This window comes from Nelumbo lutea, chromosome 6 (assembly GCF_056320005.1).
Source record: "Nelumbo lutea isolate HS-2025 chromosome 6, American lotus-T2T, whole genome shotgun sequence".
Lineage (NCBI taxonomy): Eukaryota > Viridiplantae > Streptophyta > Magnoliopsida > Proteales > Nelumbonaceae > Nelumbo > Nelumbo lutea.
In genome coordinates, this window is record NC_142689.1 from 5,477,665 (window position 1) to 5,536,021 (window position 58,357).

General features: G+C 36.5%; 2 protein-coding genes and 1 non-coding gene across 6 annotated transcripts; all 3 read left to right on the top strand.

Moving 5' to 3' along the window:
- Positions 1-4,434: 4,434 nt before the first annotated feature.
- On the top strand, positions 4,435-4,541 carry LOC148847002 (small nucleolar RNA R71). The gene has a single exon (XR_016101582.1). It is a non-coding gene; the product is annotated as a small nucleolar RNA R71 (small nucleolar RNA).
- A 13,587-nt stretch (positions 4,542-18,128) lies between these two features.
- On the top strand, positions 18,129-30,954 carry LOC148847003 (uncharacterized). 4 transcript variants are annotated; one of them, XM_088950651.1, is made up of 7 exons: positions 18,129-18,468; positions 18,687-18,819; positions 23,304-23,407; positions 26,920-27,091; positions 27,220-27,360; positions 27,460-27,658; positions 27,795-30,954. In XM_088950651.1, exons 1-7 carry the CDS (start codon positions 18,437-18,439, stop codon positions 30,680-30,682), a joined length of 3,669 nt encoding a protein of 1,222 aa, XP_088806777.1. In that variant the 5' UTR covers positions 18,129-18,436; the 3' UTR covers positions 30,683-30,954. The 4 variants fall into 4 exon arrangements, with proteins under 4 accessions (XP_088806777.1, XP_088806776.1, XP_088806778.1 ...); XM_088950650.1 differs by having other exon boundaries at positions 18,146-18,468; positions 27,457-27,658; XM_088950652.1 differs by lacking the exons at positions 18,129-18,468; positions 18,687-18,819 and adding an exon at positions 20,343-20,456 and having other exon boundaries at positions 27,457-27,658.
- A 4,541-nt stretch (positions 30,955-35,495) lies between these two features.
- Positions 35,496-36,453, top strand: LOC148847004 (dof zinc finger protein DOF1.7-like). The gene has a single exon (XM_088950655.1). The coding sequence runs from the start codon at positions 35,635-35,637 to the stop codon at positions 36,262-36,264; it is 630 nt and encodes a 209-aa protein (XP_088806781.1). The 5' UTR covers positions 35,496-35,634; the 3' UTR covers positions 36,265-36,453.
- Positions 36,454-58,357: the final 21,904 nt, after the last annotated feature.

Here is a 58,357-nt window from a genome sequence, read left to right on the forward strand (position 1 = left end):
GCAACTGAAATGAAGTTGTGGGAGGCCCATGTATCAACAAGGGCTTGAGTCGGCTTCCCGCCGAGAAGGATGTCTACATACTTCAGCCCCCTTTGGGCTCTCTTTGGCCTCACTCTTGGCGCCTGCACAGACATTTCCTTGTCACTTTGCTCGTCATCACTGAGCTTGGCGACAAGGGCATTGATCTTCTTCTTGGTTGGGCAGTTGCGAACCAAGTGATTTCCCCCACAAAGGAAGCAAGAAATTGGGGACCCAACGGTTCTGGGCTTGTAATGGTGCTGAGGGCCTTGCTCTCCTTGTGGCTTCTTCCCGTAGTCTTGTCTTGCTGGCTTGTTGAAGCTAGAGTTGTCGTACGGTGGGCGTGAACGACTTGCTCCCCCACTCAAATTAGGGGAACGCGGGCTTTCTGGCTTAGGAGCTTCTTCATCTGATAAGCTGGTCTCATTGAGTTGCTCCGCCACTGCCATTGCTGTGGTGAGGTCCTGTACATTGCGGCGTTGGAGTTCTAGCTCGGCCTATGGCTTCAGTCCATCCATGAAGTTGAACAGTAGATCCTTGTCGGACATGTCCGTGATCTCCAAGGTAAGGGCTGAAAACTCTTTAACGTAATCGTGGAGGGAGTCCCCATGTTGGAGTGCTTTCAACTTCTTCCGCGCCAAGTACTCCACGTTCTCTGGGTAGAATTGCCGCTTTAATTCTCGTTTGAAATCAGCCCATGTCTCAATGGTGCACGTACCCCATTCAATGTCTTGGAATCGCCTGCGCCACCATAGCATAGCAATGCCAGTCAAATACATGATCACTGTACGAATTTGCGATAGGTCATCATCAATGCCAGGGGCATGGAAATATTGTTCCATCTGCCACAAGAAAGTGTCAAGTTCTCTAGCATCTCGGGAGCCGGCATAAGGTGTGGGCTCACGAATCTTCACATGAGTGATGTGTGGCTCATTGTGACACTAGCAAGTGCACTAGCCGTTCAAGTAATAAAGTAGTGAGTGAAGTATCGTTCCCACGAGGATTTAGGAAACAATTACCAATACTAAATTGAGCACTTCTTATCTGATCAACAAATAAATCAAAACTTTAATGAAAGCTAAAAAAATCCTAATTTAAAATCTATCTAAATCATTAGCCCAATTGCCTTCAAATCAGGTTAGAAGAGTAAACAGTAAATGTCAATCTCAGAATTCAGCAATCTATCAATTTGGATCATTCGAATAAATCATGATTGAGCCTTGGTTTGGTGAAACCCCAAGGTCATGAACAGCCTCTCTCAAGCGCATGTTCATCCTATGCATGAGTGACGGTTCTTCTATCTCTAGCAAGAATCTAATCCCCATGCATGCGTTTCTTCAAACACTTCTAAGGCATCAATTCAAATCTGAATTGATCACCAACTGAATTGTGCAAGTTATCTCTAACCTTGCACTCAATTCAGTTCTTGAATAGTAGATCTGAATTCCTAGAGTCTCTCTCAAGCACTCTAGGAATTCCAAGCTGTAGATTAATTCGGCCAATCTGAAAATTGCAGATCTGAATTCTCTTTCAAGCAATTCAGATCTTGCACTCTCAGATCTGAGAATTCAGAATCTGAGTTTTGAAGGTTAGTTGGACGAATTAATCTACAATAACACCCTTATTCAAGAAATTTCAAATACAATTCATGACCATTTGAATGAATAAAAAAGAATTAGACTGCTGAACTGAAATTTTACAAGCTGAAATACATCAAGGAAGAATGGAAAAAAAAAGGAGAAAGAAGAAAAAAAATATAACAAAGAAACTGAATTCGAATCAAAAGAGAATGAACTACAATTGATTTATTACAAAAGATCTTTGAATCACAAACCCTCAATTCGAACTCACCTTCTCTTCTAGCTTGCTTGTCTTGAACTTCCTTCAGCCCTTCTTCTTCTTCTTCCTTGCGCCTAGCCTTCTTCTCTTCTCTCAAGGTGGCCGAACCTCTAAGAGTGGGAGAGCCTTCCTCTCAAGCAATTGAACACCTCTCCCCCCTCCTAGAGGCCTCCTTATATAGTTTTTCAAGGGGGCTCTTGCCCCTTCTTGAAGTCTCTAGAATTGGGTGTATTACACCCCTCATGAACCTTCTAGAGTGCTCCCTCCTTCTCTTCAAGAAACTTCTAGGAGTTGCCGCCCCTAGCTCCCTTTGGGCTGCTATTTGGGCTACAACTTAGCTTGCTTTTGAGCTCATGTGGGCTACACTCTAGGCTGTTATTTGGGCTAAAAATGGGCTGGGCCGAAATTTTCTTCTTGCTAAGCTTCTTCACTTGGGTTTTCCAAAGAGTTAGCTTGCACTACTTGGGCCGAATGAAACTCCCTTGCTCTCATGGTTGGGCCGGGCTGAACTTGATAAATTTTGGGCTTTCTTTTCTTGCTTTTGCCTTCTTTTTGTTGATTTGGCTCCCCCTGAAATCTTTCTTGTAATCAAGCTAAAATAGGGCAAAATCTAATTAAACCAGCATAAAATTTCATGCAAAAACCTCATAAAGTATAGATAAATTGTAGGTTCATCAAATACCCCCACACTTAAGCTTTTGCTTGTCCTCAAGCAAGGATATCAGCCATAAACTGAACATTCTCCCCCTTCTGTTCTTACCATTTACCTGATGAACTTTTTAAGATAGAAATTCATTCAGTAGTCGGGGGACTTTTGTAAGTGCTCAACTCTTATTCTTGTAAATTACTATTTAAGATATGTATAAGATCCAAGGAAAGGAGAATATGAATTTCATCATAGTCTACCCTTCACTCCTAATTCATATATAAATCAGCTCCTTAATTGTCAAGGTTAATAATCAAATTTCACTAAGTTTCACATCTATAACTAATCTTAATGAGAGTTCAACTTTAGAGTGCCCCTTTGAACCTCAGCTATCACCACAATTTCTTAATTCTATGGGTGAGTGCATCTTATGCTCCATCTCACCCTTTTTCTTTTTTTTTTCGGTGTGAGTGCATTTTATGCTCCATCTCACACACTTCTCTCTCTCTCTCTTTTTTTTTTTTTGTGAATGCATCTTATGCTCCATCTCACACTGGTCACTTGCTTGAGGTAGGTAAATAGGACTCATGTTCTAAGCTGCTAGTTTTACTATTCAGCTCGGAATAGCAGAGTCAATTTGGGCTTTTGTCCTTCTTTGCAATTATTGAACCTCAAGAATCAGCACTTCAGATGTGCATTAGCTCTCTTGACCATTAACCATGAAATCAAGGGCTTCCATACACATGAAGATAGTTAGGGCTAGTCATGCTGAAAAGCATATTCAGCTCCCCTTCTCTCATGCATATATCAAATTGGGTCATTCACAAGAATAAAAACTTAACAAGTACATCAGTCTCCCTCAACTCATTGAATTTCTTCTTAAAAAAAAATCATCAAATAAATAGTAATGAACTTGAGGGGTTCCAGTCTTTTTTTGGTTATGTCATTGCCTGCATATGTGTGTTGGGGTGCATGGTTTCAGCCCCCATACCCTAGCCTCGGGCTCACTCCCCCACACTTAAGATGAACATTGTCCTCAATGTTCGTAGTGTTAGGCAGTAACAATAAAATTAGCAAGAGCATCATCAAGTAATAGGAGGTATTTGGAGGACTTCCCTGAAGATCATTCTTAAATTCTGCAATATGTTGTCGGTGGAAAACTTCTTCTGCTAGAAATCACTTGCAAACTAGAAGAGGAGATCAGTATCTTTATTCAATTAAATTCTAAGAAAAACTAACTAAACTTAAATGCTATGAAAAATAAAAACAAAAAGCAAGTAAGACAGTTTATGACTAAGTATCTGAATTGGGAATTCTCCCAACAGCCTCTTGTTCCCTTGGGTTTACCATGGTGTTACTAGGTAAGGTACCCGGAGCCCTTTCTGAAATCATCTGTGCCAGCTGCCCAACCTGAGTTTCCAAGTTCCTTATCGATGTTTCGTTATTCTGAAATCTATTTTCCGCACTAGCTATGAACTTGGTCATCAGCTCCTCCAAGTTAGATTTCGGTTCCGGCTGATAGAAGTTTTGGTGGAAAGGCTTAGGTGCATGCTGATTCAGGTGGCCTCTCCATCCGGGGTTATGGGCATGATGGTACTGATTTCCTGGCTGTCTTGTAAAGTTGCCAACGAAGTCTACTTGTTCTGTGTACATGCATAGCTGCCATCTGCATCTCATCAAATTTTTTGCTAAGTGCTCCTATTTGTGCAGAGAGAGTTGTGTATGTATCCACATTATGAAGGCCATGCTGCTTTCTAACTGGTGTCCTTTCTGAATGCCATTGGTAGTTATTGGCTGCCATCTCCTCGATGAGTGCATGGGCAACCTCGGGAGTCTTATTGTTTATGGAGCCCCCAGCTGCTGCATCTAAGATGGTCTTGTTTGAATCGGTCAGACCATTATAAAATGTTTGCACCTACAGCCAAATCGGAAGGCCATGGTGAGGAACCCTCCTTAGTAGCTCCTTGTAACGTTCCCAGGACTCATAGAGAGATTCCCCCTCTTGCTGGAAAAAAGTAGTGATGTCATTCCTCATTTTAGCAGTTTTGGAAGGGGGAAAATATTTAGAGAGAAAACGGCTGGCCATTTCGTCCCATGTGGCTATAGATCTTGCCGGTAATGAGTTCAACCAAGCTTTGGCTTTATCCTTCAAATAAAATGGGAATAACCTCAGTCGGATGGCATCATCACTTACCCCATTGTGTTTGAAGGTGTCACAGATTTCCAAGAAGTTAGCAATATGGGCATTCGGATCCTCATGGGCCATACCACAAAACTGAACCGTATTTTGTATCATTTGGATTATGGCCGGTTTAATTTCGAAGTTATTGGCAGCAATAGTTGGCCTGATAATGCTGGAGACAGTCCCGGTGAGGGTGGGCTTGGCATAATCCATCATAGTTCTTTGTTCAGCCATTTCTTGTGCTTCTTGTCTGACTTGCCTAGCAGCTCTCAAACGGACACGAAGAGTCCGTTCAATCTCCGGGTCGTAAAGGATCTCTTCCAGTTCAGGTCTGCTTGTCATAAACTGTAAAGGTCAAAGCAATAAAAAGGCCAATATTCACAAAAGAAAATAAATAACTAATCCTATTACAACTGAAAATGTAAAGTGGAGTATTGGAATATACAAACCTACATCCTAAAATAAATAAATGCAGCTAACTAAAAGCAGATCAACATCTTATTCAATATACAGAATTCAGTAGCAATTTACAAATAGGTCTGAATTCAGTAATCTCTGAGTAGAACAACAGTTTACAAATTCCTCTTCTTTATATTGCTGAAATCAGGGACGGGATTTAATTACACAGATCTAAACTGCTGAGAGCTGAAATCTCAGTAGCTACTGAGAACAGTAATATACAGTTCTGAAATTTTAGCAACTACTGAGGACAGCCAAATGCGGATCAGCAGTGATTGTGTTCAGGTCTGAGTTTCATATTAAAAGGCCCTTCTGTGCTACTGAAGGTCAATACACTAAACTGAAATCAATGTACAAAGGATTGATAGCAATTCAGACATCAGTTCTACACAAAATTGAGATCAGCTCTGAAATCTCAGAAGCCACTGAGAACAACAATAAATATAATAGCAGCTGCTGATAACAGTACAGTTGTGCTCAGGTCTGATTTCCATATTGGAAGGCTACTAAATATCAGATCTGAGCCCACTGTTTTGATGAGCTATGCATCACCAAACACCAGATGGAGTAGCCATACTAAAACTGAGCAATTCAGCAGGATAACTCACTGATATCAGCAATGAAACATGCTGTATACAGATCTGCACAAAACCGAAATCAATCAATAGTAAAAAGATCTGAAATCAGACCTGTATTCACCATGGTGTGGCTGTTGGGATCTGATTTTCTTTTTCTTTTCTTTTGAGATGAAATAGAACACAAAGCAGTAATGCAACTATACTACTGAACAAAATCTCCCTTTTTTTTTTTTTTTTTTTTTGATAAACAAAACCAGCAATCAACTAAACTACCTAAACTAAAACAAGAACCAAAGATGAAGCAATTCAACATTAGGAAAGAAGACCAGCTTCATCAGTAATGAAAACTACTGAATTCTAAGATGTAGAATTAAAAATCAACAATGTATGCAGAGCTAAAAATTTGATGTGAGTGTGTGCAGATCTGAAGAACTACATCTACCAGTTACACTAAATCAGCAATCAAATATGAAGTAGATCATCAATGGGAAAGAGAGCTAACTAGATCAGCAGTGGAGTTTCATGCTAATTATTGTACTATAGCAGCCATGCTACAGCTCTGAATGCTAGTGGAATGCACTACTGCTTTCATTGAATATTTGAGGCATCACAATTATTCAATCCAAACACACATCCTCAGCAAATTTAGATTGGGTACAAGTGGGTAAAGCCAAGAATTCAGTCCACCCAGAATTCATAGTATGCTCTGTATCAGTTCAGTCCTCACATCATATCAACTGCATTTCAGATTTGAATTTCTCTCATTCCTTGCTATCCATTCACCCTTGAGGCAGGTTGGATGTATCATAGGGTGGATTGGGGTAGTGATGGCACCCAATTCACCTCAAACTTGCATCGGTTCAGATCTGAGTTCAGAGGAATTCAGATCTGAATTGAGCAGATCTGTAACAGCAGAATTCAGATCTGAACTCAAGTCTGAGTTTGGATCTGAATTCTCAATTGCCTTACCTTCAGTTATTGCTACCAAATTGTTTTTGGGGAATAGCAGAAGTGCCTTAGGGTGAATTGGGGTGGTGATGACACCCAATTCCCTTCAAAATTGCATCAGTTCAGGTCTGAGTTCAGAGGAACTCAGATCTGAACTGTTGCAGATCTACAATAGCAGAACTCGGATCTGAACTCAAATCTGAATTCTGATCCGAATTCTCAATTGCTCCTCTTGTTGTTCAAAAGATCTCCTTTTTTTTTCATTATATATATATATATATTGTAATGGAAAAAGAAATAAAAGGCTGAAACACAAGCAATTCTTTTCGGCTGAGTGCTGTAGATCTGAAATCTGCTGATCTGAGTGCCGAATACAACTCAGATATGCAACACTCATGTTTTTGTGAATTTTTTTCTTTTTTTTTTTCTTTTTGAAGGGAACAACACCAAGATTGAATAGAAATCAAATATGCCTTTATTAAAATGAAACCGAAACCAGAAAAAGAAAATAATCTACTTAAGAAAGAAGAAACATAACTACAGTAGTACAGCAGTTGCATTCAAAGCTAAAATGTAAAATTAAGCAAATTAAACCAACTATGAATGCAATGCTGAATGATACCAGATTAAGAATGCTCAATGTTTCCTAATATTGCTTCTATAAATCCCCGGCAACGGCGCCAAAAACTTGATGTGTGGCTCATTGTGACACTAGCAAGTGCACTAGCCGTTCAAGTAATAAAGTAGTGAGTGAAGTATCGTTCCCACGAGGATTTAGGAAACAATTACCAATACTAAATTGAGCACTTCTTATCTGATCAACAAATAAATCAAAACTTTAATGAAAGCTAAAAAAATCCTAATTTAAAATCTATCTAAATCATTGGCCCAATTGCCTTCAAATCAGGTTAGAAGAGTAAGCAGTAAATGTCAATCTCAGAATTCAGCAATCTATCAATTTGGATCATTCGAATAAATCATGATTGAGCCTTGGTTTGGTGAAACCCCAAGGTCATGAACAGCCTCTCTCAAGCGCATGTTCATCCTATGCATGAGTGACGGTTCTTCTATCTCTAGCAAGAATCTAATCCCCATGCATGCGTTTCTTCAAACACTTCTAAGGCATCAATTCAAATCTGAATTGATCACCAACTGAATTGTGCAAGTTATCTCTAACCTTGCACTCAATTCAGTTCTTGAATAGTAGATCTGAATTCCTAGAGTCTCTCTCAAGCACTCTAGGAATTCCAAGCTGTAGATTAATTCGGCCAATCTGAAAATTACAGATCTGAATTCTCTTTCAAGCAATTCAGATCTTGCACTCTCAGATCTGAGAATTCAGATCTGAGTTTTGAAGGTTAGTTGGACGAATTAATCTACAATAACACCCTTATTCAAGAAATTTCAAATACAATTCATGACCATTTGAATGAATAAAAAAGAATTAGACTGCTGAACTGAAATTTTACAAGCTGAAATACATCAAGGAAGAATGGAAAAAAAAAGGAGAAAGAAGAAAAAAAATATAACAAAGAAACTGAATTCGAATCAAAAGAGAATGAACTACAATTGATTTATTACAAAAGATCTTTGAATCACAAACCCTCAATTCGAACTCACCTTCTCTTCTAGCTTGCTTGTCTTGAACTTCCTTCAGCCCTTCTTCTTCTTCTTCCTTGCGCCTAGCCTTCTTCTCTTCTCTCAAGGTGGCCGAACCTCTAAGAGTGGGAGAGCCTTCCTCTCAAGCAATTGAACACCTCTCCCCCCTCCTAGAGGCCTCCTTATATAGTTTTTCAAGGGGGCTCTTGCCCCTTCTTGAAGTCTCTAGAATTGGGTGTATTACACCCCTCATGAACCTTCTAGAGTGCTCCCTCCTTCTCTTCAAGAAACTTCTAGGAGTTGCCGCCCCTAGCTCCCTTTGGGCTGCTATTTGGGCTACAACTTAGCTTGCTTTTGAGCTCATGTGGGCTACACTCTAGGCTGTTATTTGGGCTAAAAATGGGCTGGGCCGAAATTTTCTTCTTGCTAAGCTTCTTCCCTTGGGTTTTCCAAAGAGTTAGCTTGCACTACTTGGGCCGAATGAAACTCCCTTGCTCTCATGGCTGGGCCGGGCTGAACTTGATAAATTTTGGGCTTTCTTTTCTTGCTTTTGCCTTCTTTTTGTTGATTTGGCTCCCCCTGAAATCTTTCTTGCAATCAAGATAAAATAGGGCAAAATCTAATTAAACCAGCATAAAATTTCATGCAAAAACCTCATAAAATATAGATAAATTGTAGGTTCATCAACGAGCAGGGGCCAGTGTTGTGGAGGGGCTTGGAGTGCTGGCCACCAGTCTCTTGAGGAGCGACATGTCTCCTCTTAGTTCATCCACTTGAGTCTGGATGTCGGAAGGAGAGGCCATGGCTACTTTCATGGCCATCCACTCAGCTTTCATCTCATCCACCTGGTCTTGAATGTCGGATCGAGATGAACTCCCTTCTTGTCGAGATTTTGTTCCAAGGACTTCCTTGAGGGTTCTATTCAGGATGTCTTGGACCTCATTCATAATGCCATTTAAACGGGCTTCTAGCTCCACCACGGAGCTCTCAATTGTTTCCACATTCAAGTGGATTTCTTCTACGTGGTCATGCATCTCTCCAACAGTCACTTCACAACGAAGGATGCGTGTGTCGAAGGCAGCAAGCGTGTTAGCTGACTTGTCAGGCTTGCTTGTCTTGGATGTGCGACCCTTTGGGGCCTTCTCTGCAGCGGCTTCATCGCCTAGAGACTCATCAGTCTCCCTTGCATGGGCAAGGCCATGCCTAATCTCGTCGGTGAGTTCCTTGTTGTGCTTCATTGTGCCACCACTAGTGTTGCTATGCAAGGGTCACGAGCGTTGAGGAGCAACCTGCTCTGATACCAACTGTCACGGGGTTAATCAGTGAGGCCCCGTGCGGCGCTCGATGGGGTCGAGAAAGCCTACGAAAGCAAGCAACAACACACACCAGGCAACAAGAATGCACACAAATTAGACAAAAGGTAACTTGTATTGCATTAATCAATTGTAAGCACAAGCACACAGTGCAGTGTCAAGGGGATCTCGTGCTTAACCTTTACACGCTAATGAACTCACTCGACTACCTACCTCCCCTCAAAGAGTACGTTAAGCTTTTGGGGGAGTGACATTAAGAAACATCAAAAGAGTGGTGCTTGAAGTGACCGTTTGACATGCAATTTGGTTCTAGGTCCCGAAAGCACAACACAGGCAGCATGGAAGAGGAGCAACCATACAGGTTTATCTTCAGAATATTTTTTCCTCTTTTTGGTTAAAATAATTTACACAGGGATGTTTTTCAAAACAAAAATAACTGCCAGATCAGCAAAAATATATATGGAATGTTTTTTTGCTAAGATGTAGAGTCAAGGTTGTTGCCTAACATGCAGTAATAGACTATAAGCCAAGTGTTTTTTCCTTTTTTTTTTTGGTACTAGACACATACTATTTTTATACATGTTAACAGGTTATTATGGATCTTAGTTTAAATTCCCGTTTTTATGGCACCTACTGTTGTATGAACTCCATGATGGAGTTATTGGCTCTGTGGTACAATACCTTACCTTTTCAAAAGACAAAAATGGCCATGTGAAAATATTTCCTACTGTTGGTTATGGAATCTGGGTCCCTCAGGAATACCTGACTTTGGTTCTTACTGATTAATCAGAGATTAAGATTGATGTTATCTTTTGGGCTTCGAAGGATTTGAGGTTAAGGGGATTCTCAAATTATTGGGTGAATTGAGGTTGATTCTCATGGTCCATTGCCATTTGAGGCATAAAATCAGGGAGACAAGGTGAAACCTTAGGCATCATAGTGAACTTGTTCAGATGGATACCGAGGTCTACCAGCTTTTTAGCTGAGAAGCTAGCCAGAGATAATGTGGCTGGTACCGGGTCTGTTCTGTTTGGGAGCGCTTTCTTCCATGTTGTTTATCCTTATTTAATCTTTAACAAAATTGTTTCTTAATAATAAAAAAAGGTGTTGAGTATTTCATACATTACATTTTTTATTCAAATTGCATTGGCATTTTTTTCGTGATTGAAATATTAAGAATTGTTTCTCCTTTTTTTTTTGTCACAGGTGCTTCGTGATGCTGAAACTGGAAATAATATAACTGAATGATTTCATATGGACGAGGCCATTGAAACGATGCATATTGTTTTTTGAAACAGAAGACAATTTTTTATCGATAATTTGAAGGTTCAATTAGAAGCTAGAAATATTAGTGTTGCAGAACTGATTTGGGGAAGTCATGGCCGATATCTTGTGGCATCATCGTTGATGCTTAAGACCCTAAATGTGCCCGGTCACCTTTCAGTAGAAGAGTTTTTATGTGTTACCCATCTGATCTGGCCAATATGATGTGATTTAGACATTATATGGGGAATTGTGACAAATCTACAAATATCATATGGGTTCAACTCAACTCAACCAACCCCCTTTTTCCAACTGTGGTGTTAACTAGATGAATTTTGTTTTGACCTTCCACAACATATTTCTCATTTTCATTCCATTTTCTGTTCAACAGTGTCTAATGAAAGGGTTTTTTGGTAATAAATACAAAAGAAAATATTATTAAAGAATAAGAAAATACAAGAAGGTGATAAGATATCACCCTCAAAAGTTCATAGCCCAACACCCACACCTTAGTATCCTTCAATCCCTTTTAATACATACTTTTTCTTTTCCATATCTTACAAACAAAAAGAAAACCCACTGCCAAAATCCATTAAAATTCAAAGCCAGCAATCCCCCTTAAAGATCCCAAATCAACATTGATCCTAACAACTTTCACCACTCGGCCCCACAGAATGGGAATGGGTTCAGTTTCCTCCCAGCCAAATAGTTGAAATCGTAATTGCCCATTCTGATTCAGATTCCATACCTCTATTCCCATGAACCAAACAGTTTGTACTATAGATGACGGAGTTTGGGCTTCGGCTGTTTTAACATGGGTTGATACTCACAAATGCACGTCTCTTGGAGCCATGGTGATTTGGGAAAACAATTGTACCAGGCTGAGTAGATGGAAAAGTTGGGAACAGATTTGCATCACCCTTTATTTCCTCTGAGAGATCTGTATTTTCTTATCATGAACAAAGTGATACTCCAGAAGAAATTCAAATTTTGCTTTCCAAGACATTGAATGTTTCGGATGCTTCAGTGGGTGACAAATGTGGTGATCATAAGTTAGGTTCAATTTGCAAAACCTACATGTTTCCTTATTGCAGCTTGAATCTGAGACTAAAAATTATGATAGCAGTGTAGCACCACTTCCTTAGAAAGGCACCTCTTCCTTATGCAGCTCGAAGGAGTGAAGTGGCAAGGAGTGAGGTGACAAAATAATTTCAGCTTGGTTCTGGGCGATGCTTTCAATTTTTCAAAGCAATAAAAAAAAGCCCAAGATTTCGAGTGGATCATAGAGCGTCAGCTTGCATTTGACGAGCTTAAGAGATACATTAGTTCTTCGCCCTTACTAACTAGGCTAGAACCGAGATACAAGCTAAAGCTCTCTCTACCTCTTAGTGAGTGACGAGAAGGTCAACTCGGTATTAATTATAATAATATAATTATTAAATTACACTATTTTTCATTATTTAATAATAACAATTATTACATAATAATTCTTAAATTATAATAATGAAAAATAATAATTATATTGTAAATATTTTTAATAATTATAATATTATGATTATTACACAATAAAAATTATTATTATTAGATTTCAATAAAGCTATTGGAATATTTATTATTATTAGTGTTACAGTAATTATTACACTAATAATTCTTACATTAATAATTATTGAGATATATACTACCTCATTATTTAATAAATTATTATTAAATAATTATACGCATGATATTTTACCTCAACTATTTAATAATTACTTATTAAATAACTATAATTATTTAATAATTATTAAATTAATTGTTTAAATAATGGATTCGAATATATTGAAAATCATTTCAGAATATATTTAAATTATTAAACTTTAATTTATTGGAATAAATTCTTAAATCATTTTATAATTGTTTTGGAAATTATTTACATAATAGTCCATCTTTATTATTAAAAAATAATTACTAAATAATCAGTTAATAAATAATTATTAAATAAATAATTATTTTCATAATACTTTACCTCATTTATTAAATAATTATTAAAAATTATTTGATAACAATTAAAACCATTAATTAAATAATGGATTCAGGAGTATACTGAAAATTATTTCAAAATATATTTAAATTATTAATTTTCAATTTCTTGGAAGAAATTATTAAATTATAGTATATTAATTTTCATAAAATTAATTTCCCCAAATTATAAAATTTTAATTTATGCAATAAATTGTTTAATCATTTAATAAATATTTCAGAAATTATTTACAAAATATTCCATCTTTATTGTTTAAAAAATAAGTATTAAATAATCATTTAATAAATAATTACTTACATAAAAGTTTACCTCAATTAATAATTATTTAATAAATAATTATTGAAAATCATTTCAGAAAATATTCAAATTATTAAATTTTAATATCTTGGAATAAATTATTAAATTACAATAAATTACTTTTCAGAAAAATAATTTACCCAAGTTATAAAATTTTAATTTCCTGAGGGTAAATTACTTAATTATTTAATAATTATTTCAGAAACTTTTTACATAATAGTTCACCTATATTGTTTAAAAGATAATTATTTACATAATATTTTACCTCGCTTATTTAATAATTACTAAATCCATTATTTAAATAATGGATCCGGGAACATATTGAAAATCATTTCAGAATATATTTAAGTTATTAAATTTTAATTTCTTGGAAATTCTTAAATTGGAATAAATTAATTTTCAGAAAAATAATTTCCCCTAACTATAATTTTTTATTTATTGGAATAAGTTATTTAATTATTTAATAATACTTTGAAAATTATTTACATGGTAGTCCATCTTTAAGTGCAAGCCCTCCTTGAGGGCCTCAGATCTGCTAAACTTCTACTCTATAGTTTGTTGCAAGTGAAGGGGATTCTAGAATAATGATTGGAGTTATTATTAATCCCCATCATTATTAATAACCATTGGAGTTATTATTGTAGTTTTGACATGCAAGTACTTAGATTGAAGGTGAAAGACCAAGTCTTGTAAATACATGGTGAAAGACCAAGTCTTGTAATCAGTTCAAAGTGAAACGGGAAATGTTTAATTTCATATTCTATGCTTCTATTAAGAAAAACCCACCAAGTGGTTCATGTCAACTTGTACCGTTTCCTTGAATTATTGATCTTGTGTTAAAGTAGATCAATAGCCATTGTGCTTGGTTGGATGGAAAACATAACTCTATACATTGACTTCCATGGAGAATGGCATTTTCCTTGTGTTAGACATGCAAGAAACGTTTATTTCACAATTTGCTCTTCTTTCTAGAAAATAATTTCCTTCACCCTAAGGGGGTGTTCTTTTTTTGGATTTTGAGAGGGGGGGAAAGTTGGTCAATGGGATTTTGGTTCCCATTGACCAACAATCCCATGATCATTTTTCAGATTAATGTGGGGATTAGGGAAAGTTTATTTTATTGGGTAGATAAGTGATACCAATCTCCTAGGTGAGTAAATAACTTTTTTACTTAGGAGGAAAGTTGCTAACACTTCAATGTGACAAAAATGCCCCTTTTAATAATGGTTTTTTATGACTAAAATGGTTATTACATTATTTACCTGAGAAATAAAAGAACATGGGTAAATGCACTTACCCGGGTAAGTAACTTACCGAAAAGAACGGGGCCTAAGTGTTATATCATTCCCTTCACCCTAAGGACTTTTCTAGTTACTTCTTAGGCACCACTTCAGAAAATGACGTTAGGTACCCTTTCTATATTATCCCTTTAATTACACCGGTCTACCAAAAAAGTACATGTGGTGGCCCCATTGTTGTGTGGTTGAAAGTTGAAACCATTTTACACTAAGGCTCAGTTTGGAAAGAGTACAAATGCAAATATGTACAGCGTAAATACATATAAAATAATACAAAATATAAGGTTTTGCACTTTACATATTTGCATTTGTACTTCTTCCAAACTCAGCTTAGTGGTGTGGATGCTTTATCAGCAAAGTTTTCCACCATGGTGTGGATGCCTTATCAGCAAAGTTCTACGAAAACACTTTCATGAAAATACTTTTATAAAAATATTTTTATAAAAGTGCTTACATAAAAGTATTTTTTTATAAAAGTGTTTACGGAAGTACTTTTATAAAATTCAACTAAAGACAATTTTGGAAGAAAAAAATGATAAAGTGTTTTTTTGTATAAACACTTAAAAACAGCTGGAATTTTTGACTTAAAAAATAAGTCTTTATTTTTAAAATAAGCACTTATTCCAGATTTATTTACCAAACACCAATAAGTGCTTAGTGGTGTAGTCCCAACCCAAATAAACACTTATTTTTAAAAACTTCCAAACATGGCCTCAGTCATTTATTATAAAACTTCATGAAAATATTTAAATATAGCATGATGTGGACTGATCCACGATGTTTACCTTACCTGTAGACAAAGAATTAAGATAATGTAAGTTAGTCCACCTAGGATGTCAAAGAATATTTATAAGGGACTGGCATGGATTGAAATGAACCATCCATGGTTTTGTCTATGGTACCAAATATCCCCTGATTATCTCTCAAATCGCCACAAGAAGATTGTTTATAAATTCACCATACAACATCCAACCATATATTGAAAACATCTATCACACACTTGTATGTAAAATTCATGAGGAGATATTCATGCCGTGTAGCTGATGACGTGCTATCTCAATCATGCTTTTTGCTTGCAGAAGATGCTGTCAGGGTGAAGGCTGAGGTTTTTCCATTAAGCCACCCCTTAATCCATACAACCTTTGTCAGGCTGGGTTTGGATAGGCTAATTTGGACAAATAATGGGACCGCCACGCCGAGAATACTTGACCAGGCCAGGACCAGATGGCCTTGGCCTGTTCCAAATTTTCTTCCCTCGCAGCCCTAAATTGGGCTATGACTCAATCTCTGAACAATCCGGCTTAATGTCAATGATTTCTCATAAAATTCTATGGAAAGGACAAGGAACCTCCAAAGTAGGTTTTATGCAATTTTCTTTCTCATTATACCTAGGAAATGGACGAAATAGATAACAGCGACATTTTGTCTAATTAAATTTGAAAACCATTGTTGGTTTGCTTGTTTTCCATGTTGATTGCTTGATAAGATATTGATCAAATTGCTTCCCACAGGTTTCGGTTGAATTTCCTCTACCATTTTTCTTTCGTTTGGGACCCACCAATATTTGAAGTTTCAAATTTAAACTTTGCATTTGTCAACAAAGAGCTTCCCTGGTTATTAATCAGTCGTAACAAAATCTCGGTTCAACCTTGGCATTCCTTCATCAAGTTCTATTCAAAGTTCAAACCTTTATCTTTTTCTGTTTACAGAAAATGCTTAAAATATGTAATTCATTTGTGCAGAGAATTAATGCTTTCTTGGTCCACATCACAACTTATCTCCACTCATCAACAGCTGATTTAGTTTCGTTTTTATTAAGAAACTGAATCTAATCGCATGGGTTTCCTCTCATGTAGATGAAAACCAATTATAAAGAAAATAGTGTGATCAGTGATCACGACAAATATGATCTCAAAGCTACCAATATAAATCGGGATCGATATATGATGATACAAACTACAGAATTGGAATTGAATATGTAGCCAACACCAATGTGATTGGGTTTTCAATCTTGATGGACAGTCTGGATCGTCATAACATAAGATATTTTCATGCGACAGAAATACATAATTTGTCATAAGGGAATTCCCTCCGAGATTAGCTTCAGTCAGGGCTAAGTATGGAGATATTCCCAATGCAAGGCTGTAAAATCTGCTGGAACAAGCATTGCCTTGACTGAAGCCAAAGTCACTTCCTTCTTCACTCAAATTATATGGGTGCAAGTTGGGCAGATTGGGCCTGGTTTTAGCTCAACCCAAAACCCAATCCTAAGAATTGGGCTAAAGACAAAGCCCAAGGTCAAGCTTGAACTATCCAACTCAAGCTCGGCCCATGCTAAAACTTAATGTATTTGGGTTGGACTCGGGTTGGGAATCAACTCATACTAAAAATTGATGTACATGTATGAGTTTATATATATATGCTATGTACATATGATTTACTAAAAAAATTATGCATATATGTATGTATGTATGTATATATATATGTATGTATATATATATATATATATATTTGGGTCAAACTTGGGTTAAGATAAATCAGGCCAGTTCAGGTTACCTAAGGGCTAAGCTTTTGGACCCAAGCCTGGTCTGGTGATAAAAAATTCAAGCCTAATTCATGTAAAATTGTGAATTAAGTTAGCGTGGGCTTAGGTTGGACCTACCCAAGTTATACCCCTACTTAATTAAGAAATCTTTTCCCTATATTTAATTATATTTGTTTAAGTTTTTTTTTTTACTCCATTGAAAATGCACATGCATCACAAATGATGTGGGATTTACATTTACTTGTTATCGTTTTTGTCATCATATTAGGTATTAGGTTTTCCTGTGTATTATATGGGCCATGAGTACTATATTTTAAAATGCAATTGTCCTGTCAAATTCATCATATTGCTTCTCAACCCTTATAAAATTGTATAGTTAAACGAGACTGAATCTGCTCCTCACACAGACGCCTCACAAGTACATTCCATCATACATTGGGAATATCTTTCATATTTATATATTATTATTCATTGAAGATATTTCCAAGACATGGTGAAATGTGCCTGTGAGTTTAATGTGAGGCGCCTGGTGTGGGACAGATTCCAATTTTCATCATTAGTCATTTTTAACACCAGTCCGTGCACCGCACGGGTCTCTTTTTTTAGTTAATTCTAAAAAGGATAATTGATTAATTGTATGACTTGTGTTCCTCCAAAAATAAAGGCGCGGATCAAACCCGCGTAAAGCATTAAAACCTTTGCCAAGGTCAGTGCCCTTTACGTGCACCCTACGCCATCGGTCCATTCTTCACCCTTTCTCTTTGCACGACGGATCTGTTCCTGACCGAGCGCACCTCACACCGACCTCAGTCATAGGCACATCCCACGACCTTGGGGCCTTAATCCATGTGACCATGTATCAATTAGAGGGACGTGTGTCCTTAGAAGTTAGACCATAGACCTTAGACCTTAGTCAAGCACTGCAGGATGCAGCGCGTAAAAGATAGTTGGGACCGGCCGGCCCGTCGTCCCATTCATCATCCTGAAATCAAACCGTGTATACGGCCTTGGGGTCCACGGTTCGACCGTGGCAAACTACACAATAACGACAAGGACACTCTGACAGCGGTTCACTTTCTGTGATGACTCGTGAAACCGACCACGATTTATTTTTAAGTTCTTTGAAGTTTTAACGCAGTTGTGTCGAGAGGCTGAAAGGATTGAAAATAGAAGCTACAAAGTTAATCGTGGCAAATCCTTTACCTTCTTGTAATATACTCTTTTGTAAGATTAAAATTCTGCGAAACTTCGATCGATTTCTCTTCTTATTCTTCAGTCGCAGATCCCTTACTGCAATTCTTCTACCAGCTGGAAAATCTAATTTACTTGCTTGTACCATTAACATCAGAACTCAAACTTCAGTCTCGATTTCTCTTTGTAAATCCATCTTCGATAGAAGCATAATTTCTGATCCATTTCGTTCCAAAAAAAATGCTTCGTAGGAGCTTCAAGGCCTCGAAATGGTAATTTAATCTCTATCGGTTCTTGAGAACTTAGTTAATATTTTCCCCCTTTCTCTGCATGTTATATATAGCTTTTGCACATCTTTGAATCTATAAACGATTTAGGTTCTATGATTTTATTATGTCTTTCGTACAATTCTAGGGTTTTGTTGTGAAGGTTGAGTTTACTTGGGTTTTTGGACTTGTGGTTGGATTATTTCAATCTGTTGTATGTGCAGCAAGACATCGTTGAAGCTTGCGGCCTCTCGTTTAAAGCTTCTAAAGAATAAGAGAGATGCACAAGTTAAACAGTTAAAGAGAGATTTGTCTCAGCTTCTTGAGTCCGGGCAGGACCAGACTGCCAAAATACGGGTACGCGTTAATTTACATTCAGCTTTTCTGATATGCTTCGTCTCAAGTCAAACTAACCATTATCCTTTTGGATTTTAGCGAGAAGCTATTCTTCTTTGGTATCACTTATGTTTCTTTTTCTTTTTTTTTTTTTCTTTTTTAGTTTCCTAGTTGACTTTTGGTTTTCTTATTCTCTTATATCTGATCTTAAGTTAGTAGGTTAGTACCTTAAAAATTCCCAACTTTAATCAATGATTTTTTCTGCTTGAAATTGTGCATTTCATGGCTTGGAGATGATCTACTAATTTCTGGCCATGATGAGATGTATTTACATTGCTTTAACATTCCCAATATTGTACTGGCATCTTTGGAGAAATTTTAGCTGCCAATAAAGAGTAAACATGTCAAAGATACTAACGTATCTTTTGAAGGATGTGAATTTATAAAAACATGTCTAATAGCTACTCTTGACAGAATGTGAGAAACTGCCTACTGAGACTGTAATTTCCTATGTTGTCTGATTTATTATCCCATCATCATGGAATTCACAGATAACTTTGTCCCAATAAAGCCAGATGGATATATCATATATGTGTATGCTCCATGGGCGGTTGAACTTCCTTATGCAGCAAATTGATTAAAAAAAAAAGAAACTTATGCAGCACTATAGTGGACCGTGGAATTGAAGATCAGTCTTTTTTCTTTTTCTTTTTTTTTTTTGATAAGTACAAAAATTATTGTATTACTGTAAAATGGGCGAGGAACCCTCAAAATCATAATTTACACTGAGTGTGAGATTGTGTGCCCCCACAAGATATGCAGTTATGTACATTAAAACTGAAAAAGGTACAAAAAAAGTCCAGTAACCACCAAACAATAGTGGTGTTCCACTGATCTCTTGAAATTCTCAAAGGTCACAGAAAAATGGCTTAAGTACCCCAGCCATCATCTCAAAATCCATTCAACTTTGTTGGTCACTGCTTCAGGAGAGGATGCTTTGATTTCAAATTACTATTCCTTTCCTTCTAAACAGTCCAGCAAAGAGCAAAAGGCAAGGCATTCCACAAAATCTTTTCTTTGGCTGAGAACCCCCTAACTGTCCAGGCTGACAGAAAGCCAGAGAGATTAAGGAGAGTGACCCACTGTCTCCAAAAGAGCAGCAAAGAAAGTGGGACCATAACACGTGTGTGTGAATTGGCAATGAATGAAAAGGTGGATAATCAGTTCCTGTTCCATTCCAGATGAGCTACAGACATTTTCAAGGACCATTCCCTTGTTTAATAGGTGATCAATGGTGCAAATCTGATCCCGAGTGTCTGTCCACATCAAGAAGGTGACCTTGGAGGAGACTTGCATATTAAGGCTATTTACTTTCTTCAATTCATACCAATATTGACATTTTGAAACTTTCTAGTTGATTGGTGCTATGTACAACTTTGATTTTTATTAAATTGATTAAATTCCAAAATTGTTTTTCATTGAATGCAACCACATATTATTGGTTTCTGGAGCATTGAACTTTTAACACATCTTTGTGCATCAAGGTGCAAGTTCAGAATTTGGGCCCTAGATGTCTCTAAGCTTGCAAGAATCAGGGAGCTGAAGTCTGGGAATCTGAAATAGAACTAAGACCTTAGAGCAACAAGTATATGATCTTGGTAAGGCATGACAGATTTATGGAGTTATTTCTAGAAATTGTTAAATGATGACCATGTTGAGAGTTTAAGCATTACAGGAGTTGGGAGTCATCTGGTAATATATCAAAGATCGCATGCTTCTGTAGAATGTAGTATCTGAAGTTAAACAAGCTCTGAGAAGGGCAAAGATGCAGAAGGCTTTAGGGTTGAATGATATCTCAATATAGGTTAGAAATAAGGATGAAGAAAATGCTAGCGAAATTTTGGAAAGTATTATTGCAGGTGTACACAAGCATAAAGGAGAAACTGTTAGTTAATCGAGAGGGGACAATCTTATGAGTCCAGTTATGTCAAGATTTGGTAGGGAAATGTTGAGTGATATCTCAGTATAGTATAGGTTTAAAACACTTGACAGAAATTGGTTTGTGTTGGCTAATTAAGCAATATAACAAGATTAATGAAGAAAATGCTAGAGAAATACCATTGCAGGTATATGAAAATATAAAGAACACACATAGGGTTGCTTAATTAATTGAGAGGGCCACACTTATAGGTCAAGTTCTATAAAAATTTGGCATGGAAATATATGAGCAAAGATTAAGATATTACATGAGAGTATCATAAGATAATTTTGGTTTTATGCTTAGGAAAGTCAAATATTCAGGTCATATTCCCCTCCTCCCCTTCAATAAATTAAGTTTCAAGTCTATACTCTTCTAATGCAGGAAATACCCCTCGGCAACCATTTTGGAAACTATTTTTTTTTCTTTTGTTAAGAAAAACTAAGATTTAATGATCCATAAGAAGTAAAGCTGGAAATGTCTTTTCTTGTAAATGCTTCTTCAAGGATTTATAGTCTTTTCCCTATGCCTCCTTCAGAGTTTTCTCAAGAGAGGTTTATTGATGTTTAACAAAATAGCCATTTAGATGGTGGGTGATGGTTTGGATGGTTGGCTCCAAAGGACCTTCTTTGCGTTCATGCTTCTTTAAGGCCCTCATATTAGTGTCCTTAATGCTCTAATGTTCAGTTTTTCTGGTTGAAGCTATTTGACTTGTTCCCCAGAATCCCCACCCTTTTTGTCAGGAGATGGTTCAAATGAAAACCATTTCTTGTGAGATAATGCATATGGAAGTCTAGGAATCTATCCCTCATGTATGTACATCTTATATAATGTTAACTGTTAGACCATTAATAAATCTACCCCTCTTTTGAGTTTGCTACCAGAGAGTCTTTTGTACTCAATGCCATCTCCTTTCTTATACTCATATTTTTTGATATAGTTCTTTTTCCAATATTATGTAAGGTTGTACTTGTGATGTTAATTATGGAAAATTTGATAGGTCAGAAATTCTAGAATTTTTTCCATTAATTTGCAGCAGTATATCATTCTTGATTTGATTGTCATTAGATCTGCTCATTGGATTTTGATAAGAACACTAAGAAGCAAGTTCAGGGGCATATTAGTGTGTTGGAGCTCTGTTGAGACTTCTTGGCTGTTTTTGAGTTGGATTCTTGTTGTTTGACCCCCTCCTTATGGTTGGGGCTTTTGTACTTCTGTAGTACATATGATCTACATTGTAGGACATAAAATCTATGCGGGGGAACCTAGGGTTTCTAATAGTACATTCAAGTAGGACTATGTTGTCTACTGATCTTCTTTCTGTAATCTTCTCTTTCAAATCGTATCTGTTTTTCTTCTTCTCTTTTTGCACTTAAATTATGGTTCAGCTATTTTTACCTAGGGTATCTGAAATGAATATACTTTCTTTGAACCTCCATGTTAATGTTAAATTATGCCACATGGTTTCTCTCTGTGATGAGGATTATTTTCTTAACTCCTAATGCTTTTCCTATTTATTTTATATATGAAAATCTGCAAATGGTAGTCTTGTATGTGATTTAGAATTTTTGGAGCTTTACATCATTTGTTTACCTTTAGTAATTAATAAATCTATTGTTCTGATGCATGATAGTATTGTTAAGAAAGATGTATATACATATACATAACTCGAATTAAAAAAAAAAAAAAAAAGAAGAAGAAGAAGAATCAAGGGATAATCAGTAACCTTAATTTGGTTTGCTGTATGAAAATCCACATTACAGAATGGCATACCCCAAAGAGCTCAGTTTTACAAATGCCTGGTCTTGCAAGGCTATTAGATAATGCTGGCTGATCTAGGAATCTGATGGGAACTAGGAGTTTCTTCTTTCTTTTATATAATTCCCTTGCTTCTCTCTCATTTGGGGGAGGGGGGGGGTTAGAAAAGAAGGAAAACATAGCAGAGTCTGAAGGGGTTACTGACCTGTCCATGTCTTCCATCCTTGCTATCAAAATGAATCAGCCTACTTCAATGGTGTTATTTTCTGGTGGGCCATAAATACTGATAGCATGACGCTCTGTATCATTGACAAGTTCAACTCTTGTTGATTATCTTGTGCCAATTGGTTCAGAATATGTATGAATGACCCTGAATTACCTAGGAAAACATTCATCAAACTTTAACTTGACAGAAGTCACAGTGTTGGAGGTGTATGTTGTGACATGATAGCAAGCATATAATCCATTGGGTTTTGCATTTAGTAATAAAGTGGCTTAGCAAAAATAAAACAATGTTTTTCACTGCATTCTCAATGTAACCTCTAGTTCATTATTAGGTGGTATTCATGGACTCCATTTGGAATATTGGTATCTAATATTCATAATATGAGTCTTTGTTAATATTTTGGTATATGAACTGGCATTGTCACAAACATGTAGTGAGACTGGATCTGCAAATATCCCCATCGCATAAGTCATGACCTTTTTTTTTCTTTGATTCAGCTTGAGTTGGGATAAGGCTTGATGATGATGATGATTTTCTTTTCAGGTTGAACATGTAGTGAGGGAAGAGAAGACCATGGCAGCATATGATCTTATTGAGATTTATTGTGAACTTGTTGCTGCACGGTTGCCAATAATTGAGTCACAGAAGTATGTATTGCATGACCTTATCTGTTGAGCACCCCAGCTTGGACATTTGCATTTTCTGCTTGTTAAATTTTCTAGAGAAGTGGCATCTCCATACTAGTGGGCTCATTTTGTGCATCAAGTGTTGTTCTTTGTTCATCTTTTTTGTCTCATATTATTAGAAATTATCACTATATTCTTCTGCCTTTTTGTTCCCATTTTATGTACCTATTATCTTTATAGATGTTATCATCAATATCTGTCTATAACAATATATTTAAGTTTATTTCTTTGTTTATTAGTAACTTAAATTTTATTGATTAGTAGAAAGAATAAAGTATTTGCTGCATGTAATATGCCAAGCATCCCATAAACAATTTCTTACAGAGCTAGCTTACATTTTGATCCCCTGCTATCCTCCAATATAGTTGTTTTTTTTTTTTTTTTGGTATTCTCCTCCAATATAGTTGTTGCCTGATTATCCCTTGTTTAGCTAAGCCATCAGCAATTGCATTAGCAGACCTTGTACCCAATTGAACTCTAAGTGCAGATTCCTTCCCAGCTCTCTTATCTTCGTCAAAATAGTATAGTATTGCCAAGTAATACCTGTCCCTTTTTTAACCATCCCACAATTACTTTCCACTATCAAGTTCTCAAGAATCAAGATCAAGGGGCTTTGCCATAAACCTTGAAGCACAGTTATTACTTTAGCTCTTGTCAAATTCCCATTGCCTATGGGGCCAGAAAACAAGGCTAGGATTGCTCCTCTACCATGTCTCAAAATGCCTCCAATACCCAAGGAGCCAGAATTACACATACTGCAGCTGCCAAAGTTAAAATTATTGCTCCTCTACAATCAAGCTTCAAGAATCAAGATCAAGGGCCACTATCACTTAACTTGATATGGATGACTCCTTGCTTTTCACTTGACCACAGGTAGGCTGGGGGTTAGGGATGCAACCATTCAAGTCAGGGTTGGACTCATGTTGGGTTCAGGTTGGCCTGACATCTCTACTCCTTTGGACAAAGGTTCTTATTTCCTAGAATCATGGGTTGAGGTAAATTCGGTTTTAGCATTATTATATGTAAAAGAACATTGTGATCATGGACAGCCCAGGTCACAAGGCTCCCACCAATGTGGGGTCTAGGGAGGGACAAATGTACGCAGCCTTACCCCTGCACATACAGAGAGGCTATTAAGTGATATCATGCTTTTGAAAAATTTTGCCTTTAAACGTAAAATTGTTTGGCATCCATAGATTCATACCATGCATATACATGGTCGTATGGATGCATGCATACCAAGGGTTAAAGTATCGGTATCGAGTATCATATCAGACAACTTGGATACTGATGCGGATACGGATACACTTTGGAATCACATGGATACGAATGAAAAATATGAAAACACTTGGATACACTAGGGAAACACATGCAAATTTCATAAATACATTAATAACACTAAATAGTTTTATTTAATGGTGTATATAAAAATATATTATAATTAATAGCAGAATGTATAGATATCATACAATGCATTAGTTAAGAGTCCAAGATGGTCCTATTATATTTATCCTAATTATTATATCAATTATTTTCTATTTTATTATTTTTACTTTTTAACATTAACAATAAAAAAGTTAACCAAATATTAAATTCTCAAATATAAATTAAATTATCATTTAATAATTTATAAAAATATATAATTTTAAATTAAAATATATCAAATTGGTTGAAGTTTCTAAGATATATACCATAAGAAAACTCATAATTGTTAATTATTAAAATAATTATTTCATTATTAAAATTTTTATTTGTATAATTTTTTTGAAATTAAAAATCAATTATTCATATAAATGTAAATTAGTGGATTTGATAAATTCAATTTAATATTATATTCTTGAATATTTTGTAAACAAATTTTTATTTTTTGTAAATAATAAGTAAGTTGTCATTTAATGTAAATTAAAATATTATTTAATAATTATAAAAATATATAAAATTTGTAAGATATATATTGTGTGCAAATTTATAAATTATAAGTAATAAGGTAATTATTCTACTATTAATATTTTATTTGCATAAGTTTCTTGAGATTAAAATCATCTTTTCATGTAAATATAGAATTGGTAGATTATTTATTCCATTTGTTTATGAAATACTAATTCTAAATATTATTTATTTTAATTTTTAATTGGAGTTATTTCTTAAACATAAATATTGATTATTTGTTTGGATAGACATTAATAAAAATCATGTTATTTCGTTAAATATCATGACGCATGGCATGGCTTAGTGGTTTGATGACAAGTTTAAGGCTTTCGGCGCCTCGTGCATAGAGTTTCGATTTCAAATCACGCAATTAGCAGTGTTTTGATTTTTAGTCAAAGATGCTGTGTATTGGTTGGTATCAGTGCGTATCGGTCAATACAATGCAATATGGGCCAATACACACCCATATCGGTCCAATACGCGTGATTTGTAGGATACGTTTCCATTCGTAATGTATCCTGTATTGCCCTAATCTGATATTTAAATCCTTGATGCATACACAGTTGTATGTAGTTACCCATGTGGATACATGCCACATGCATACATACATATATAAATAAGTACTTGTATAGACAAATAAATGTTTATACAATATTGGATTCAACTATGACTCTGGAAAAACTCTTTACCAATCAACAGGTGTCATAAAAGTGGTAACCAATCAGGTGGTATATATCAAAATTCACGGGAGGGTTTGATTGATCAAAGTTCTTCTGGAAGCATAGATTTATACATACAAATATGAAGTTAAGCCAGATTCATGTTTTTCAACCTAACCCTAACTGGAACTTCAACCCAACTTTTTCAGCTTGGTTTCAAGCTAACCCAGCCCAAGTTGCAGGCCTACTGGAGGTAAGGGATTTCGAAGGAAGGATAAGTATCTTTCTGAACCATGACTTTAGAAGTGCATGAGTTACATTATTTGCTCCATATGCTACTTCCATCATTAGTTACATGCACCATTTCTTAGCAACTTTCTCTCTTACCGTTTGTGATATTCCCCTGCCTTTAGATTGTCTTTGTCGCCTTGTGCATAAGTTTTGCCTTGAAATTTTGCAAAATGCTTTCCTAAGAATTTGAATGCAACTGCTATGTCAAATAACAAAGGTGGGCTTCATATAGTTACTAATGGTTGTGTTACTGCTGCAAATCAAATTTTCTGATAACTGGACTTCCAGTGTTGGGATTATTTACTTTGTTCCCTCACATTAAATTTCAATGAAGGAAATCCTACTGGATAGGGCATCTGCTTTGTTAATTGCTGTATTACTTCGTGCAGTTTGTGACCTCCTTTTCAATTGGTTAGTTGGGTGTTGGTGCCTTCATTGAATCTTTCTCATCTTTGAAACTGTATTTGCATATTATGATATAGAGCTGAATCTTACCAGTCCTAACTCGGTCTTTAATAATAGAATCATGTAAGATAAGTCTACAACTACCAGATATGGTTTAGAAATTTATTGGTTTCTCTCTCATGTCTCCAGAAACTGCCCCATTGACTTGAAGGAAGCAATATCTAGTTTAATTTTTGCATCCAAAAGATGCGCGGATGTACCAGAACTTAGTGATATCTGCAAGCGTTTCACAAAAAAATATGGAAAAGAATTTGTTGCTTCAGCCCTTGAGCTGCATCCAGAATGTGGTGTAAACCGTACTGTAAGCTTGTGTAGTTCCTGGCAATCCCTGTTAATTGAAATTCAAGTTTAGCATTCAAAAGAAGCAAATAGGAATTTAACTTTGTTATCTTTCTCAACTAATAAGGATTTTATGCTGTTATGTTTCAGTTGGTTGAGAATTTATCTGCAAGAGCACCTGATGGTCAGTTGAAGATTAAGATTTTGACCTCAATTGCCCAGGAACATAACATTGACTGGGATCCTAATAGGCTTGAAGAGAAAGATCCAAAACCTCCTGAGGATTTGCTGGTAAGAAATATTACTTGAGAACAAAATCATTGTTTGCTTGACATTTCATTGTTATAGAGTTGAAGACTAGTATTCTCTTTCTTAATCCATGTAAAGCAGAATGGGCCAAGTACATTTGAGGCTGCCAGTAAGTTGCATGAGGAACTTCCTGATGTACCTCTTAACCCTGTCTTGAAGCAAGAATCAACTATGAACATCCCTGATAACAATGTAACCAGGTTATCACTGAGTTCACATGCCTATGTTCCTACAAACAACAGTACTCTTTACACAACAGTTCCTGCCACTACAACTTCAGGTATGTGAATCAGATATATCTTGTTTCTGATGATCAGTTATTTCATTTTGGACAATGGGAGCCTGTTGCATCAATTCTTCTATCTATTGCTTGCATGATTTCATTATTGTTTTTTGTTGTCTTTCTAATCTTACAGAAAGTGGAATTGAGGGGCGAGAATTTCACAAGCACAACTGGAATATGGAATTTAAAGATGCAACTTCAGCTGCACAGGCAGCGGCTGAATCTGCAGAAAGAGCTAGTATTGCTGCCAGGGCCGCTGCAGAACTTTCAAGACAGTATTCCTCAGAATCACAAGGGGTATCTGGTTATGGCTTGAGAGATGGTGGACCTAGAAGTTCAACTGTTCAAAAGTTGCAAGAAGGCCCTATTGCCAGGGAGTCGCCAACAATGGTGCATAATTCATCAGAAAACTCCCATGACATGAATCCAGGTGTATCAAATCAACCAAGAGAAATAAACAGGCAAGCTAACTTGCCAGGAGCCACTGAAAGTGTGTATGAAGGTCATGGTCATTCAAAGAGAAGTTCTAGTCGGTCTGCTTCCTCAGGTTCCAGTGTTGCTTCTGCTGACAATGATATATCCATGGCTAGTTTCAGCAAAGGAGAAAGATATTCTCAAGACAGGTCACCTGGAACCGTGGCAACTGACCCCAATTGGCATGGCAGAAAACCCAAGGATAATTTAGTTGGTGAAGTAAGTACCAAAGGGCAATCTACCCTATCTGAGGTATATAATGGGAGCCATCAGGAACAGAGTAAGAAAACTGTGAATACAAACCATTATGGAGAAGAATGTTTCAAGAAGAGATCTAGCAGTTCTATATCCTCTTATTCCCATGGAAGTGCTTCTGATGACGATGGCAATGATGATGTTGGAAAGTACAAGAATGATGGTGGTGAATGGTCATTCATTAATACTGACCAAGAGATGCAAAGAGGCACTAATCCCTTAGACTCCGCTGGTTATCCTCCTGCAGTTTTTGATGATTATGGTTCAGATGATGACCATCATTTTGAGGCTAAGCCCAACTATAATAGACATGTATCTGATTTTTGTTCCCATTCTTCAGGTAGGAAACCCTATTCTCTTCTTTCGGCAACTACAAATGCTCAGAGACCTAGGAAAAACAAGAGTGAGTCTTTGGAGTCCACTGCAGAATCACCTTTCATTGTGGAACCACACTCCCCTTCTGAACATTCTGATAGACTGATAAAATCTGAAGCTCCTTCTCAATCTGATGACTTGTTACCTGTTGCATATGATAATTCAGATACTCTGGATTCTGAGAGTGAAGGGGAGAAGGATAATTTTGAACTTTATGAAAAAACAGAATCTAGCACTTGGCTTCATGGTCAGAATATCTTCATCAGTAGTAGAAAATCAGCACCAAGCACTAGGACTCATATGTCAAGAGGATCAACTATTGTAAAGGAAAACATGGGAGTGAATAGAAGACCTATCATAGAGTCCTCTTTTGATGATTCAGACTCCAAGGAAGACCACATTGGGAGAAGAGAAAGAAATCTGCATGTAGGCAGGTCCACGGAGAATTATGGCCAAATTAACTCTCCCACCAAGCAGCCACCACCCAGACACACTAGCTCCCCAAGAGATTTGGATAATTTGGACCATGAATTGCCATTGCCATCTTTTAAGTTGTCACTGGCCAAGGAGTCCAAAGCTCATGAAAGTTTTGGTTCAGAACAGGCGCCTGATATTACAAAAAACCCAGACATTTCAAATTTATCTAGCTCTGAAAGTGGGCAAGAGTTGAATTTTGGGTTGTTAACGGGTGGCCTCCGAAATAAGGGTTACAGGCGTCCACCTTACACCAAGGTTTCCTCAGGTAATTCTGCATTGCTATCTCAACAGCAAGCAGAAGATACTCCAACCATTAAACAACCAATTGTTTCCTCTGCAATTACGAATACAGACAGTTCTGAACCATGTGATGAGGAATTACACAATCAAAAAATGCACATAAAAGTTAATATGGCATCAAGCTCAAGAGCCTCAGAAACATATACTGCTTCAGATAGTAGTGATACTGAGGAAGTACCCCACAAGGAAAGTTATATGGACAGGAGACTTTCTCACCGAAGAAAAGATTATCCTAAACAGTCTGAACCTTGTGATGAAGAGACAAACAGTCAGAAAATGCATAACAAAGTTCACAAAAAGTCAAGTGTAAGAACCTCAAGAGCGTATTTTGATTCTGATAGTGATGATACAAAGGAAACTCCCCACCAAACCATTCGGAACTACACAGGTAGCACACTTTCGCGCAGGACAAAGGATTCTCCTAATGAATCTGAAATAGGTAGGGGTGCGAAGTTTACGGTTGGATCCAAGGGGCCAGCTGCTCCTGAGTTTGGGATTGGAAAGAAACTGTCCTCATGGGATTCCACTGCAGATGAGCTTCCTGCAATGTCTGAACCCAAGGCTATAGGAGATGATCCTAAGACTCCAAGGGCAAATATATTAAGTGGACAAGAACCTTCTAAATCTATGCAACAGTCCAAATTCTCAGTGCACAAGGAAGCTTGGGGTTCCAATAAAAAAGAAGCTCAGGTGACTAGCTCAGAAAGCAGAGATGTTCATAAGTTGCCAAGAACTAATAAACCAATTGAACAAAAAAATTTTGAGTCTATACCTGAGTCCAAGTTTTCAGTTACCAAGGAATCAAGTGCTTCCTATGAAGCTGAACCTGTTAATAAGTTACAACCTCAGATGGTAAGTTCAGGGAGCAGAGATGATCCTATATTGCCAAGGGATTCATCTAGTGAACAATATACTTCTAAACCAATGAGGGAATCCAAATTCTCAGCACCTAAGACAAGAAGCATAGATTCATCACAACTGAGTTCAGCAGTGGAACTGTTGCCAAATCCTCTTCTAAAGAAAGTATCATCAAAGAGCAGTGAAGAATCAGTAAAGAAAACAAGCCATGTCCATCCAAAGCTTCCAGATTATGATAGTTTTGCAGCCCACTTTCATTCTCTCAGGTCAAGCAAGCGATAAGTCTCCATTTCATTTCACTACATTTTGGTGTTAATCAGGGATTCTTTTGCACAGGAAGGTTATAATAATCAGATGATTGATCTGAGTACTGAGATAATGACATTGATGTTAATATAAATGTACATAGCAGTATAGCACCATAGTCCAGCACTTGAATGTGTGATATTAAAGTTTGATGGTTCCTGTTATTTCTATTTGATTTTTGCTTTGAAATATGCTGTAAAATAACAGGCTGTGCTTGAGCTGAAATTTAAAACTGGTTTTGTATATAATTTCATTTATCATTTGCTATAGTTTAGAGGGATCCTCGTACTTCTACGAGCCAATTTATTAAGCATTCAGGTTTCACTAGGAGGATGTCTTTGGTACTTTTGAAGCTTATATTACTTGCGGGCTCTGCTCTGCTTTCCACAGTCCCAAGCACTTAAGCAAGTGGATCGCCCTTGTTTGCGGTCGTCGGCAGGGCCACTTATCCAGCTGAAAGCCAAGGCTGTTCCGTGGGTTGTGTTGGCCAGGAGTCCACACGGGACGGGCCTCATAGGTGCCATATACGAGAGACACCCTTGACCCAGCTGGTGTAGTGATTTTCTTTTTTCATCTGTGCCACCTCCTCTTGGAACTTGGATAGATGCCACCAGACAGTTGCGCAAGTCGTCATCGGACAGCCCCCCGGAGGTGGCCTCTCCTTGGCGGTTATACACTTCTACTCTCTGCCATGTTAAACTCCATTATGAAAGATGGACCCAAAATGTGCGTTAAGTCAAAATAACTCCAACGTATCTCTGATAAGTCGTTGACTTTAATTAAGTGGAACGTAGAATAGATTCTGCACAGAAAGAAGCTCATCTAGTGGTTGGAAGAAATTTTCTGGAGACATGGAAAGACAGGAGAAAAAGAAGGGAACCTTCTATTCCCATTCATTCATCATCACATCATGGAGCCGGTGAAGAATATCTACTTGACCTCATCAGTCATCACCTTATTCTTTCCAATCCTGTTCCACATCAGTTCAGATATGAGATTTATTCTTGTTCTTCTCGTTTTAATTTTTCCCTTGTTTTTCAAAACCAAGTCGGTTGGAATCCCGGGGGAAGAGCCCAAGAAGGGAATGGTGCAAGTTACAAAACATCTATAATCCCACTTAAGTCTGAAGTTAATAAAGAAACACAGCTAGCCTTACCGAGGCATATGGAATTTAATTGTACAGGACGCAGAGTACAGAGCACAATGGCGTACACCAAATTTCAGGCGTGTGCTTTAGGATGGATAACCATGGATTATTGTGTCAGTCAAGAAGAAAGAACGAGAGAGCACGCCAACTGAGACCCAATGAGCGCTGCATAGATGGATGGATGGATGGACACGACACTGAAGACTAGAGTCACTATACGCAGTGGCACAGTAGACGGAAGTGGACTTTCAAGACTTGTTTCAACGAACTTTCGTCTTAAATTAAATAAAGGTTTTATTTATTTATTACTGCCATTACTATGACTATTGACTGGGTCCCATTCTCAACAGATAAAGAGTGAAAAGGATGGAAAGACCAACGACCCCTGGACTTGGACCGGATTACTGGAACTGGAAGTGGGTCTGAGACCCAACCACTACCGGTACCACGCTCTGCCATGCTTTGTTTCTCAGATGGGGTCTGGACTCTGGCTTACTAATAACAGAACCAGAAACCAGAACCATCGTTCAGTGTTTCTCTCCCTGCAAATACAAACCCAGTCAGACAACCGTACGAGATAGTGATTTTGGTACTTAATCGTCTTTATCTCTACATGAGAAATTGTCTGAAATTCATCATGAATTTTTAATATTTTTCTTAAATTTATCATAACTTTTCAAAACTTGCAGGGAACCCATGTCAGTGAATTATATTTTTCAAACACATCTTCCGTTAGTACACAATTAATGTTTTAAAAGAAATGGCCATGTCAGCATAAATAACAATTTTTATGACCAAATTATCCTTGAATGGCAAGTTAAGGCAAATGATCGTTTAGGTTAGGGTTAGACCTCTTTCTCTCTCTCTCTCTCTCTCTCTCGTTTGAAGGTTGTTATCGCACAGATCTACTAGTTTGAAGATTTGAAAGAAGATGATCAGAAATTTCAAAGATTTTTTTATGTTTTAAAACATTTGCAATGCATTCTTTTGAATAAAAAATGTAAATCCCCATTGGTGATTCTATAAATTTATGCAAAATAAAATATTTTTGTAAATTTTTATCTAATTGTTTGAAATATTTTTTGAAATTTTATTGCAATAATCTTCAGATTCAATGTCTAATTTTTGTTTATTTTTTGAAAAAATCTATCATTTTATTAGTTTGTAATTTTTATTTTTTCTAAAATATATAATTCAAAAGGATATGCTTTTTTTTTGCTTTTTTAGTTAGTATTTTTAAATTTTTATCATTTTATGTATTTTTGTGTAGGTTTTTATTATCTTCTTGAAATTTTCATCACTTTCTTTTGTTTTTACAATTTTTACTTTTTTCTATAATATAGTAATTTCTGTTTTTTTATTTTCTGCAATCTATAAATTTTTCTGTTTTTTTTTTGTTATTTATTTGCAACTTTTGTGTTTTTCTTTAATTTTATGTGTTTTTTCTACAATTTTTATTTTCTGAATTTTTTTTTCAATTTCCATAGTTTTTTTCTTGTAATTTTTGTGTTTTAATGTATTTTATATTTGAAAACATTTTTTGAACATTTTTTCATGTTTTTGTAATTAAAATATAAAAATATATATATGTATTTATATTTTTCTATGAAGAATAAAATGGTAATATATTAACTCTCGTTAATCTATTGAACATCAAGTTAGTAATATGATGAATTTTAAACATTTTAAAAATTTATGATAAATTTAAAAGAAATACTAAAAACTTGAGTTTTAGACAATTTCTCTATCTACATTGATCCTAATCGAGCATCAAAGAAAAGAGGTGGGTAAGGTCGTAAGGAGTAAATAGACTACTGGCTCTTGCCACTTGGTAAGACTGTTGGGACAAAACTTAACAAATAGCCTGAAATTCTGTTATTCACGATGCATTAGCACTTTGTAGCAGCCCGAGCATCTTCATTTTATCGTCCATATCCAGGCACCTTCATTCATAATCATATCGTATTCATTAGTTGGGGGATTAGTGTTCGGTGCTCTCTGCTCTGATAAAAAAAGGGATGTGCCCAAATAAGACTCGGGTGTGAGTACGTTCACTGGTGAAGTGATGGGGCTTAACGTGGGTGACGGCAGCTCAATATTACCACTACTAATGCCCATCCACAATCCGACAGTTGAACGGCCAATGCTGACCGTTTACTAGCCTACGGCCCAGATTATTCATCCTAGAATCTTATCTATTCTCACTGGCGGAGGTTGCTTAAGTTGCACGCAATCGTCAATCTGGTGATTGACGCAATCTGCCCCGTTCTCAACTCAATGAGTCAGTACCCTCTACCCAGCGTCTGCTGGACGTTGGGAGTTTTGGGCATTCAACCAAGTGGCCCACCAATCCATGTCGAGATAGGCCAATAAAGATACACTCTATGGGCCGAGTGGGGTCCATTGCTACCAATAAACATCTTCAAATATTATATGGTTTTTTACCCATTGTGGAGTCTTATCACGAAAATAATTATAAATATTTTTTTAATGTTTAATATCATGATATGGGGCCATAGCCTACATGATACGAGTTCGAATCCTCCACAGTTCCACTCGTAATGGACCCTAGAGAATTCTAAACACTTAATGACTGATTATGCTATGCTACCAATCTTCATGAATAGATTTGTGAAGAAGGAAACCCTAGTTTCTAGTTAGTAGGGTTTGGTGGGTGATTCAATGTTTCAATGAGACAATGAGGGTGTTCATTGAATCATCACTAGTCCTAATTATGGAGAGATAGAAGAAGTTAAATGGATAGAAAATAAAAGGAATGGTGTGCAGCAAGCCATTAGGCCCTAGAATCGACTGGAGCCCACCTTAAACATATCTTACAGCCAATCAGATGGTTAGGTGGGACCATATATGGACGGACGGTTAGGGGGGGCATCTGATGTTTATTATGATGAGGCCACGTGGGTGCCCCATGAAGGTTCCCTGTTGCACAGCACCCTTCAATCAGGATCACTAATTCTGGATTAAGAGCACAAGAAGGCTCAAGGCTTTAGCCAGAAAATTCATGAATCCAGAGAGAGAGAGAGAACAGAACAGAACAGAAGACAAGAGGGTAGATATAGGAAGGGTTGGGTTAGGAACTGGGATTCGTTCTTCCTTCCTTGTTCCTTCTATCCTCCGTGTGAAGGGCAGCAGTCCGATCACTGGCGAGTGGCGACTCTGACCTTTCACTCTCATTCACACGTGCTTACGTAGATTAGATCGTCCGCCCCACGATTTTTGCCCCCAATAACTCTCTCAGTCTCCCTGTTTCTCACGCTTCTTCCGACTCAAAATTTTGCTGGTTTCTTATCCAGGTAAGGAGTTGAGCTCTCGATTCTTTGGATTTGATTGCACGGAAATCAAACTTTGAGACCTCAAATTTTCTGCTGGATTTGACAAATCTGAAGTTTTACAGTTGTTGCCTCCATTGAAATTCATCACCAGAAAATTCTGATTTTTATTTCTAGTTTTCACTGTGTCTTTCCTTTTCTCTAAAATTCCACCTTCCATCTTCCAAGCTTTCTATTTCTTCTTTCCTAAGTTTCTTTCATTTCTACTCTCTTCTTTCTATTAATTGCCTCTGTCTCTGTTTCCTTCTCAAGACCCAGTTCATCTTTCTCTATACGAGAACAAGAGGTTTCATCATTCAAATTCATGGAAGAATCAAAACCCAGTTCCAGAAACCAATTATAAACGATCCATGTCATATTCGTAAGGCCCTGCAGACAGAGACAAAGAAACAGAAATCTAAATTAAGAGCTCCGTTCATTTCTGAAAAGACATGCAAGATCCCTCGACGTTTCAACCAGTGAAGCCCCATTTTCCGGAGCAAGAGCAGCTCAAATGCCCTCGTTGTGATTCAACTAACACCAAATTTTGTTACTACAACAACTACAATCTCTCCCAACCTCGCCATTTCTGTAAGAATTGCAGGCGCTATTGGACTAAAGGCGGCGCCCTCCGTAACATCCCAGTTGGTGGTGGCAGTCGCAAGAACACGAAGCGTTCTTCCAACCCCAAACGCTCCACGTCGTCTTCTTCAACCCAGGACGTAGCAGTTCCGAAGCCAGAGCCTACCGGAACTTTCAGCCCGCCGGTAACCACCATCGATCATGATCGCCGGATGCTCGACATCTCAGGGAGTTTCAGCTCACTGTTGGCCTCAAATGGGCAAATGGGGAACCTGTTAGACGGTTTGAATCCTAGCAGCTCGGGTACTCGCACGTTGCAGTTTGGAGAATTCGCAGAGAATTCAAATTCAAGTTCAATTGAAAACTCCACCTTAGAGTTGCAGGGCAACAACAATCACGAGAGCTTCTTGGGCATTCAGGATGGCGATTCCAGCTGTTGGGGTAGCGGAAATGGGTGGCCTGATCTCGCCATTTACACACCAGGTTCGACCTTTCAGTAGGAGAAAAAACAGAAAAAAGAAAAAGAAAAAGAAAAGATGGGAAAGAACACTTTTTGTTTCTTTTTTATCTTCGTTTTCAATCTATTTTATTTTCTTTTTTGTTTGGTGGAGCTGCTCTACAAATCTGATCTGATAGCATATTTAGCAAATTATGGTAATGGAGAGATGAATACGATTGACTCCGGCGTATGTTAGCGTTTTCTGATGCCTTATTGGTGACATTCCATTCTATGACACTAGCATTTCATATTTCGTGTTGTTTTCTTTGTGTTTCTTTCTGGGGCTTGCTTGTTTGTTTGTGTGTGGAGAAAATGGGCTATTATGGGAATGTTTTCTCTGTTCTTTGGAATACATATATCATGTATTACCATTATTGGCATACTATGTATATAGATGAATACAACTAGACATGGTCATAGGGTTCATTTCATTGATTGATCATGGGTTTGTGGATTTCGCGAATGTAAATCCGTTGATTGCTCTACAGATTGGTCATTGGCGTTCATGAATTTTATTTATTAAATTATAAAAAGATAATTTTGTTGACTGGGGGGAGCTGTTGAATTGGAATTCCATCATCAAATTCTTATGTACCACCAGCAGTTTTTACCAAAAAAAAAAATGTTACACCAGTAGTGAGCAGTGTCATACAAGGGGCGACAATGAGTGTTCATCGTTGAATTGGATTCTCTCTCTCTCTCTCTCTCTCTCTCTCTCTCTCTCTCTCTCTCTCTCTCTCTCGCGTCCCATATTCTTTGTTTCTTTCCTTCTATAATTGTATTATATAAGAAGAATGTCTGACATGGGTGTTAATTGTTTAATCCACCTTGTTCAATTAAGTAAACTAGGGGCAATTGCCACTAGTTCTTGCTAATTTCTTAATGGTGGTGGATTCCGGCTCAGGTCATTGACCCAAACCATTTTCTCAAGAGAGCAAACCATGAACAGAGTTTTGTGTTAATATTTCTTTGAATAGAACTATTCCTCTTAATTTCAAGCAGGGAGCCTGTGCCTGACTGGTTGGATCAGGGGCTACTCATTGAATGGAGTTGGTGCAGTGTCAGGACTCAAGAGGTTGGACCCACCGTTGAAGGATCTTCAATTTTCAAGCATCTGCTTTCAACATTGTTCTTGGGCATCTTCTGAGCTTTCTTACTAACAATTCTCAGTCGCCCAAATCACCTACTGTTGATAAGCAATCATATATTGAGCAGCTAATCTTTGGCTTTGGCCGGGCAGCCAGCCAATAGATAATTCTGCTGTTTCTATCTTCACCACCACCACCGTCGCCGGCAGGCGCAGACGATAATGACGATGGTATGGTTTGCATTTGAGGGGCTTACATCAAGATGGACAGCTAGGTCTTGGATCAACTCCATTTCTATTTAGTTGATGTAATAATAAATTAATCCATGAGCTTGAATCAAGAATTAAAGACCAAAGCTCGGTGCCTCAAAGGAGGGGGAGAAGGGCAAGGACGATGTGCTTATGGACCACCCTAGGTTCTTGAATTCCATGTGCAGCCAACCACAAGTGGGGTCGTTCCATTGAAACTTAGCATCTTGCAATAATGGGGCAGAGGGGTGGTGGGATTCATTTTCTCCACCAATTTATTGATCACCTAAAACCTGATGCTTTGGACCAGAAAAGACCATTACCCATATTTGGTCCCAGCTATATGGGGTCTTCCGGTGAATGGGAAATGGAATCTTGCAAATCTAATGGCTACATGAGGGGAAAATGACAACTCTTCAATTAAATACTGAACCAAATCGTAGGTTTAACCGTATCTGTACTTTGACACGAGACCCTAGGTTCATCAGCCAATTCATTAGGCATTTGTTAGTTTGTTGCCTTTTTTTTTATATTCGGTGTCATGCACCATTAATTTCCCCTTGACCCCTTTTTCCCAAATTGCCGGTTGAGGGATTCGATTTCACATCAACACTGGAACAAACAAACAAACACAGCAACGAGCCAGCCCTCAGTTGGTTTTGTTGCCTTGGATCTAGGGCATGTGACAGAGTGGGTTCAGTTAAATTCAAGTCTGATTAGGACCCATATCTAATAATGATCCCAGAGCTCTACTTCAGTTCCATGATGAAAATGACTAGAGCTCTGTGATTGACTTGGGTTTTTCCTAAAAACAAATCCATGAAGAAGATGGCCAAAGCTCTGTCAGGCTCTGATTTCCAAGAGCTTAATGGGTTGCCTTCGATTTGGGTAGAAGAAGAGGAAGAGCAAATGTATTACCAACTTACCAGCCAGCATGAAGCCCAAAACTTCCAAGAGATTCTCTCTCTTTTGTTTTACTTTAGCTGCCACCGTTTCTCCTCACTCTTCACTTCAAACCAGTCAACTGTCAGCAAGAAACATTAGATAAAATAGATATTTATTTAGAGTTAAAAAAAAAGCAACAGAACATAGATTGCCCATAAATCTGATTAAAACCCTAATAAGCATATAGGCAAATATGTAAATATGATGGATAAATTGTTATATTTATGAAGGTCATATCTATCTATTTTTTAATTTCTATCAATTGAGTAATATCATCATCAATTTATCATCTAAGCCTTATCCTAACTATATGGGGTCGATTACATAATTCTCTTTCGCCATTCTATTTTATTTAGTGTCATATTTATTGCTAAATTCAGTTCTTATACACGTCAAGATTCAGTTATTACCCTATGCTTTTTTTTTTTCAAATTCATTTATATTATTTAATAAATAAATAAATGGTTTTTCAAAAAACCTCTAAACAGGTGTTTTGAACCTGCATCCACGTAACTGCAGCCACTTGGTAAGGTCAGTGGACCTTACATGCACCCTTCTCTATCCTCACTATTACATACCTTAAATATGGATATAATACATGATATTGGATCAACTCACTATTACATACCCTATTTCTGTCTCTTCTATTAGAGGACCTTTAAACTATGCTTGATTGGAAAGTATAAACTTAAGTTGAGAGAAAGTTCTTAATACACTTCGTAAAATTTATTATTAAGAACTTTTTTCTCAACTTTTTGTTATTGATACACCCAACATGCACAAACAGACATATCAGGTGCTTTGGCACTCAATAGTTTTTTTTGTTTTTCTCAAAATTGTTTCTAGGAGCTGATTTTAAGCCTGCCCACTCCGTAAACTGACCAAAATCTGAAATGATCTCATCCACATAAAATCACAGCCACATATAGGGAACATCTCAATTGTCCGTCGTCTTTATAGTTTGTACAACCGTGTGGGATGAGGATCATCAAATGGAATAGTGGTGGAGCCTGGAGGTGGCCCACACATGCTATCGTGTGTGAGCACATGGGAGACCATGAAAAAATCAATATGGCTTGCCACTTAACCTTGTTACAACTTTTACTTATAGCTTGCGTGCCATAAAGCCACACTGGCTATTATTTCTTGTTTCCAATAATGACTGCACAAAATTTCCCCCAAGACTCTTGTTCTAAGTTCTTACTGGCTAAGAAGGAGAAATGCATGCATGTGGCCTTGACTTGACATTGGGATCCTAATCCTAGGGTTTGGTGTAAATATCCTTGAAAACAACCAATACCTTAATCTAAACATTATTGCAGATTAATGCCTAAGAGTTGGATATCTCTCACCATCACTCACATAACGGAAGTCTAACCCTAATACCTCTTTTGTATTAGACTGTTAGTGTAAGCTAACATATATTTTGTTATAGATTGTAGAGTATAGACTCGACCTACACCTATGGCTGGGCTATGGACCATCGTTTTGTGTGGTTGCTCTCGGTGGCTTGCTATATACAGGGGGAGCTTAACCAAATATTATGGTTGTGTTTGGTATTATTGCAGTTTTTTCATGAAACGGTTTGGAGTTCATCAATAGAAATTGATAAAAAAGATGAATTGTCATTTATGAAAAAAAAAAATCACTTCAACTGATGAAAAATGCATGTGGGGACTGATCACTGCTGTTTAGACTTAATATTTCAAGTGACAACATCAATTTGTATTGATCAACCAAAACCTTTTTGATTATATGACAATGCAACTCATATTTCAATACCAATTTATACCTATCATACCCAAACCTTTGATGAACAAACAGCAATTATACCAAACACAATCTATATTATTTGAGTTCGGTCTGACAGAAAAACATGAACTTCAAGTTCAGTTCGAGTTTGTTTTGAGACGGTAGTTTGGACTTTGAATTTCTAAGTGTTCAACTAAATTAGAAATTAAAAATATTATGTCTTGAATCTTGATCATGTAAGAGCTTTAAAAGTTAAGCTTAATTTTGATCGAATTTTGCTTTAAATTCGATTTGGATCGGACCAAGCTCGAATAACTCACAAAAAACTAAACTTATATCCACTCAGATAACTATTGCTATTGCTAATGTTTGTCACAATAAATATTGCCAGGCGGCCCATGCCAAACACTAAGGCTGAATTTGGAAGGGTCTAGTTTAAAAAGAATACAAATGCAAATATGTAAAATATAAATAATATAAAATAATATAAAATATAAGATTTTGAAAACGTACATATTTGCATTTGTACTCCTTCCAAAATGAGCCTAAATAGTGATATAGGTAATAGAGACAAAGAGAACAACAGTAGCCGTAGCTGCAATAAACACAAGCAACATCAATTTTATTCAACAAAAACTGTGTTGACTTTTGCTTTTTCTTTTTCACGCACAAACATCTATCTGGCATATTATAAAAGAGACAAAACAAATGCAGATCAAAAAAATGTTGATGGGATTGATGAGTGGTGGGATGAGACAATTTCAAATTTTCATTTGTACATAAAATTAATGGATCGATTTATTTCCATTAATGACGAATTAAATTTCACTTAATTATGCCACAATAAGATGGCCAACGTTTCATTGAATCATGTATATGTTCAAATTACGAATTTCACACGATTGATGCTACATCTTGGCTTAGCTATTAGCTAGGCAATCTCAAGCTCGGATTAGCTGCATCTGATGGGTGTATTAGGGGCTATTTAATTAATAATAACGTTCCACATCAGCCATGCAAATGAAGTGAAAGATTGAAGTGGCCAATCTCGATTTTGATTCTTGATCTATTAATTTACTGTTTTCGATTTGCAATTGGTTTCTACCGAGTCCCGATATTGTGCCTATTGAATCAGACCTGATTGTTTCGAGAACCAATTAATTAGGTTTTGAGTCTAAAATTACATATCAAGATTTGGATCAATTCTGATTCTTTAATATTTCTTGTCCGATTGATTCTGATTCTATAAAGACCCAATTCATTGACAGTTCTACTGAGACCATAGTCAGAGGCCACAGTCAACAAGATTGCAATTAATTCTAACTTGGCTATTTCTCGGGTTGAAGTCATTTTGTAGTACACGTGGCAAGGTTTTTCATAAATTTTTTAAGAACAAACAAATACCAACAATGCGTAGTCGTTGTGTGTTAATGTGAACACTTGAAAATCATAAATCCTCTCTAACCAGTCTATTCAGTATTCAGTAGTCCCCACGCGGTGAGGTGAGGGTGGGTTGGGTGGAGTTTGCTTTCACAGCCAAACGTACCTAAATTGCAGCGTCAATGAGAAGTTCCATTGAGGAATAACGAAAAGGAGTACTTCGAGCCCGACAAAAGAGCTCCAGTTGTGTGTCGGGTGGATCAGATCTGACCCATACAATACAATACAGATACAAATATGGCATGATGACCTTCTATTCGAAAGAGTAAAGCCTCTATCAGCTCTGTTGCATTCAGGGAAAATCAAGGAAGCTGCCATTTGGGCCACTTCTTTTGTCCATTCCTCCATTCTGGTCTGTAAACACAAGAGGAAAAGAATGATGAACCACACCTGCATGTCAAATATGTCGGACACCGCCACAAAAATCTTGCAAGTTTATTCTTCTCAGCCTTAATTCCAACTATTTGGGGTTTGCTACATGAATCATGTTTTGGTGTGATTATGTATTTTTTGTCAAATTGTAAGTTTTTAGATCATTTCTTATTGCTTCAGACCACTTCTTTGCTCTTTCCCTTTCTTTCTTAAAATGTGAAAGAAATTTCTTTTGTTGGAGAAATAGTATAAAAGTCATTATATTATAGCTTTAATGTCAACTTTAATGGCTGCTATAATGGTCATATTTGAGTATTTAATCCATTTCTAATTATAAGGATTGAAAATATAATTTTAATTATTACTTTCCACCTTATTTAATTACCTCTCATTAAGTCTTATACTTAAAGGTATTAACTCACATTTTCTCTTATTAAATCTTATATTTAAATTATTTTTCACCGATAAATGGTACTAATTAGATCTATGTCAATATTTTTAACAATATAAGCTCATATATTTTAAAACTGGCTAAAAGTATAAAAATATAAAATAAATATGGAAAAATTGAACAAATATATAATTCTATATTTACACTACTATATATTAAAATATAAATAAGATTGTGAAATTTTCTTGACTAAAATCAATGTTTTAAAAATGACCCAAAAACGGAACCACTTTGGCTTTCTATTTCCAAGTCAGTGGTTCAGCCATTGCTACAACACCACTTGTCATCTTCTTACATCTCTCTAAATCTCTCTCAAATCACAAATCTTTTGATTCATTGGTGTATCTCATATTTTAATATAAAATTGGTGTTTGATCTCTCATCTCTTGCATTAATTTTTCAATTTCTTCATTAAAGTTGCAATTACTTTATTGTTACAAATTAAAAAGAATCACAGAAATGAGAAAATCCAAAATCAAAATGGAATAACTAAACCTCTAACTAATTTTGGCCACTGGGAATAATTGAAAAAGATTTTGAGATATGAAAGTTTCTTTTATCATTTTTATTTTATGTTTTCTATCTTAAAAATAAATAAAAAAATTTAGAACTAGCTTGAAAGCAACCCGAGAATCGTTAACTGAGTCAAACATTTTAACAGTTAAACTGTCTGGATCAGCAATTCTCTTACCATTTCAGTGGTTTTTTTTTTTTTTTTTTGTAAAATAGCAGTTTAGGGCCAAAATAAAACTAGGGACTTGACCAGTTCTCAGGCCAAAACAGGGCCAAAATAACTGAGTCAAAGCAGTTTAGTCCCTATCTACTAGTTTTCAACTCATTCAATTCCCTCTATTTAAATCTTACATTTTTTATAAATGAACAAAAGAAAAAATATCTATACTATATATAAAAGTGCAAATGCAGAGTGGAAGTTTTTTTTACTAAAATTTTCCTTTATTTCTTTGTTTGAGAAAAGGCATTAAAGTCATTTTATTACAACTTTAATGACAACTTTTGATGGCTATTAAAATGCCCATATTTGTCTATGTATTACATCTCTAATTGTAAGGGTTGAAAATTTAACTTCAATTATTACTTTCCACCTCATTTAATCCCTTTCATTAAGTCTTATATTTAAAGGTATTAACTCTCATTTTCTCTTATTAAAACATATATTTAAGTTATTTTTCACCAATAAATGGTACTAATTAGATCTATATTAATATAAATTCATATATTTTAAAACTGGCTAAAAAACAAAAAACATTCTCTATCCAAGTGATGGTTAAATAATTCAACCATTCGAATCAAATTGATAAGCCTATGAAGTCATAGTTAGGTAAAAAAAATTTAAAATAGAAATAAATATAGAAAACTATAAAATTTTAGACACATTTATGATACTTTTATTAATCAAATTAAAAAATAATAAGTGTAATGAAAATGATTTTTTTTTGTTGATAATGAAAATGAAATACATACTTTAGAACTAACCAAAAATGAAATTATTTTACTATTTGGCAAAGACCAATAGTTCAACTTTTAGGTCAAATGTATTAGCATTTAATGTCGTAAATAAATAATAAAAATTAAAAAAAAATATAACATATATAAATGAAAAAATACATAAATGTTGCAAAAAACATTCAAGCACATGTATAATATTAGTTAATTATCATATTAAACAAAAAAATAAGTATGACATGTCGGGATTATTTTTACCCAGAAATATAAAAAATTGAACGCATCTATAACTCTATATTTACACTATTATTAAAAATATAAATAATATTGTGGAACTTTCTTTTGACTAAAATACTCATTTTTGAATTTAGTCTATGTTTAATTGTGATATTTAATTTGTAAATTAAACTATTAATTTTCACCTCATTCAATTCCTTCTATTTAAATCTTACATTTTTTTATAAATGAACAGAAAAAACACCAAAAGTATAAAATATTATAAAAAGAAGAATCTAACCAAACCGATAGACCTGTCAATGATACTTGAAACTTCACAACTCGATCCGATTATCACATATTTAGATGAAGTGTTTATGTAGTCATATTTGGATTTTGCAATATGAATCCGATTAGTAATAAAAAGCAAAAACATATAAAAACAAAAAAATAAAAATATATATTTATAGAAATTTTTGGATACACTATTACTATTATTATCACCATCTAGAATTTTCACATGCAAAGCACATACACGCTTATTCCTAGTTGTGCTTTCATTTTGCCCCTAAACTTGTAATAAATCACTTTTTCTAACAGATGTTTAGATGGTCACCTATGCATAAGAATAGGATTTGAAATAAAGTCATACAAAAGAACCTTCCAATAGTTCCAATAGGTGATATAATGAGAGAAAATAGATTGAGATTGTTTGATAAAGTGCATAAAAGGAATTTCAATAGATAGTCATAGATTCAAAAAGAAATTATAAACAAAAATCTAATTCAATAACAATCTTCTTCAATCAAAATAACATTCTTAGCTTAACTCATCCATCTTCCTGTGTAAGCTTATTCAATGCAAATATATGAAAAAATCATCTAAAAATTATCTTATCAACATTTAATTAATTAAAAAAAACTCAATTAGTATAACTATCTGCTAACACAATATTTATATATAATAGCAATGATTTTAAAACCAAACCAGTCATCAAATAAAAAAGGGGTCGGGTTTAACCAGAAAATTGTTGAACTTGTCATCCTAACCAAATTCAAGATACAGGTGCAATTAGGGTAGACTCGGGTTGAATTTGATCAAAATTTGAATGGACCCGACCCAAAGGCCCAAGCATAAGATAGTGTAAAATGTTAATTCGGGCCAACTCGAATTGCAATCCTAATTCAAACTCCTCATAATCAAGTTAGAATGTTGATGCCAATAGATTGTGGATCAAAGAAAGCATAGTTAAAGGAGGTGTTCATAAATTGTCGTTTCTACAAATTTAAGCAAGCATACTTAAATAAACCAAGTCATGGAGAAAGTCTAATATAGAAGGAAAATGTCTTAGAAGTGTGACCTACATTCAAAAAATCAAATATAGGAATTCTGAAAAACTTGTTTTTTGTTTGACTTATAAGCTAGTTCTAGATCATTTTTCCCCTTTTGGAAGCGCCTCCTAATTCTCATGCGATTTGTGGAATCATTTGAAGTTAAAAGAAATGGTTTTCTTGAAAATGCTTTTATGGGTAAGTAGTTCTTAGGATATGGTTTGCTTATTGTTTGGGTTGCACACAAGGGAAACCATTTCCACTTTTTTACTTGCAGTATGACACTTAAAAAAAAAAAAAGGAAATATCATTTTGCACGAAAGATGGACACATTGAAAAAAAAAAGGAATTTTTTGAGAGGAATTCTACTTCCACCCAACAAAACATAATGGATTTTATCTTCTTTGGTGGGAAAATTGTTAGATCCTATTCAAGATTTTTTCCCAAATCTTCTTTACCACTCAAAATTTCCATTGTCCTTATATACATCTTGTACTCCCTTGGAAAATGAAAAGTTAAAAAATGTTTTTAACAGTTAGGCATCATTAGGCACCACACAAGTTGAATTGTTGAATAGTAGGAAAAAAAACACCTAAACAATGGCGCCTCACATGCACATCTCATCATGCATTGGGAACATCTCCTGTATTAATCATGGGGAGATGTTCCCAATACATGAGTGGGCGGTATTGTGGAGCGCTTGTGTGGTGCTCCCTATGGAGCATCGATCTGATCTCGAAATAAACATCAAAAAGGTGTTCCTCTAACTAGTAACTTTCACATAACTCCAAAAAGAAATGTTATTTGATAAATACTTTAACCAAATAACATTTCAATTTTCATTAGGGGAAACACCTATGTGGTGTTGAATTGTTCCACTTTTCAAATAAACTGCAATGAAATTAATCAAATACCATCTTAGTGACTCACGTTCCTCCTTCAGCGTTCTCAAAATGTTGGTCTAAGTGACGAGCTAACGTCTTCAAAATATGTTGATCTTAATCCCATGATAAATGTAGGGATGCAACTCGGATTGGCCCAAGTTAGTGTAAATACACTACTTTAGGTTTGGACTTTAAAGCTAAGTTCATTCAAATTTTGACAAAAGGTCAATCCAAGCATGTTCAAATTGCATCCCTAAATAAAAGTAATGTATCATTCAAAACTCAAATGGTTGCAAACTAGAATGTTGCCACACGCAACATAGGAATCTAGATTTGATAATGTTCCTAACATGCGGCAGTAGTGTTTTATGCACGTGATGTGGCCAGTGTTTTGTAATCAACAGATCCAAATTGCAATAGAAAAAACTTTGGATGTTTACATCCTGAATCTCATACCCACTAGACATTACTACTACGCCTAGTATTGGGAACATCTTCCAATGAATGACAAGGGAGATATTCTTAATGCACACCTATAGTGTGGTGTGGGTGTAGACATCAACACAATTTGTGGTTTGAAGATTTGAGCTAGTGTAATAGGGATACCCACACATTATTTCTATTCCAAATGTCCTAATTACAAACTCTTCCTACTTCCCTTCCTACAAGACACTACTACAATGTATTAGGAACATTTCCCCATGAAGGACGACAGGGGAGATATTTGTAGCTAAAGTCTACTTGGGTAGTGATGTGGGAAGAGTTTGTGGGCAGGAGATCCTAACTTTGTAAAAACGAATCTACATATGGCACATTTGAACCTGGATTTTCTGCAAACAAAATTCTGCTCACATAGCATATAGTCACAGTTCAAGAATATCACATGTACCTTTATCTTAAATTCATGGCAATATGCTACTAATATATGGTGAGACTCCTATGCTTTTGATAATGTGTGTAGAAAATCCCGTTGTGACACATTATCTAACATAGGGCTTAATTAGTCCTTTTGACCAATAAGAGACTGAGTTTGAATCACCTACCGACAAAATATGTTCCAATACCCTACCAACATCATCTAACACTGTATATCTCATACATGATGGGTACCACTTTTATGATGAGCCTCAGTTTTATAATGAAATGTGTGGTGTCTTGGCAGAGATCCCACCTCCAAGAGAATATTGATCATAAATAACTAAATATTTCTTTAGCCACCTTATAATAATGTGTCATGCGAATGACGTTACAAAAACAGCCTACACTGTTTTTAGTTTTTACTATTACCCAATGTACAAAGGGGTCTATGCAATTTAATGGAGTTCAGATCTGCTAACCACGGCACATTGTTGGCCATGTGCATCCTGTCGCACATTAGTAACATTTGTTGTACTTTAAGGCCCTATTTGTCAATGTTCTTACATGTTCATGTTCTTTTAGAAATTCTTGTTCTAAGATAATAATTTTATTTCTTGCTCTTCAGGAGTAACAAATACGTTTGGCAAATTATTCTTCGAGAATGAATTTTTGTTCTATAGGAACATAAATAGCATTTGGATAATGAAACTATTTCTTAACATCAGTTTTGCAAATCTACCCACATTAGGCCTAAAATTAACCATAAAAAACACATGTCATTATCATAACGATGTCTTCGTATTGTCACCACCAAATCCTTGATCACTTAAGGATCAAAACAAAACATACAATCAATAAAACAAAAGCCCAACATGCCATGATGCAACAACACCCGCAAGCAGTGTTGGCTACAAATTGATCCCTATTTCATGCAATTGGTTCTTTTCGCACTTCAACATGTCTGCCACCATCATGAGGTATGAATTGGTCATTGTGATGTGTTCATGTTGTCACCACCTAATCCTTGATCACTTGAGGATCAAAACAAAATATACAAGCAATAAAACAAATGCCCAACATGTCATGATGCAACAACACCCGCAAGCAGTAATGGCTACAAATTGATCCCTATTTTGTGCAATTGGTTCTTTTCGCACTTCAACATGTCTGCCATCATCATGAGGTATGAATTGACCTACCCAAATGAAATTATTTTCTTGTGCCTGCTTATTTAAAAAAAAAAATCTATTATTAAATACCCAAAATATTTCATAACAAAAACATATAATCGATAAGAGATGTACTAATTCAGTAGGGCATCAATAGAACCACCGTCCATAATTTCTTTTCGTTTTTGCCTTAAACAGATGCATCCGGCAATGTCCACAAGCAAAAATTAGGCATTGATTTCTTAACTTCCATAATTTATAAAAAAATAAGCAAAACAAAACACAAGCACATTACATGTAGAAGTTATCAAATGTACTTAACAAAGTATCATCTATGCAAACCATTCATAACCAAAGTGTCATTCTACTGGTCTTAGTTACACTACCCATTTACCAAACCATGCAAAATAAACAGTATATCATAGGCTATCCTATTGAATCAGCTATTTGATTTGCAATTTCTCATCGAAATTTTGTCATTTCAAACACATTATCTACATTCACTTCATTATTGACTGCTTGATGTCCATCATTTGGATCTTCTTCCACCTCAAGATTATTGTTGCCATATTCATTAAAAAGATCATCATCAATCATATCTTGCACTATGTTCTCAAAGAACATGATGGCATGAGTTTTAAGATTGGAAATCTTGCTTTCAGGACACCAAAACATCGCTCTATATAGTTGTACAAGCTTGAATGCTTGTAGTTAAACTCCTCTCTCGCACCCTTGGGCTTCTTTATCTTTGAAAGTCGAACAAATGTTATCTCTCTCCTCGAAATGGCACAAGAAAACCAATTTGGCTGGGGAACCCCGAATTGGCGAGGTAGTATTTTCCTATTGTAATAAAAACACACAGCTAAATATTCATCTCAATTGATGGAAATTCAAAAAATCATAAAAAATTTTACCTTACGATGGGAGAGGAAAACCAACACTAGGTCTAGTTAGTGCTTCCAAAAACACATGAATCATTGGCGGAGCCTTCCTATACCGCATACACAAATGTAAAGTGCATATCAAAACGACGTACACATAATACATTCTATGTAGTAACTTGCTTCCTACCACGATACGGGATTTGTTGGTTTGTTGGCACACATGTATGAATATGTGTCCCATCTATGGCACCAATACAATCCTAGAAAATGAGAGAGAACAATTAAGTCGAATATCAATGATATGGAATGAGTCCTAGTAATCAGGATATTAAATGTGAATATTGGCTTACTTTGAAGAATGGATACAACTTAGGATTGCTAGTAATCTATGGAGGAGTGTCGAATGTAGTAGGGGGTGTTATAAGATCACCTGCCAGTTTGACAATTGCATTAAATACATCCTTGAAATGGCAACGAATTGTCTCACCGGAGTGTTGCAAACAAAATAATATAAGAAAAATGATTTTAGATCGCATCGGTTAGAGATTGTTTAAACTCATCTTTGCGCTGGGAGCAAAAACGATTTTAGGTGAATCTAGTCAAAGAAAATGTGAGTTTAAAACAGAGCACACGATAAAAAATCAGGTACAGTGATGAGGCAAATACTTGTTGACACATTCTTGGTCGAAAATGTCGCTAGTGCTTTTTACCATTCGCTCGCTGATGGAGGGTGATTTGGCCCGACCTCGTAGCTTAGGTACACGTAGGCGTGACCTAGCTAAAACAGTGACTCAGGATGACAGCACAACGGACAAGAGCACAGCTCGGTGGGGAAGTCCCACCGAGCTCAGCATGGCAACTCGGCAGGTAAACTACTCGCCGAAAGCCACCTCGCCCGCGCCTCCTCCCCGGGGTCAAGGGACTTCGAGGGGTCCCGAGTTTGGGGCACCCTGACCCCTTTTGAGACCCGAGCTCCTCCCAATGGACCTCGGGCCACTCCCAAGAAAGAATGCACCAATTCTTCTTTGAACGTCCTGAGGCACAAAGACCTCGGGTCGGCTAGCTCGGCATAACCGGCTGCAGGCAGCTCATCACTTAAGGAATGGCCCAGCTCAAGGCAATTCGCAGGAGAACAGCTCGGTATACCATAGGAGGGCTTTCTGCCCGACCGTCGTACCTAACAAACCTGCGAATTGCAGGCATGTCCCCTCGTCGCGCCTGCCACCTTTAGGAAAGCGTCCCACACCTGACAAACACGTACCCTGCACGACGGCCCCGCGTGTGCCACCTCAACCTTGCCTGTAGTGGCTATGGCAAACTGACAGTGGCGGTTATACCTGCCCTGTCAGAAGTTAGAGGGCCACGAGCAATGGAATTCAGCTATACCCTCAAGGAACAAGGTATCTGAAAATCACTAGCGCAACCTACACTCTTAGCCTTCGTTCTCTCTTTGCTTCCTATATGCAATACTAACTTAAGCATCAGAGCGTTCCTGCCGAGAAACCCCCCGGGAGTTCTTCCTCCTTCCTTTCGTTTCAGGTACATCTCAGGAGCCACGCGAACGCCTAGGAGTGACTGGATTATGCTACATCATTCGCCATCTGGTTAGAGCCAAGGGAGTCCCTCCTTTCTCTGACATTTGAAGCTACAAGTTGAAAGAGCTCAATATCAAACAAAAATGTTTGGTAAGGATTCTTTTTATCATTTAGTGTGAAATACCTAAAATACCCATTCTCTCGTGGGAATCATTAACATGTATTCGCTAATAAGGATTAACGTTGTGGGAATTGCGCATTCCCTGAAAACTTTGAAAGCACCAATTTTTCACTCCCTTCTTTGAGTGTTTTCACACGAAAACACCTTTTTTTTTCTTACACCAAAAAGCCTAAAACACAAATAGATGCGCGTGCGAACAATGTATCGTGGTCAGCAGATCCATCCGGACTCGAATTAAGGTGCCCTCTTAAGCAAGCCCTTTTGAATTTTGATACTTCGGGCTGTGGAATTTAAACAGCCAAAAAAATTTTCTATCTAAATGTGGTGGGGCCTTAGGCCTGTTCATCGCCACTTCTATTGGACATGAACAAAAAGAAAGGTTATTCTTCAATATTTGTACGCCGTACAGAATAGAACCACCCTTCCCTTTATTAACTGTTTGACACCATTTTGTTGCTATCTTATCGTGGCCGACAGCTGCACATGATTCTGCCTACTTTTTTCCATCTTGTCCGCTCGTTTAGAATATGTGTATTTCGGCTTCTACATCCCATAATTTCGGCATTGCTTGGACTCCTTCGACCACATTCTTCCACTTTCCATCACTCCGGGCCTCCGGCCTCCACGGCTGGACTGTTATAACCATGACACGACAAAGCATCAATTATACGATCATGAGACTCTCGTTTGGCTGGCACTGCTCTTTCCATGATATTGATTGTCATTCTACATTTCTACTTGCTAGGGGATGATTTTGCCGCAGAAAAGTTAAACCTAAAAGCACATGATGCCTGTTTGAGAGGGCTAGTTTATTGGATATATAAAAGAGGGCAATCCAATGGATGAGCGAGGTGGGGTGGGATAGAAGTATGTAATTTAACCCTACAAAAGAGGTTAGCTTCGGTCAGGGCAAATCCGTCCTCACATTGTCTCAACAGTCTCTTGCAAATTTATATCGGAATATCTTCTCATAAAATAAAGTACATAAATATAGAAATATTCCCAATGCAAGACTATAAAGACTATTCGAACAGGCATTACCCTAATAGAAGCCGAACTCTAAAAAGAGACAATTTCTTGATTTGAATCCTAATTGTCTAGATCATGGTTTTTAAAATTGGAAATCAGTTTCGTTTTCCCTGAAACCATTGATTTTGGTCAGCAGCTGAACCAATGGATTAATCATTCGAATCATTAGAAAGATTTTGACCATTTTTCAACTTTTTTAAATTTTTTTAAATTTTTTTTGTCAGAATCAGACTGTTCGAACCGATAACCAGACCCCTGACCAGTTCAGTCACCAGGTCGGTTTAAAAACCATGGTCCAGATCACAATGAAGCAATTCAACTGTTGCCTCAAGGCACACCCTCACAAACTATCTACGTATGATGAAAAATCCCGGAGAGCTTAATCAGCTGTTAGTCTTTGAATGGGTTATTTCAAAGTAGCTGGAGCAGTTAGTTGAATCTTCAGCTAACCCTCCAAACGGGCCCTTATTCTCCCACCCTGCCGCATGTCTACGCATTGTTGTCTTGTATTTCTTGAAACATTGGAGAACATCGTATGTGTAAAGGGTTTTGCTTGATTTCTCATAAAATCAATATTTGATATTCTAGTCTCCAGTTGCATTGTTGAATAGAAAAAACATCCATTTGTTGAAGCATTCTTATAATTTGAACTCTAAAGACCATCAAAGAGAAAACCATCTAGTTGTCTAAAAAAAAGAAAAATTATGTAGATCTCTAGTCATCTTTTATGCTTGGCCCATATATTGCCTTTTTTTCCGCAAAGTGAAGAAATTGGATCAACTTAAAGCCCAATATGAACCCAACCCAATATTATTGGGTTAAGAATAGGGCCAGGGTTGGGTGCTCATCTTGGATTGAGTTGGTGTTGATTTTAAGTTTTAACTTTGACTTAACCATTGTATTCGCATCTCTCTCTCACACACAAAAACAATCAACTTAACCCCTCAAGGTACAATCCTGAATAAATGGATCCAGTAGATAAGCCACCTATAGAGTCTTGCAATTGGCTATCAAATTGTTGATACACAATGGAGTAGTAGAGCACTCGATCAAGGATTTCACTTCACCACAGTAAGTGCATCTCCCTCAATTTCTATACAGATCACTCGTGATATCATCATTATAACCCCATTAATTACCCAATGTTGGTCCCATCTTGGGTTTTGGGAGGGAGCCCAAATCTGCTGTTCACACACCACTTACTGTTATACAACTAATCACAAGTGAACACATAAGTATTTTATACGCATACGCACTAGCGTATTCACTCATGATTGGTTATATAACAAGTGATACACAGTGGTGCGAGCAGCAAACCCTACGTACTTGGGAATTGAGAAGGATAGAGTTCAACTTTAGTCAGGGCAAATTCTGTTGGGGCAGCTTTATTTCATGAGAAGATATTCCAATGCAAGGTTGAAAAAGGCTTTTAGAATGGTGTAAGCATGAATTTGCCCAGACTGAAGCCGGTCTCAGATTGTACAGTTGTAACCTTGTCATACTTGACCCAAGATTTTACCATTACACCAAGTAATAACTCCTGATATCATCATTATAGACAAATATTAATAAAATGAAAAAATAGTAACTAATTAAATGGGTCAAACAGATTAATAATTCAACCATTTGGGCCGATAGATCACTGACTGAGTATTAGAAGTTGACCTGAACCAGGACTACAATGCAGGACCACTCGTCGAATTAGCAAGTGTTGGTGACAGTGAGTTTGTCAGACATGAACGATTGATAAATTTGTTTTCATTTTGATTGAAACACTTGACCCCAGGGCAGAATTCTGAATTAGAAACACTACCCAAAAGCATTAAAGAAGGCATGCTTTCCACGATTTTTTTTTTATTAGTGCGTTTGATCCTGATACTCCACCAACCAAAAGCTACTGGCTTTATCCCAATCTTGAATTTTTCTTGTTTCTTCTTTTAATCGTTGATGACAATGATATTTCTTATCCAGCTTCATGGTTTTGTTCTCTCATCTCTGTGGGATCTGTCAGGACTCTGCAGCACTTCTAATTGACCCATCACTCTCCAACCAAAATCAAACGCAACCCCATCTTTGATTATAATCCAGTAGTCAAGACTCAAGAATAAAACTCGGACATCCCTCACTTTCCAACATTCACATCCTACTGATCAAACTGATGTTCCAAACGGTGGATGGACCATGACCTGATTGGATAGCAGTAACAATTGAAGTTCAATTCCTAACTTGCATCAAATTTTCTTTGAAGTCCAATCTTCAGCATTGTTTTTGGATGCTACAACACGGTTTCTGGGCATTGTCCTGATCTCTGGATCTCAGTTACATTTTCTGTGGCAAACAAACCACAGTTAATTCAGAGCCCATTTGGGAGGGCTTTGGGACAGCATCTTCTGGCGTTCCAAGGTGGGTTCTACATGGAAAGTCAATAAGTAATGTTTGGCGAAAATTTGGAAAGCCGAAAACTTTTTGGAACGCCATTTTAACAATTGTAAAGTGAAAGCTACTCTAAGTAGCTTATCCAGACCACAGCTACTCAACATTAGCGGCTTCTCCATGGCAACTCCTCCGAAAAGCAAAAGTCCTCCCAAACAGGGCCTCATTCAATAGTAAACTTACTGCGTTTCTTCTATGGTTAATGGTAAAACTCCTCAAGGAATTGAATTAAAAGATTAAGAGAAAAACTGCTAAAACAAGACATCAAGGTAGGGAAAAATCCAATATTGATGGATCCGTGGTTATGGGGTTTACCATACATTTTGCCTTAGCATTCTGATACTCTAGCGATCAGGTAGGGGGGAAATCCAGCCTAACATTGATGGATCCACTTGGTGATATCTGGTGGTGAGAACCAGATGAGCGTCACTTGATTAGGCCTGGTCTGTTTACGGTGCAATTTCATTTGCATTGGTGCGAATGTGGAAAGAAGCATTGCAAGATGGGTATTCAAGGAATATGCATTGGAGTAACGTTATATGGGATTTTTCTTTCTGTTTGTAATCTGCCTAACCTTGGTCCGAGTCTGTGAGGATGCTCTGGTTCTCCTAGAGCTCTTGCACTTCTGCTTTTTCATTAATGCGTTTCTCTTTGATATTTACCTTTCAAAAATCAAAGAAGATTAAAAGGATAAGAAATCATTTGCATTGGTGTAAAAGTATGATAGTGCAAATCTCCCGTTGGTTTATTTATGTTTTTGAATTATTTTGTTTGCATTGCAGATGAAATAAAAATAAAACCAAGAGTAAAAGTGAACCAGATTTTTCTTTCTTCACATTTCACTCCAAGATTGGATTGCAAATAAACGAAGTCTTAGGCTTAATTTGGAAGGAATACAAATGCAAATATGTACAGTGCAAATACATATAAAATAATATAAAATACAAAGTTTTGCACCCCACATATTTCTTCACATTGCACTCCTTCTAAACTGAACCTTACTGTGTTTGGTTGCAATGCAAATAAATTTGCATTGATGCAAAACCATGGCAGTGCAAATTATTCGAGTGTAAATTTTAACTTATTTTTATTTCAAATTTTAGCTTATTTTGTTTGATTACAATATAAATGAAGTGAATCAAAACATGAAGCAGAATAAAATAAAACCCCAGACAAAATTAAAAGAAAATTTACATTTTTTTTCATTTGCACTCTCATACATTTATACTAGTGCAAATAAAATGCAAAAGCAAATTATCCACTCTAACTTCACATTTCAAATTTTATATGGTTATTGCAGCATTTCTCTAGAGTCCCCACACATAAGCGGCTTAGCCCTAGCTGCTTAACGTTAATGAGTGTCAATAAGAAGATATGCCTATGGATGGCATTGTTGAATTACCCTGGTCCACTTTAGTGGGGTAGGATCCTCGATTTGAAGATTTTACACTATATTGGGCCTGGGTTTTCGGTCTGGGCTCGTCCAAATTTTGAAAAGATTCTAACTCAAGCCTGCCCAAGTAGCACCCGTGCCCACCTTTTCAATTGAGAGGTATAATATGTTAAAAAAATCAGAGCAAACTATTCCAAAGTTGAGATTCCTATGGTGACCAAACTGCGTAAGTTGTTAGTATGGACCATGGTGGTTTGAAGTTTTAAAGGTTAAGAAAATATTCGAAGAAGGAAAAATCAATGGATGTGGGAAATACATTATAATGTTACAGGGAAATGGATGCAAATATGACACTAGAGAAAAGGGTAAAAAGAAGGAAAGTTGTGTGAAGCAAGGTCCATAAAGAAAGTTGTGTGAAGCAAGTGGACCTAGAACCTCAAAACTGTACTCAGTGATAACATTCAAAGTAGGAGTGTCAAATTTTCACCCAACCCACCCAGTATCTGACTCACCCAACCCGTTCATTTACTTGACGGGTTGTGTGATCAATCCATCATCCAATTTGTCCATTTAAATGGGTTGGTTGGGTTGTGGATAACCATTGGGTTAACCATCATGGATATAAGTATTAATTTCTTAACCTTTTTTTTTTTATTTTCTTCATTTAAATTAAATAATTTATAATTAATGCATTAGTTTTCTATTAATTATTGACTAAAGTTAGTTTTGTCTTGAATTAACACACTTCACCCAACATAAGTCCAAATCAATTTGACCCGAGTCCGGATCAATTCATTGCAGTATGACCCGAATCCAAAATAGACCCCGGATGGGATGGTTTGGTATCGCTTGCTTTGCTTGCTTTGGGTCGTCCGGTCCAACCATTATTCACACAGCCTGACTCGACCAGTACAAGCTGATCCGGGTTAACCCAAATCTGAAACGGATCAGGCCAGTTGGGTCTGAACCCTAAACCTGCCCCCCTTGATTTTCCCGGTTTATATCGTCAGGTTTGGTTCGTATCTATACAGCCCTGATCCAAATCCGGTCCGATCCAATTTACTTCTATTGACCCGCTTCGGGCCAATTGGTTCGACCCCAAACCTGTGCACAAACCTGACATGAGCCGACCCAAGTCAATCTATCAGTGGCTGAACAGGGCTGGCCTGGTCCGACCGAACTGAACCGGTCCGATTGGAGTCCGACCCGACCAGGCTGACCCGATCGGGGATAGGATCTGGTCCAACCGGACATATCCAGTTCTAAAAGGTTCAACCATTCTTGATGTGATTAGCTCAAAGACAATCCAATTAGATAGTTCAAGGTGGTCTAACCGGTTTGAACTTAAGTGGTTCGTCAAATCCGAAACCCGAACATAGTTAAATGGCTTTGCTGCTTGTCTAAAAATAGCATGCATGTAATGTGATTTGAACCTTCACCACTTGTGCAAAGTGCAATTACTAATGCCATCAAGCTACAACCAACTTATTTGTTAAAAATGAGTTTTTTTTTATTTTAAATACATAAATATAAGATTAATGGGTTTGGACGAATTGGATTGGGTTAAAGCGGGTTTAGGTTTAACCCAACCCATGTAATTTTATATAACTGGGTCATTAACAGGTTGGCGGGTTAAATGGGTTGGATTAAAGCTCAACACAACCCACCCAATTGCCACCACTAATTCAAAGTAATACATATGATCCGGAATCTTGATGAATACCAATTTGGAGTGGAGCAGGTATAAGGGTGCAAGTGGGCCAGTATTTGATTTGAAGAATTTACATAGCATTAGCTTGGGCCTATTCAAAATTTAACACATTTTCAATTAAAACCTACCAAAGTTGCAGCCGTAGTTTTTTTTTTTAAGGCAAAACATTTATTTCATTCAACCATGAAATTTGTATGAATGCAAAGTAATGGTTACAGTACCAAGCAAAAAAGTAGATAAAACATTGTATGAAAACAGATAAGTGATAACAGTACCAAGCAATAATACAAGTCTCTAGAAAGAATAAAATGTTCATAGTGGATAAAGGAGAAAATAAATAATACAAAATCACCTACATAAGAGATAAATCAGGTATTGAAAATAGACAATTCTTAGGGGTATTTAGGGTATTTGGTTATAGTATGGAAAATAGAAAATACATACACAATCAATTACATTTGTTTGGTTCCTATTTTAATAAGGGTTCGACCAAGATATGGTACCTGAAAAACTTGTGACCAGTCAACTGAAATCATAAACATGATCGCCAATTAGGTGTTATTTATCAAAATTCATTGATGGGTTTTGAGTGGTCAAAACTCTTCCCATACTATATATTTTTAGCATCATAGATTTCCCTTTTAAAAATGGCAATAAGAAAAAAAAAATCACATTGTAGAATGCTCCATATTCTCTAAATGTAATTATTT

Excerpts from the sequence above, each read along its gene's own strand:
- LOC148847003 (XM_088950650.1), top strand. The coding sequence starts at position 18,437 with ATGCTTCGTAGGAGCTTCAAGGCCTCGAAATG. Across the intron at positions 18,469-18,686 it reads AGCTTCAAGGCCTCGAAATG|CAAGACATCGTTGAAGCTTG; the intron begins GTAATTTAATCT and ends TTGTATGTGCAG. Across the intron at positions 18,820-23,303 it reads ACCAGACTGCCAAAATACGG|GTTGAACATGTAGTGAGGGA; the intron begins GTACGCGTTAAT and ends TTTTCTTTTCAG.
- LOC148847004 (XM_088950655.1), top strand. The coding sequence starts at position 35,635 with ATGCAAGATCCCTCGACGTTTCAACCAGTGAAGCCCCATTTTCCGGAG.